The sequence below is a fragment of the Colias philodice genome, chromosome 1, assembly GCF_061535455.1.
Source record: "Colias philodice isolate Cphi_HAF_F1 chromosome 1, ilColPhil1 Martin Lab GWU primary, whole genome shotgun sequence".
Taxonomy (NCBI): Eukaryota; Metazoa; Arthropoda; class Insecta; order Lepidoptera; family Pieridae; genus Colias; species Colias philodice.
Genome location: NC_143086.1, coordinates 2,559,779 through 2,620,726, shown reverse-complemented (window position 1 = coordinate 2,620,726; position 60,948 = coordinate 2,559,779). Strand labels below are relative to the sequence as shown.

Sequence of the window (60,948 nt, the reverse complement as noted above, 5' to 3'; positions counted from 1 at the left end):
AGAGGTGATGCATGCTAATTAACTCTTTCAACGATTTTTGGTTTGATCAAAGTATCTCTTATAGTTTTTGAGATAGGTTGATTTAACTGTAATTTATTATATTTGCTGCTACGGAACCCTTTGTGCGCGAGCCCGACTCGCACTTGGCCGGTTTTATTAGTGCATATTTCGGCCTTTTTTAGTGCATATTTGCATGCATATTTTGGCATTTTGTTAGTGCATATAATCCGATGTCTAATTATAACTATTATGAACAAGAAAGTTGTATGTTGTGCCTTTTTCCTATTTAGGCAACTTAATAGCAAAAAGAGAACAATAAGAAATATCGCATTGTTGTTATTGATGATTTTATAATTGTTATGAAAAAGTAGCGTGGAAACGGAATTGCATTTTCCGATGTGATAGAATCGGCGTGGTTTACAGTTTTGTAAGATGTTAGTTTGTTTGAACGAGCTAATATCAGGAACACACTAATTAAAATATTAGTGGGTTAGGAGTTTAGAATTGAAGAATTACTGGATATTATTTTTATCAAGAAAGGGTTGTAAACTATATCGTATGACCAATATGAGCCGAAAATCGACGAAAAATATTACAAAAATGCACAATCATTGCACAATAAAAATTATGGTTGTTTAAAAATATTTCTCACTTTCTTCAATCTTTTTTTACTTTCAATGTTATTTTACAGTATACTTGACGTGTATAACTTGAGTTTTCCTTTTCAGGAAAATCCGCTTTATGTGATTTTTTGGGTCAGTATCACTACATTGTATTTAGTTTAAATAGGTTTTGCGAACAATTAATGTTTTAAGGTTAATGTGTTAATGAAAAAAGCGATTTAAAAGAAACATTTAATTGCTTGTTTCTTAGCAGTTTCAGTGAATTTATTTGTTTTGTTTTTGATAATAATATAAAAATAGCCGTAATGAGTAGTTACTTATGTCTGTAAGTTAAATAAAGTTTTCTGTATTTTGATAATATATTTAACATGTGCCCAAATGACTTAACTGTGAAAATTATTAAAACATAATATTAAAATAATTTTATCTTATGTAATTACAAAGGGAACACCATCACATAAAAATTACGTCCAAGATAAATGTCAAATACTTAATGTTGTCAAGCGCACGTGTTTTGATTTATTTCACTTGGCGCAGAATCTCTTTTAAGACTGGCGCTATAATTGGTGTCATAAAAAATTGCTATTATCCATTACAAGTACATTATTGTATGGATGTATACTTCCAACTTTATAGGATAAGGGAGTCGGGAACGAACCTCGGTTCTCACCTTCACCGTTCACACCCATTGCCTGTTCCAATTTGGCAGAACAGTTTAATGGTATGAAACATCGGATGTTGATGATAACTGTACGGTTGGCGACACGCACCTCCCTGCAGCGTTCCCACCAGTACATCGGCTGCTGTCACTCCGCGGAGGACTGTACGCAATCTCCCACCACGCAAGCGCAAAGATGCGCGCGCATATATATTCAAACGCACACCGTATACACATCAGTCAATCTGTGAATCCCGCGTGAGGCGGTTGATTTGTGTTAAACACGTTCGTACGTTTCGCGCGTGACTTCGTTGGACTTATCAAGGTAAATAAGGCAATATTATTTAGAATAGCGTGTGAGCGGGATCGGAATGGAAATATCCCAGCTCGGGTGATCCGTACATGCGAGAGGTTGGTTGCATTGCGAATTGCATCATTCCCGATCGAAATACACGTTTAAATGCTCCCGCGTTAACTTTATGTGCAATGCGAACTTTTTCGAAATGTCCAATAGGAAAAATCAAAACACAGGACGGTCAAACTTCGGTTGAAGATGCAGAAAAAAATTCGGATGGTATAAAACTCCTCTGTGTATTCGTTTAAAATATTTATTTTGAAGTTTCGACATAGTTGCGGAGAAAACCGACTGGTTTCCCTCGTTATCACTACTTGTTGAACTTGAACTGCTTTATTCTTTTATTTTAAATGGATGTAAGTATCGGAAAGGTTTTGTGGGAATGTAAATGAAGGGAGCATTCCGTATTCACTTAATTATTATTTTAGGTCACCGGACTGCCGATTTCAGCCTCTGGAGTCGAGCGATCTTAATATTTAAGTCGCAGTACATATTTTGTACACACCGCAATTTAATACAAACGTATTATATAACATTTAATTAAAAATTCTGGTGTTAACTTACATATAAAACTAAACAAAAAAAAAATATATTTTACATTTCAAGAGAATAAATATTTAATTTATAATAAAGAGAATAAATATTTAATTTATAATAATGGATATTATGTTGTTTGGTTACGTTTTATTGTAAAATAAAAAGAAAATATAACTAACAAACTTACATATTATAAGCATAAAAACGTGGAAGTTGATCCCTCTTTTTTATATTTTCTAAAACCGGGTTATTTCTTGTTAGGTATATGTTTAAGGAAAAAAAGCAAAAATGTAATTGAAAATAACTAACTACTTATTTATTATAGAACATCTTAGTAGAACATGAACGCTGCGTAGGGTTTGATTAAAAATTTAAATTGAGTTGTAATATTCAAGTGTTAAAAACGGCGCAATTCTGTAAATGTATAAAACTTTGAAATAGTACAAACATGTTGAAAGTTTAATTGACAAAGAGGAAACCAAACATTAAACAATGTTTACAAAAAGTATAGACTTTACTCAAAATAACAATATTGACAAAAAAAAAACTTCGAAAATCAAACAAACAATCTATTAATAAAATCTATTTCAAATGACCCGTAATTAATAGTTAATGATAAATTTTTATTAAAATTACAATACATATTTACAAATATACAAATAGTGTCCTTTATGAATTAATTAATTTTATTTAAATTAACATTCTAGTAAGTTCAAGACTTTGAAATAACAATTTATATCGTAAATTTTCCTGCTATCGAAAAATAATTCCAATTGATATAAAAATAATAACGTGTCAAAAAAATTACAAGTGCTATTATTAAATATTGGTTATTACCTATTTATTATCATAATAACAACGCAGGGATCTAATGATTATCTTTAAATATTTAATCTAGATATCTTCTATAATATAAAAATGAATCGCAAAATGTGTTGGTAAGCGCATAACTCGAGAACGGCTGAACCGATTTCGATAATTCTTTTTTATTATATTCCTTGAAGTACGAGGATGGTTTATATGTAGAGAAAACGTAAATATGTACCACGGGCGAAGCCGGGGCGGACCGCTAGTTATCAATAAAAATGAATCGACAAGTGGCTAGCTCGAGAAAGTATCGACCAATTCGGGTAAATTTTGAGATTTTTTTAAGTTACAAGAAAGGTTCTTAGGGAGATAAAAAACGTAAAAGGGTCAATAGGGCAGAACAACTTCCGCCTTATTATGCTGAAAGATCGATATTAAATTCAACTATTTCATTTTTAAAATAATTAGGGGTGGCTTATATATAGACACTAGGTACATGAATTAACAGGACTTCAAATATCACGGATATGTATTTGTAAATCAAATTATTGCCATTTTATAAATATTAAAAAAATTAAATATCCTAGTAGGTCGTTGCTTATTTGACGAGTTATCTTAAATAGTTACTACGTAATCTGAAGTCTTAAAATTTCAAACTGCCACTTCTTTAAAATCAACAAAGCGCAAAATTTTCGACCGAATCTGCGGTTGGAAAGCTAGTTCTAAAAATAATAATATAGAAGTAAAAATAAACTTGAGATATAAAAGATATGATAAGGATTTTATTGTTATTACTTATCAGACACGAGCTAAACGAATGATGTCCAATATTTCGTTTTTGATTAAACGATAAAACATAATTGAAACATTGAGACGATCAGTATAGATTATTAAAATTATTTGGTTGTATTAACTATTCTAATCTAACTTTAGACTAATTATTACACGTGTTTAATTTTTAAGCTATTGCATTTAATAAGATTTTGATCTAAGATTAATTATAATATTCTTAGATTACTTTCATATGAAATTCGCTGTACCCCGCGGTTTTACCCGCATTGCTCCGCTCCCATTGGTCTTAGCGTGCGTGATGATAATGTAATATAGCGGATAGCCTATATACAGCCACATTGAAGATACCAGATATCATGGGAGTGTTTGATGTAAAAAATTTTAGATATTTTCCGTTTTATTTTTAAAAATCAGCTTTCGATATCAGTTTAGAGTTTTTTGATATCTTCAATAATTACGGAATAATCACCTGTGCACATTTAACGATTACACCCTGTATAGCGTTCCTCGATAAATGAACTATTTAAAAAATCGGGCCCGGGCGTTCAAGAAATCAAACAACTCTTTAAAATACATATTAGTAAATATAAGCGTAAATTCTATGCTATTAATCTTGTATGTATGTCGTGGCCATATCGTAGATTTGCTCATTTCATGATATGATCGATCATTTCACGAAATGTTCGCATTTCATGAAATGGCCAACATAGTTTGATCAGATCGTTAAATCGTCAACGTTTCACGATATGGCCATCCACATTTGGCCAGATCGTATAAAATTTAAAGAGTCCATAAAATATTAAAATTCAGAATATTCTAAAAACTTGTTTAATGTCATTTAAGTTAGTGCCGCGGCAGCGGCCGGCGAATGCTAGAAGCGAATCGTTTTTGCAATAAAAAACAGTTAGGTTAGGTTAGGTTAGACTTTGATAAACAACGCACGAGCCGAGGGAGCAAAGCGAGCGTGCCGCGGCAGCGGCCGGCGAGTGCCAGAAGCGGATCGCTTTTTAAAAAACAAACAATTATAATACTATAGTAGGATATATAAATATATATATCCTAAAAGAAAAAATGCGTCTTAAATTATTTTATTTAAGACGCATTTTTTCTTCAATACATATATAAGATATCCACATTTTCCATAGTACTCGAACCGTCGTAAATTCTTTGCTATGACTTTCTTCATATTGTTATTAAACGACTTATGAAGTTTTTAACTGCGAATAATTAAATTTTCGCAAGCGGCCGCCATCTTATCACATAAACACAGAGCTTGCAGCGCCTCTACCAATGATTAATGTAACTATTTTACGATATGATCAAATAATTTTGATCATTTCATGAAAAAACCGCGCGTTTAGTTGGCCATATCGTGAAACGATTTCTTATCATTGATATGCTCAAGCCACATCATGATGTGGCCAAACTAAATTGGCCATTTCACGAAATGCGACCATTTCGTGAAATGGCCAGTCATATCATGAAATGAGCAAATTTACGATATGGCCACGACATGTATATGTAATATCTACATATATAATTGGTTTCGGTACATTCCCGAGCGCATATCTCGTAACATACTGTTGTTTAATAATAAACAATGCAATAAAGCGGCTATTAATTTAAATCTTTGTAACAATTAAATTTATTTATACACTTTGGGAAGATTATTTTTAAATATAAATATCTTCAATGAATTTTATTAGATTGGTACCTACTTATGCCTTTGCTCGTGGAAACATTTACACAAATAAAATTGTGTAAATGTTTCTCTTTCTCTCTGTTCAATTCGAAACAAATACAATATATATTCATTATTCATGCAAGTAATCTTGGTATGCATCTAAACATGCTTATCATATACTCAGTATGTATTAAGAAATAATCTCCATAGACCATATCAAAGGATTTATTTAATCTCTATTCCACTTCTCGTAACGTTGCGATCAAATCTAACATCGTGTGATATAAGATATGATTTGTCTGTTTATCTGACGAAATGTAGTACAAGATCCTACCGCAAGATTATTGCGTTCATAAGTTTATTTTTTTATGAAATCAAAATTTTATGTATTTTTTTAATTAGGAGACTGTCGGTTGCTGTCGGTATATATCGACTAGGTTGCCAGTCATTCGCCGCAAAATTTGGCGTGTATTAAAATCGGTTAAGTGCGAGTCGTAGGTACTTTGGACGCAGGGTTCCATACATGGTGAACTATAAGTAATTTCAAAAAATGGTAAAAATACTCAGACAATTACAATTTAATTGCATGTACAATTCAATCCATGATGAGACACACTAGAATACATTTTATTTATCATTTATTTGCATCCTATAATCATTTACAAAGCTCATTTACCTATATATAAAAAAAATACGTTATAATTAATAATCAACTATATCATAAATTCTAAATAAAGTAGATATAGATATTGTAAGTTGAAACACATCTTAAAGTTAATAAATTTATTCTTTTTAATATACATCGTATTGCATTGTGCATTATAAACTCATATCTCATGCTATCTGAATAGGCTCAAGTATTATACGATATGTATTTATCTTGATCATCCATACAGCTGTATTGACAGCTATTTGCTTTGCCTTATCACTAAGGATTTCAGGTAACTTGTCATGACTTCTCTTCAAGTAGCCTCTTGAGATATGCGATACAATTTATTAAATATTATATGCCTGTAATCAGAAAATACTTTAAGGTACATACAAAAGTGAGAAAGTATAAATAAATAAATAAATCTTTATTTTCCTCAAAAAACTTATAACTACATTAACAAAAGTACAAGTAAACATAAACCAAGAGGACTGGTGTCTGCGATAGGCCGTAGCTGTGGGCCGTAGCCTGTAGTGCAGATCGCCAGGCGCTCCCTAATTCGAACCGCTTCAATTTTGCGAGGTACATCGATTAGAGGATTTACATATTATGTATTTGAAGTAAATTATTGATATATTTTTAATACATATATGCTATAAACAGCCACGGTACAATTGTGCAAAATAAATATTAGTAGATCACGATTATGACCTATCTAATTGGTGAAACTACTTCTAAAAAACAATATAAGTTTACCGGCAAAGCGTCGTCTATTTTTGGACCAGATGTTTCTTTATAAGAACATACATTGCATAACTGATTCAGGCTTGTTATTGGAAAAAATAAAATTAAGAGTTCCCAGAATTTCCTCACGTTGCAGATACACATTTGAAGTCACTCCCTGTACAAATTACGCCAATAATGCCTTTTTAAAAAGAGCAGCTACATTTTATAATGATAGAATATCATTAATTTATGTAGCTAATATGTAAGTATGTAACCTATGTATAATTTAAATTATTTAGTTTTCTAATTTTGTAATGAAATGTGGGCTTTATTTATTATTTTAAGATTAAGATTAGTTAGTTCATTTACGTGAGGCTTGTTTCTTATGTGCTGTTTTTCTTTTTTTTTAATAATAGAACATGTTGTGTGGTCGTAGTGAATTTTAGAATCATGTATCTTTATTCTTTATCTTTTTTCTATGAAATCATGTATGACTGTTATGTTCTTATACAAATAAAATAAAATAATAAATAAAAATCTACGTACGAAGTAAACGTGGAAACAAATATATAAAGTATATAGGGTTATATTCATCAGGCTATCATTCATAATCATGTATCTATAAAAATCTATCTAATGTGATAACAGACCGAAATAAAACGCACCATAAGAACACATTTCTAGAAAAAAAAAATTGTATACACTTAACACAAAACCGTCACATGACTGCAGATTTATTATCAATATAAGTAAGTAATATTATTACATCAAACAAAGCGCTTTTCCTATCGCCTTATCACCTAAATACTTTTAATGACTACTGCATTGAAACTTATTTGGATCGCAAGGACGTTCTTATTTACAAACATAATGTCACAGAATTACAATTGTAATACTTTGATAATGTCGTGAATGACGATAATTATACCAATTATCTGAATTGTAATTATTGTCCTTTTTTACCTGTACTTTTATAGGTTAATTACTTTTTTCTTTGTATAGATAGTGGAAAGAAAATTAGTACATATTTTAAAATAAGCAATGGAAACTATAGGGGCTAGCAACCTTGGGAAACCATTTTATTGTATTATTTAATAAATTAAATCTAAAAAATGTACAAGTATTTAATCAATACCAGAAAATTGAGCTTATTAAGGTTCAGTTGATCTCCCAAGGAAAAACTATAAAAAACACAAAAAATATATATATTAACTGTTAATAACCGGCGCACATCATATAGAACAGTGTACTACGTAATACAGAATATACGTATTTAATATATTCTTTTTATCCATTGTCCGTTAACCTTCAGGTTAAATGAATCAAAATTTAAACTGAACACGATATTCGAGTAACTATAAGTAGGTAAGTACACAAGCATATTATATAATTTTTAACAAACACGTGTTCAATGTATTCAATTAACATCACAAAAACCGGTTCACCTTACATCTGTCAATACGGTCAATACTATATTTATATAATTATATAAATTTATTGTATAATTAAGACGAGAAGCAAACACACTCAAATCAACATCTTAATAAAAACCATTGTTGCAAAAAATTATAAAATCAATTTGTAAATAATCTTATCTTCTCTTATATATAAAAATGAATCGCAAAATGTGTTGGTAAGCGCATAACTCGAGAACGGCTGAACCGATTTCGATAATTCTTTTTTTATTATATTCCTTGAAGTACGAGGATGGTTCTTATGTAGAGAAAACGTAAACATGTACCACGGGCGAAGCCGGGGCGGACCGCTAGTGTATAATAAAATCATACTTCAATTACAACAGTAGAAAAAAAGAGTACCTTAAGTACCGTACAGTAAGTTGCCTATTTACTACTCCATCCTAAATAAATTAGATATAACCAAAAATTCCAATGATCAAGGGGTTGATTCTAGTACGGAACCAGTACATGATGTGGAAAGCTTGGCTTGGTCCGTCACGCGGCACTCGGCTGCCGATCACTCGCCTATCACGTGACACTCCACTGAGGATCAAAATAAAAACTCAGCTGGCAGGACGTAGGTACATGATTCAGCGGTCGTGCACCTTCGAACTAAATATATTTACAGTCAGTTACACGTCTTTTTAAGCCTGAACTTTTTATTGCTGCAAAAAGTGCCCGGATAATTCACATACAGATAATATAGGCATGTTCGCGTTGCTAAAGTAAACTTGGTATAATAACGTAGTATGATTTTCATGGTAGCTTTTAATCATTTTCTTCCAAGTATTTAATGAAAGTTATTTATAGGTCAGCAACTCGTATAAAGATACGTGTCATTAAAGTATACGTAAAATTCGTTGGCCGATTTCCATAATATTATCTTAATACTATTATAAAGGCGAAAGTTTGTAAGTATGGATGTATGGATATATGGATGTATGGATGTTTGTTACTCTTTCACGTAAAAACTACTGAACCGATTACAATGAAATTTAGCACACATATAGAGGGTAACTTGGATTAACACATAGGATAGGTTTTATCCCGGAAATCCCACGGGAAGGGGAACTATGCGGGTTTTCTTTTGAAAACGCGGGCGAAGCCGCGGGCGGAAATCTAGTAATGAATAAATTAACAATACACTATTTCAAATCGCTGTCGAACAAAATATAATAAATGTAATAATAAAATTAACAAATAAATTATTCAAAACAAACGGAGCTCTATAAATTGGTTTGTCTATTGGATTGTGTGTTGCATAGTTAATAAAAGGTAAAGTATAAACAAACACGGTCATTTTACATTGTCAATCTAATTAGTAAATAAATAAATAAATATTTGTCAATAGTTCATTAAGACAATCACAATTCTTAACAGAAGCTAACCACATCACTACATAAGTACATAATATCATCATCACTACATAGTATAATACAAAGTCGCTTTTTCTGTCCCTATTTGTCTATGTCCCTATGTATGCTTAAATCTTTAAAACTACGCAACGGATTTTGATGCGGTTTTTTGTAATAGATAGAGTGATTCAAGAGGAAGATTCAAGTATATAATTTATTAGGTTTTAGACAACGCGGGCGAAGGCGCGGGCGGAAAGCTAGTATAGTATAAAACAAAGTCGCTTTCTCTGTCCCTATGTCACTTTGTATGCTTAAATCTTTAAAACTACGCAACGGATTTTGATGCGGTTTTTTTTAATAGATAGAGTGGTTCAAGAGGAAGGTTGTAGTATATAATGTATTAGATTTTAGACAAAGCGGGCGAAGCCGCAGGCGGAAAGCTAGTTATAAATAATCGGGACAACGAAAACATATTAATAGAATTTGCGTAATTGAACGATGGATATGTTCTGAATATGAGGTAACAAACCGAAAAAACGTCCGTCCGTCCGACTGAAAAAGAGACAATCGAATGTAGACAAATCAATTGTTAAAACAATTGTTAAACAGTATGAAAAAATATCTACGATTGTTGAAATTGATAATGCGAAAATATTAATTTACAAATACTAAGCGTACCTAATAAGCGAGTTTCACCGTTTAATTATTAATTAATAATTTATTAGTAAAAATAAACAGATTATAAGAAAATGATTAATTGAAAACTATTTAGCCAACTAATTAGTGCATAAACGTTTCGATGTAGATTACTTATTCTTTATATTTCTTTAGTTATATATTCGTTAAGTGTATAATTATTTTAAAAGACAGCCTAAAAATGTTTTCGGTAGAATTTTGTAAAAATATTTTTTTATTTCATGGGCTGTATTCCATTTATTTGTTCTAAAATTGCGTAAAAATCTTTTATTAATATTGTAAAGAACCTAGCGACTATGAAATATTAAAAAAAGTTAGTACAAATATATATTATGAAATAAATTTTGAATGTTTGGCTACGAACATTATACTGGTGAAAGTAAATAACCATATTACCTTAATTGATTTACTTCCTCTTGCATCCTGCACGCCTAGTATATTAATTATAATGATATTTAGAGGTTTCACCTAAACTGAAAGGTGTATTTACGTGATATTTTTTTTATCCAAATCACGTTTTTTGTATTTTTAAATCCACTAACAGTTGCATTACCTAATCGTCAAAATTCTATCAATATTTATCTTTTATAGGCTTTTATATTATATTAGCTGTATCCACAACAAAGACTGATTGTCATAAAATGATTATTCACCGTCCATTCGAAAATGACTAATAATATTTATTACAAACAAAGCAACTCGGTTCGGCAATTTCTTTGTGATGTAAGCTTGCTTCATTATGTCAAGGTAGTCGTATACGCTCACTAATCACTATATAAAACAATAATTTCAAATTTGTATACGATTTTATGCTATCATAACTAATACTATACATGCGAAAGTATCTCTGCCTGTCTGTCTCTTGTTCACGCTTCAAACTCTGAATCGATGAAATTTGGAACAGATAGCTTGAGACCTGAGAAAGGACATAGACATAGGATAGGTTATCTCAGGGGAACGGGAACTGCGAGTTTTTCTTTGATTACGCAGGCGAAGCCGAAGGCGGGAAGCTAGTAAATAATAAATTATAGACTATATACCTACTTTACGTTTACTTTTATTCCTATCAAGGCGTTCATAATATACATTAAAGTTGACTCAAACTCGGCTAGTTTATTTAAATTCTCAGTAAAAGCACTTTATAAAATTGTCTCAAGCGCTCGATGAAAGAATCTCGCTTAACAACTTTTTAATCAATTTTCATGCCGTCCTATTTCCATACTATACATACCTTTTTGTTTAATTAAAATAAAACGGTGATAGTTTTACTTTACTTTCTATTCACATTTCACAACATTTCAGATTTGTAACTACAAATAGAATTTATTATATTGTCTATTTCTTAGTCTCGAAAATTGTTCATAATTTAAATATTACAAACCAAATCCCCATTGCAATTGTACTTATCATTTCGCGTACACGAACAAGTTCACACTAAAACCGAACTAGGCTATCAGTTATTGTCCTGTAGTGTTTGTTTGTAAACAAAGGCAGCTGTTTTGTCGGCCACCGCCCGCCTGTGTCGGCCATGTCGGCAATTTCATTAACCTCGAAAAAATTAGTCATCATGCAGAGGATGACTGGCCGGTCGTTGGTCCACTGTTCCTTTAGATTTCAATTATATTTCTTTGTCAATATATTAATCTACATGCTAACAATAAAATTATTTCGTTGTGTCGTTTTCATTTAATTTGTTCTTTTTTAAGTTTTCGTGTGAATTTAAGCGATAAGTCTTTTGTTTAAAACAATTAAAGGATTATTTATCATTAATAAATGCGCACCATGACTCAATTACAACTTATAATTACAAGGGTATTAGTAATTATTATCAAACGTCAATAACTTGTATTATCTTAACGTTCCTGACCTAATTCTGACGCAAACTACGATAAAAAGCCGTTAATTTTTTATTATAGAATCGAACATAATATATAATTAACACGCCGAATACTTTGATTTTTGTTTTCGTTTATTCTTATCAAATCTTATTGTTATTAATAGCAAGAAGGTAACGAAATTTCGATCATTTTTACGTCATATATAACATTTTTTATTATTACATACCTATCAATCTATAATAATACTAGCTTTCCACCCGCGGTTTCGCCCGCGTTTTCAAAGAAAAACCCGTTCCCGTAGGATTTCCGGGATAAAACCTATCCTATGTCCTTTCTCGGGTATCAACATATCTCTATACCAAATTTCATGCAAATTGGTTCAGTAGTTAAGGCGTGATTGAGTAACAGACAGACAGACAGAGTTACTTTCGCATTTATAATAATATTAGTATGGATTATAAAACTGAAGAGTTTTTTTGTTTGAACCCGCTAATCAAAAAAAAAGTCTTCATTGCAAAACCCACCTAAAGACACTTTAATAAAAACCATTTTCCCACTGATGCAATATTAAACCTTAAAAGATTCGAGAAATGTTATTTCAAGTGAAGATGCGACATCGGTTGCAACACTTCTAGTTGGACCACTTATAGATATGAAGATATCAGCTGTTTAACCGCATTGCTGGTTTGCTAGCATAGTAAAAAGTTTAATATGTTGCTAACACATCTGCATTGTAAGTCCAGGACAAATAGAATTGAAAAGTTTCAACTACCTATAAGCCATAGGATATCGGAACGACTTGTTAGGTTCTCGTGCTAATAACAGTCCTATCCTGTCGTCAATATTCTTAATAAACAGTAACAGTCATCATCATCAGCCCATTATGTTCTTACTGCTGGGACACGATTTCAATTTGGGTTTGGAACAGGAGCCATATGGGCTTTGCGCTACATATGACCTCACCAGTCTTCAGGATGCGAGAAACGTATCATGGCTAGATTTCCGAAAATTGTGTTGTATCAGAAAATTGGCGCACAAGAAAAGTACAACTGCAACAATAGACGAAATATTTAAACTCATTAATAGAGAACACTCGAATAGATGTTTAGAAAGAATAATAAACGAAACGTTGAGAAATCCGAAGTCCGAACATCACTAATCTGAAGCTGGAGCTATTTCTATTAAATGAAGCGTGTAAAAAGCCAATTAACACGAATACATAGTGTACACAAATAGCATTATTATTTTTTAAATCCTTAGTGATTACATCCGCGTTTAAACCGTGTTATCAACGCAGCCACATGTTCAGCACGGGTCCACGTCACGCCGCGGCACGATAACCCGGTGCACGACCAGCCATTGACGTAAAAGAAGATAATGCGAGTAAAGCTAATACCCCAATCGTAGGTCGATAACCTGCACGTCCGAGAGAATATACGCGACCTTAGATAAATTAATTTTGATAACCGATTGAAACTTTGCGGAGTCATTGCCTGTAGGTACATATTATATACTCCAACCCGAGACGGATTGTTCCGTTTTTGTATATCATCCTCTTTATTTCGGGTCGATGCGATGTTCGTTCAGCTCTTTGTCGGAAATCACGCCGTGTTTTTGGATTTTTTCATTTACATCAAGTCTTCGCCTTTGTTCTGATACACTGGCGTATAAACATGAGGTATTTACGTAAATTGAGTTCAATGTTTTCATTCACCGTTTCAGCAGTGCAGTGCTTTGAATAATGCACTCGTCGCTTACATGTATTTGTTATGTTTTCCAACTGAACAGCGAAGATATATAAATTTTATATAAGATACCTATATATTTCTCAGATCAATCAGACAAAGTAATTGATAAAAAATAAGGTAAAACAATTAATGTACCTATGTCTCTACAAAATAAAAACAAACCTTCTGCTGTTATACCTTAAATCAACAATTCTATCCCAATAGGTAGGTGCCTGCACTAAAACCAACCTTTCAAATTAGGGTAATGGATAGCCATTAGCTTAATTTTATTTGGCCTTGCCTGAAACAAGATAGGATGAAGCACACGAAAACCATAATATTTTGGATGGCGTTGATCCTAATTTCCTTTTGATAACGTTTTATTTTTAAAGTAAAGGATAGGTATGTAGCCATAATTATATTGAAATCGAAGGATACAGAAAAAACAGGATTTTTTTTTTGACAATTTCGGCGACAAAACGAACTCTTCTATAAATAATTTAAAATTTGTTTAATTATTTACTCGTATACGAATTAATTTATATTGTTTATGGGCAATCGAAACTAGATAGATACCCAACCCAATATTTTATGTTTCCCTAGTATCTAATAAAAGTTAATATTTCATAGAGGTTTCAAAATTATCCCTTTTGTAGCTTAGAAATTATAAACATCCAAACCGACAATGTTTAAAAACTGTGAACTATATTTTTTTTATAATAATTAACATATTCTATTTTAATATTCTTAACTGAGTGACAGCAGTAAACTCTAAAACAGAAACACAAAAAAAATATTGGATAATATAAACTCTCCTAATGAGGTCGCCAGAATGGTAATACATTATTTAAACAGTTGATTGATCATGACATAGTACTTATTACCTAATCAAGGTGATTGATTTCTTATAACATGCTATGAGGTTTATACCGAGATAAGAATGTCTTCTTAAAAACTTACACAAACAATTCAGTAAACAAAGTCTAGTTCACCTTGATAAGAATCATGGAGTTTTAACAGATAAGCCCAGGTTGAAATACTATTAGTAGTAGTACTCGTAAGTCGTAACCACCGTATTTAATATATAGTGCCAATTAAATAGAGGTGGCAGTTCGTTTAGACTCGTACATTTATTCATCCGAGTTCAAAGGAAGCGTACTTCTTTCGAATCACTTTTTAGTCGTCATTTTACAAATAAATTTTATTCCCGGGCTTCCGGAAAAGGATTGAATAATAGGACTGTATTTGCTATCGGTACATGCTTATTTATGCATATTGTTGTGCAAGGAAATCGTACTATAGGGGGTCGTTTGCGTGTTTATTCTAGTATTTACTTCAATGTTGGGACAGTCCGTAGCCAGGCTTGAATATTGTACAACAAATTGTACGGTTTGATATAGGCACTGCTGGTTCTCACGACACTGCTCTATTGTTTGTATTCAACAATAAATCCAATTTGTCCTTTTGCGTATTAAGGAAGCTCTATAAGCTTAAAACCGTTTAAAACCAGTTCACGCGTGGATAGTTATAAAATCCTTGGCCGAGGCCGCGTTAAATGCAAATAAATTAATTATAATGTAGCTAAGATCGTCAACGATGTGTGCTGAATACGGCGTATTATCTCATGATTACCTTGGCTTTCCAACTCTTGTTTAGATACTTTTATTAAATAAAGAATAATATCAAAATTATTGGTAGGTAGGTTATGTTGTCTCTTACAAAATTATTTTTTTTTTAACATCGGAAAGCATAACATTCGAAAAATCTTTACCACTTAAAATTATATTCTTTAATCTTTAATATTTCTATTAGTTATCATGTGCAAATTTTAGCCCAGGAACATTGAACACCTTAGTTATCTCTTTTAAGTTGGTTTTACATTCAAGGCAAGTATGGTGTCGTTGTTTATTAATTTCCACATGAATTATCTGTGAGATGAATAATTATGGAGTTGAAACATGAATAATTCACTTACCGGCGTCGTGCAAAAGTACTTTGGTGACTATACTGTGTTTCAAATGTCAAATGTCAACGTGGTGTGAATGTATTTAAAATTTGTGATGCAAAATTCAGCAGGATTTACGATGTGCTCCAGTTCCTCCTATTATAATTCAAAAATTTGCTCTAATTGATGCAATTTTGCAGATTTAGATAAGTCGCAAATGATTACAGGCGACTTTTATGTATCACGCTAGTACAGAGCCTATTTAATCGGTTATTTTTCCGAAATAGTCAACTGTTGTTATAGTTTTATTCGGAAATTTTAAATGCGCGGTTGTTAGTGTTTAATCACAATTTAGTTAAATTCTTGGAGTAAACTTGATTTCAGAATACGCTCAGTCATACTCAATATCTAACTACAAAGGTAGAAAATATAGGCATACCGCCTTCTAGTATTAAGCTCGAAGCTTTCCAATACAGTTATAAATTCACACCTGCAATTATCGGTAAAGTCGAACATTTAATAATTAACTAGTGCTGCAGAACGCTTCATACAAGATTACGCGGCAATTTGTAACCATTCACCAATCACGATTAATTTTATATTATCTGCATTTTAACGAGTCTGTAGTGATATTATTAATCTGTGCTGGAAAATTTGTCTGGATACTTTATCTAAGTATTTATGTCCTGTAACTGATTCGTGATTAACAACATTTTTTCTTTTATATCACTTAAATTCGATTCTACTACGTTTCAGTAATGTCATTGACGCACTAAAATCGGATGTGTCAAGGCTACAAACGTGTTTATTGATAGGTACCTAATGAGTTATCTGCTGATAACCCGTTCACAACAATATATCAAGGATCTACGAGTATATAAATAGGTCAAGTCGAGAGATAAAGTACCCACTGTGAAACTGTGGCTAATTAAAAACCTACACTTGATTATTTTATATTGCTTTTGTGTTACTGAAATAACTTTGTAGCGTGCGCGTGTATGTAGTTTTTATTGATTAAAATATTACGTATAAAAAGTTACTTAATAGATATTGTTTTTTAATCGGTGCTTTGTGTCTTTTTACCTACTTTTGTTGTCATGCGATACTGCATGGAATTTTGGTTGTTTGTCTAAAAAAATTGATTGTTTTTTTTAAATTCAAATATCTCAAGATACTCATACAACATCATCTGTTTAAATATGTCTAGATGTTTGGTGAAGCGTTGGATAATTCTAAATGCGTGCGGCTATTTGAGCAGTTACTAACACAGATATAGTTCTGTGGTTACTAATATGTTAGTATTGGCCTCATTCCATACTCGGTGCGGTTTATTCCGATAATCTCTATCATTCCTTTTAGAATTATCATATCAACTGACGTTTGGTTTGGCTCTTTATTTATTTATTCTTTATTGTGCGTCTATATATCAGTATAGAGACAAAAAATACAACAATTTGATATAATAATAAAATTCACAATGCACATACGTACGAAAAGGCGGCCTATTGCTCGAAAGCAATCTCTTCCAGCCAACCCTAATTGGCAAGGAACTCTGAACGTGCACGCGATCTCTGTAAGTTAGAACAAAAACAAACGAATCGAGAACCGTCCTCATTTTGAAAGTGGCATATCAAATCGCTTAACATTAATGTTCTAATTAAAAAAGTAATTACCGAATTGTACCTTACCTATGTCCTTAGGCGTAATGTTTACCGTTTTGTTAGAGTACAAGGACGATGAATGTAATAACGTGTGTAATAAACGAAACCGCTCGCTTATCAGATACTAATTTGTCATTATATTTGAACGTGAACCAATTATTCGAAATATTCCATTCTTTGTTTACACACGAATGTAGACAAAAATATTACGTAGAACAGTCACGCGTAGTATTTCGGTGGGCACTTTGCCAATCGATTTCTTCAACACGAGCTTCTATGTCAAGGACTTCCTCAAACTTCCCGTCATTGTCGAAAATCTTTAATCCATGTTTGTAGTGATTGTTGGTCTTATAGTTTATATATTGAGTGTATAGTATAGTATAAGTTTAAACTCCGAGATAGAGATATGTGAATACATGTCGTTTGTGATGATTTTAAGAAACAGATTTTTCTATAGCTGGATATGTTTTAAACCAGATTTTCAATCATTGAAGTCATAAATTTTAGTTATTATCACCAAAAATATATTCTTCTTTTAACTATGTACGAGAGATAATATTTTCGTCTTTTTAATTTCCTTTGTATTTTAATTTAATTTTATATTAATTCTTCGTAATATTAACCGAAAATAGGTGTTCGGTGTAATGACCACCGAACACCCTAGTCAGCAATACTAGGTATCGCGGGCGGTGTTCAACCCAATTAAAGGCTACTATATTATCGCCCTACAAATAGCTAAATTATATTATCTACATATAATTATAAAATTATAGGTCAATAAAAACTGGTAAGGTATTCAATATACATACATTATAGAATCGATTCAGATAGTCTGGTCGATATTTCAAAATTCAGTTTATTATATGAATGTACGACTATTAAATTCAATTATTCCGAAGTCGCCTTCAATCTTCACAATATAATATAGAAATTATAATACACATGATTGACATTCTAATTTATAAATCACGTTCTTTGGAATCTATAAAATTTTGGCACTAAATATATATTTAAAGATTTAATTTAACATTTTCGTGCCAATTTATTCATCATGTTCGGTGTCAAGGATTCTATTTATTTACAAACAAATATTTTTTTTATTTAACACGTTGATATATCGTTCACTGGACAAAACGAAAAGGAAGATCACATTCCTTCTAAAACGCAATTACATGAAATTATATCTCTATAGGTATCCATTATAATATATCTAGACTAGTATATCTAAATAGTAAGTATTGCAATATTCTCAAACTTCATAACCCAATTTATAAGGCTAAAATTGCCACGTTTAAATTTAATCCTTTAGGGCTTACATGAATCTCACACGGGATTGTTTGGATACTGGCTAACTTATTATTTTTTTCTTTTTTATCTATGCCACTTTCCGCGCTTAAACTATTACTTGTTTCGGTTAAATAACGTGACCACAGCCAACAAAATGCCGTAAAACATACTTTGTGTCAATGCCAAATCACAACATTGTGCTCGTTATACACGGACATTATTAACATCTCGATTACCTGTGGGTGTTACATAATACAATACAATAGGTACGAAATACTTTATTTAACACACACATACAGAAGAAGAAAAGAAAAAAGAAAAGAGAGAAACATATTAGGTAAACCATGTGAAATAGGCGGCCTTATGGCTTTTAAGCGATCTCTGCCAGGCAACCTTTGGATAGAATTCATAATACATAATTCATAATTCAATTAAAATTAAAGACGATTTTTTATTAAATATTATGTGGAACGGTATGTAGGGATCGTTATAAATAAACCGTCTATATCTATTTACCTATATAGCCGGATATGAAAACGATATAATTGCAAACTAAAAATAAAGATTAAATTCGTATGGAATACCATCAAACTTCATCAAAAAGTAAGATTTTACGTAAAATATTTAGACGTTAAGGTATTTTTTAACGCAATATTTAATAAAATATTCTAACACTATCGTGAACAGAAAAATAAATAGAAATATGTAGTATTTTAAAAGCCGTGCTTCATGATACCATAATAATTACTAATTAAATTTTTAATAAGCGTACAACAAAGTCAGATTACATTACATAAACTAAAATTTATGAATTGCTAAATATATATGCGTCTTATACCGAATAATTTTGCCCATTATGGCAATATTATGTTTTATTTATACAAATGTCAAGGCAAACCATACATTTGATTAAATAATATAAGTTGTTCATTGTCTATATTTTGAAAATCATTTATTTACTTAGTTTATAACATTATGTTATTATTTACCTGTTTCATAATTTGTAGATTTTAATACATTGACTCAAGTAACACAAGTTTGTTTGTTTAAAAAAAACATAATGCATTAAAATCGATTTTTAATTGTATATATTTTTTTATTTATATATTTATCTCTTTGTGAATAACTAGATTTATTAATTTGTGAATAACTAATTTTTATTTTTTGTTGTTACAGGTCAATTATAGTAAATAATAACAATGGCGGATGCTGCAAAAATAGAGCGTGAGTATTCTTTAATAATTATTAAAAAAAAATAGAAAACGATATTAAATCTAAAACAACCAAAAACTTCGTTCGTCTTAAAAATTTGAATATTGAACCTAGATTAAGTCAATGTCATTTTGACATAATCTGGAAATTACTTATCTTCAATTGACATTATATTCGAACCGTCGCGAAATTTTTGTGTCATAAAAATTGCAAGTAATTTAATAGATGTGCAAAATTATAGTAAAATACATTTTCCCGCATACCAACTACTCAGAGAATTAAATGCGAGTGGAATTTCATACAACGAACCTGGGTCACTAAGGGCGTATTCAGAAAGAAAGCTTGAAACTTATAAGCGCTTATCGGCGCTTGTCATGTTCATATATTTTATTGTCAGTGCTGGTAACCCGCGCAGGAAAATATATGAACATGACAAGCGCCGATAAGCGCTTATAAGTTTCAAGCTTTCTTTCTGAATACGCCCTAACCTCTTACAAAATGATGTGTTTTGACATTTCGATGTCAAAAGTGATAGATCGCCGCAAAGGTAAATAATAATATAGTCAATGAACATAGACAAGGAATATCTATTCTATCTATGTAATGCAAATGAATCGCCACATGTGTTTCTAAGCGTAAAACTCGACTTTTTAACGTTTTTGTTAAGGCACAAGGAAGGTTCTTATGGAGGGAAAACACGAAAAAAGGGGCAATGGGGCAGAACAATCCCTGCCAGGGCAGCTTGTTTAATATTTAATTAATGTCATAACTGTTTTATACACAAATCATATAGGTAATTAACATTTGAGATGATCTATTTAATTGAAACACATTATAATTAGCTTTAAATGTTGCAACATAATTTATTCTCGTTTGACACAATGACATCGAGTTATCTCACAGATAACCTCTATTAGAACGCAAATTGTTTATTTTAAAACACACAAAAGCGTTAGAAACTAGTTATAAATAATTATGTTTTTCCTTTTAGAAGTCGCGTGCGGTCTTTTGAGATAAAGTTTCTTTGTTCAGACCAGGATGTCCGACGAACTGTATGCCTTATTCTTATAAAAATGTACAAGACACAAGTATATTTTCACAAAGGAAATTATGTATATGCTTGTTAGATAATACATTTATTTGTGTCCACTCTATAATATTGAAAAGAAAGTTTTGTTGTTTCATTTGTTTTAATCTACCAAGTTCATTATTTATATTCATATTGAAAATTATAAGATTTAACGTTCTATCTCTACCAATGTTAAAACCACGGTATCTGACATATACCACCTTCGATAAAAAAAAACAAAAGCAAACCAATAAGTTTTCACTATCCGTCCACAGATAACCCAAAAATCCTGTCGGGGCCAGTTCTAACGAACTCTCCCAACGCGGTACTCTCCAAGACCCTCCTCAGTCGGTACCAGGACCTGCCCATAGCGGCTGATAAGATCATCGCCACCTACATTTGGATCGATGGAACGGGAGAACACTTGAGGTGCAAGGATCGCACCATTAACATCATCCCGAAGCAGCCTAAAGGTATGTAGACAACAGTTTTAATTAAAAAGAATATTTAATACCTAGGTTCGGTATGATGTTTTTTTTTTGCAAAATGCAAGCGGAGATAAATTCGAATCCGTCGAAACAAATATCCGTTCAAAAGCAGGATAGGATCCGACTATTTGAATTCTTCAGGAGTTAAATGTAACTGACGAAACGTAAATTTTCTTTGTTAGAATAAAGAAAAACTGAATCAAAGCCTAAACCCCCGGTCATTCCATCAGCGGTTTCGTGGTTTTCGGATAAACGTGTCAATTAGTGGCGGTTGGCTAACTTCTCAGCTGTAGAGCGATGGGCGATCGATCAATTATATTATAATATATTGTACTCTCTAGCACTGGCACATACTTTATGAAATAATTACAGTGCCACAAACTTATCTGACCCGGTGGCAAAAACTGGAACTACGTGCCGCCATTTTGAAATGTCACATTTTCACAGATTTTTCATACGGAATATTTTGTTTATATAAAAAGAAAGCGACATCAGTGACACTGTCACCGGGTCAGATAAGTTTGTGGCACTATAATTATGTAGCATTGCGGTCTACTATTTATTAAAACTATATGAACGTGTAACGTATTGTTTATAAAAGAATTGAAAGTGTTATCAATATGAATGAATGAATGAATGAATGAATGAAATATGGTTTGCTAGAAAAATAAAGATTATTATTAATGATAAGTACTTATATTTTTTGTGACAATAGAAAATAATTAGCAAGTTCAATCAATATAAGTAGGTACCGCTTCACCGAAGTTCACGTATCGTGTTCCATATTAACAACTTCGCTAACTACTTATACCTGTTTTCAACGCAATATTGTTAAGTACATACACCCACAAGTAAAAACTTATTTAACGTATGCATTTATACCTTTACAATAACTATTCATTGTACTTATTGTATTCAATGACAAATGTTTAGTTGTTTTCCATTCGATCATACGAGAAAATAACTATACCACATAATATTGTGGTTACAAATAACGCCTCCTCGGTGATTTCAAGTTTCAACCAAGATAAACAAGTGGTTCTGTGCGAAGTCAAATTAAGCTTCTCAGGCTAGCAAAGTACAGATTACTTATTCTAATTTTTCAAACTCAAACTCAATCAATTATTTATTCAATTAGACTTCTTCTAGAAGCACTTTTGAATCGTCATAACATATTTTAACATTTACCACCGATTCGGAAAGCAGTCGGATATATTGAGAAGAAACGGCAAAAACTCCATAGTTGCTCTTTTAAAATCATGTCATTATTACAATTTAATTTCACATAATATATCATAATATTCCAAAGAACTGCCCTGTGGTTCTTACGCGACAACGCTCCATGGATTTTCATATTCCATATATAATAAATAATAATAATTAGTATATATTTATGAAACATGACATTATATAGGTACTAGGTACATAGATAAAATAGAAAAGACTTTTCTCTAATTTAACATGTTACATAAAAGAGTTAGAATACCATCGCTAATAAAATGGCACCTGCATACCCAGAGTACTGTAGTGTAGGTATAATTAATTCACAACAAAGGTTCTTTTGCTTTTTGCACCGAACATTTTCGCGTTTCGAGGCTTCAGTATGCATATGCAAATTGGCTCGATGCATTGGTTCAGTATTCTGTATTCCCTGTGTCCTGAATAAAATTTAAATTTAATAACTTTCGCATTTTTGAGGCTATTTATTTGAGGATTTTTCATACTATCACCACCAATTATGTGAAGTGCTGGAAAATATAAATCGATTTTTAGTTTATAAAAATAGTGTAGGGTTCATGGATCCGTTTACTTTTATTCCCAATACTAGCTTTGCTCTCGGGTTTACCCGCATTGCTCAGCTCCTATTGGTCTTAGCGTGATGATATATAGTCTATATCCTTCCTCGATAAATGGGCTATCTAACACCGAAATAATTTTTCAAATCGGCCCAGTAGTTCCTGAGATTAGCACGTTCAAACAAAAAAACAAACTCTTCAGCTTTATAATATTAGTAAGACGTAATATAAGTTATATTAGTAAGATACAGACTGTAAATAGTCAATGATAAACTTTCTCTTTCATGTATCTTATATGAGTTTTCTCATGTAAATTGGCTATAAAGTGTAAAATCCCTCCCTGTAGCACTCACCATTGTGCAGCGGATATTGGTTTTGCCGCTAACGTGTCTCTCTCGACGAATGAATAATTTGAGCCCGTGTGCTCGAGACACTTCTTTTACAGTATCATTTCGATTTTCCTTTGTCTTATTTTTAAAGCGTTAACGTTCAGCGACGTTTTTTTCTTTTCTAGGAGAAACTGGGGCTATCCTATTTTTAAAAACCTTTCACTATTAAACGAGATATTTATTATATGAATGAATCACAGCTTACTGTGTAATATACCTATCATAAAAGATAATTAGGGATAATATACATAAATATTTGTCAAAAAGTTTCAAATAGACCACCAGGAACGATATCTACAAGCGGTGAATTTATCAAATACTCCGTGTGATTTTATCAAAATCTATGAATGTTATCATCACTATTTACTATCAAAAAGTAATCGTTATATAGCCTGAATATTACCTATCAGTTAATACACGAAGATACCTATTTATAAACCACTTAAAAAGCTGAATACCGCTATTTGCTATCGATTTAATAATTGCCTATAGTGCGTGGCATTTGAGTAAGTAAATAATATTGTGTGTGTACCTAATATATAAACATCTCTCAATCTATGACAAAAATGTCGTGATTAAAGTAGCATTGACCTCAAAGTGAACATTTAACAACTTGTTATCATATCTAAATATTATGATAAATTCTGGTTTAACTCTAAAACTTCATTAGTCGTCTACATGAACATGCACCGGTTTAAGCTGACACTGATAATCATATTGAATTTATTAAGTATAATTTTCCACAATCCGCTTACGCGTTTATATTATTAAGTAAATATTCTTCTTTTAATTGCACCTTTTACTACCTACCTAGAAAATAAGCGAAGCCTTACTTTTTATACAAATAAAAAGACATTGTTTCTCACTTCATGGCGTTGCAAAGCGTAATAACAGGCCGATTGCAATCAACTGCGAACGCGATCTAGTGCAGTACTGCTCCAATATCTAATAAAGGCTTAAAGGATAATAAGAGATCTGCATACAGTGTCGTATTGCAGTGTGCATTGAATAAATAAATGGAACGGTTTTACGGTATGTCTAATTGCCAACCAGACCGTAATCATCGGCTGGTACTGGCCAGAAATCATGATGGCTCTTGAAATATTTACGCTTGCTATGATTCTGGTAATCCAAGACCTTCGAATATAATTTTGTACCGCTCGCCAGAGTGTATTCGGAAATTATTCCATTTTATACTTAGTTACTATTGACATTTATTTGATGGAATTCACATCAAAGTACAGGTATATTAAGAAGAGCTGGAACGTCAACACATTTACACATTGCACGTGTTAGGCCGGGAGATACTGACACAAAATTTCGGGTCATTTGTAACAGGATGGCGGTCTAGAGGGGTCTTAGTACGCAATGACAAAAATAAAAATGATGGTCAGAACGCTGGTACCGGTGGACAAGTCGCGTGGGCGTTAGTCACACTCGTCGGATAAATAGCGAAAGTCCAACGATTTGTAACACAAAAATTTTAGAATTTACCGATAGCCCTTAAAAAAGATGTAGGCGGTAGTGTCATGCCATACAGTTACGATGTGACTTACAGTCCGCCATACCGACGTGAATGCGTTGATTTAAAAAAAACAATTCAACCATTTGTACCGGGCTCACTTTTGCACAGGTAACCATCGTCGTGCAGCCATTTACTAAAATCGCCATGCCATACTTTTCGGACGATTCCAAATGGTCGCCATACCGCGGAAAAAGACCTCTGTAGAACCGCCATTCTGTTACAAATGACCCGAAATTTTGTGTCAGTATCTCCCGGCCTATGTATGTGTCATATTTTGCAATTGTTTATAAATACAGGGTGATGTAATTGGTGTAGTACGAATATCTAAAAATCTATGAAGAATTTTGTGATACAGTAAATGGAAGAATTATAGACTATTTTACAGTATTTAATAAAATCATTTAATTTTTGGTTCATTTTCATTAGAAATGTCAATTTTTCTCACCAAGGTGGAAATTTGGATGATAAGGATCTTTTTAGAAAAATATAAATTTTAACTAAAATCGGCATTTTTTTTTCAAAAATGAAATTACTAATTAATAATCAGAGTTATCACATTATTAAAAAAAAAATAAGCCAAACTATACACAATTTTTACCTACTTGATGCAATCCTCAAAGATCATGGACATAGTGTATTGCGCCTTCCACCATACCATCCAGAACTCAACCCAATAGAGTTACTATGGGGCATAATTAAAGGGAAAGCAGCATCACAAAATATGAACTTTAACTTGAAAACTGTGGAAGAATTATTTAGAAAGGAAGCAAATGCTATTAGTCTGGATATGTTTAGTGACGTTTGGAGAAAGACGCGAGAACATGAGGAAAAATATATTCAATTAGAACCAAAAGTAGATAATTACACTGACTCATTTATAATAACATTAAGAAATTCCGACAACGAAACATCGAGTTCTTCGAGCGATGAAAGATACAGTGAAGTAGAAGATTACGATTATGATTAAATAGATTCTTCTTCTTCTCTATAGATACTGCTTTCTGAATTGGTGGTAAATGTTAAAACTGTTAAACTGTTATGACGATTCAAAAGTGCTTCTAGAAGAAGTCTAATTGTATAAATGTTTGAGTTTGAGTTTAAAACCAATAGTGTGAAAATTATACAATAAACATGTAACACATATTTGTTAGCGCGTATTGGTAGGTATTACGTACTTACTACAAATATAATATTTCTTAGATATCTTTACTCGACCAAAGTCAGGAATTTAATTATCTATTATTTGATAATTGAATGATTATTAATACTTTTATCCAATTGATTATTATTAGAATAAATAATTAACTTCATCAATTGATTTACTTTTAAATTATAATTTTACAGGTAAATTATGAGAGCTTTCATAAGTAATTAGATTTGCATATACAGGGTGTCCCAAGAAGTATGGATGAACTGAAGCCAGGAGGTAGAGGACCTAGAGGGCTATCCGAATCACCCCCATGTGTGTTATGCGATTTTTCGTAGTTTCGGAGTTATGACTCTTTTTTCAATTTTTCACCTATCGCCGAGTACGATAATATTTTCACTCATGGTGACGTCAACTATTGCGCTAGATGCTTGATTTTTTTTTGTGTGCTAAGCTGAAAGATAGGCCAATTCAGTATGGTAACACTTACTATCGTTAGATCTTCGAATGGAATAAAAAAAAGAATTAAATGCCAAGAAAGATAAAATTACCCAGTATGTTCACAATTTCAAGGGCCCATAAAAAAATAAAATCACATAAGAAAAGTTTTCCGTTTGGCTTTTAAAAACTTGCTCTATCTATCGGGTAGCTACCCTGAAAATTTCATTTTATTATTCAGAAGGCTTCAATCGAAAAATTGAAATCTAAATGTGGTAAGTGCAAAAATTTTATTAACATGATGATCATTAAAACCAATAAATAGGTGTTTAGTTACCAGAATTTTTTTTTAAATAACCCCGCTGTTGCTCAATGCAAGTGCGACATCACCGTAAAAAGTTGTCTATTAAATGTCTTTATGCCCTTTTATAATTTTAAATGGTTTCTTCTGTTACTATGAATTTCCGGGCTATTTCGTCCAAATTGTGGCATTCTCTCAAGTAGCCGAGGTCTATTTAGTATCCCCATTGAAACAAATCAATTGGGTTTAGGTCGAGGGACCGTGGAGGCCAGGTTTTAAGGCAAGCGTCACCGGCGCATGCGCAGGCTGCAACGACCAATCCATCTTTCAGGGTATCTTTACCCTTTAGCCTGGCCTGAACGGTCTCCGGATATAAACCATATTGATTTTTTTCCGTGGGGATACTACAAAGACGAGAGACTGCTACAATTTGGACGAAATAACCCGGAAATTCATAGTAGCAGAAGAAACCATTAAAAATGATAAAAGGGCATTCAGACTAGGGCATGCAGAACCGAGTCCGGTTCCAAGTTTCTGAAACCCGGTTCCAAATCGAGCTCAGAACCGGGTAGAACCGGGTTACCCGGTTCTTTTATAATACTTCGGAAAAAATATGAAATTAAACAAAAGTAACTGTAAAAGTACCTGATGGGCCTTTTATTTTACGCGGCTTGTGTCTTATTTTATTAAATTAATAAAGAAACAAAATTTCAATACTTCTCTTTATTTATCAGTCTTGTAAAGTCCCTTTATATCATAAAAGCACATAAAATAAACTTAAGCCTTATTCTTTAACTGCAAACTGTAAAGTAAAAAACCGGCCAAGTGCGAGTCGGACTCGTGCTCCAAGGGCTCTAAACAAACCAATTTTTTTAATGTAACTTTAAAATGTATGTTTCTAGCAATTTTTCCTTTATCTGTGTTATAAGACGTTACTTTTACCAAATTTAAAGGCTCTGTGTTCATGAAAAGTACCCAGCTGTAGGTTTTGAGTCCCATGCGGATGTCGAAATTTGCGAAAATTTTCAGCATTTACGGCTGTATCTTTTGATGCGTTGGCTTGTGTTTTTAGTTTGACTTTTTCACATAAAAGGGACCGAAGACTTGAGTATTCGATATAAATTTCAGCTTGATACCAAAAAAAAAACATGACTGGATCATTATATGAAACAGTAAAATCAACAGCTTTTCAAATTCACGACAAATCTAATAAAAATATTTCTGTAGCCTAATTTTTGTCATTTTCGAAGCCTAATTTTTTTTTTTTGGTAATACAACCTTATGAAACTTATAGCATCTAAGGTTAGACAACCAATCAGAGCCACGCTTGAGGCGTGGCGCGAAAATTCGCGATGCACGTGAGTCTGACGTTGCCAGATACAATAAATTTGTTAAAATAATGCAGCAAAATATAAATAATACTTCATATTTTAATATTTTGGTCGGAACCGGGAGAACCGGGTTTCATACTATTCAGACCCGGTTCTCAAGATCATCAAAAAACCCGGGTTTACCCGGGTTTTTCGGAACCGGGTAAACCCGGGTGCATGCCCTAATTCAGACATTTAAAAGACAACTTTTTACGGTGATGTCGCACTTGCACTGAGCAACAGCGGGGTCATTTTAAAAAAATCTGGTAATTAAACACCTATTTATTGGTTTTAATGATCATCATGTTAATAAAATTTTTGCACTTACCACATTTAGATTTCAATTTTTCGATTGAAGCCTTCTGAATAATAAAATGAAATTTTCAGGGTAGCTACCTGATAGATAGAGCAAGTTTTTAAAAGCCAAACGGAAAACATTTTTTATGTGATTTTATTTTTTTACGGGCCCTTGAAGTGGTGAACATACCGGGAAATTTTACCTTTCTTGGCATTTCATCCTTTTTTTTATTCCATTCAAAGATCTAACGATAGTAAATATTACCATACTGAATTGGCCTATCTTTCAGCGTAGCACACAAAAAAAATCAAGCATCTTCCGCAATAATTGATGTCACCATGAGTGAAAATATCATCGTACTCGGCGATAGGTGAAAAATTGAAAAAAGAGTCATAACTCCGAAAATACGAAAAATCGCATAACATACATGGGGGTGATTCGGATAGCCCTCTAGGTCCTCTACCTCCCAGCTTCCGTTCATCACTACTTTTTGGGACACCCTGTATATATCTACAACGCACCCATTTTACAATTCAAGTCTAAAATGAAACTAGAGTCGCATTTATTTTTGAACATACTGTAAGTGAAATTGCATAAGTGTGAGTACTGTGAACATGCCAGCTTTCCCTAATTGACCGATAGGCACTGCTTTATTACCCATTAACAGCAAGTTGAGAAGGGAATAAAATCTTTTTGATATCTTACAATATTTGAGAAATAAAATGTAGCCACTTAAAAAGATCTTTTTAGTGCAAGTATAGTTAATAATTAACACTAATAAATTTCGAAATTTATTTCCAGCTTGTTGCGTTTTTTAAAGATTTATAATTAACTAATGAAGTAACACAAATTTATTCAGCACTTTATCCGCCGCTGTAAAGTGATTGCTATGCTTAAGTCGCCTGTAGCTACTAGCTACTAGGTACACGTGCCGCATTGCATCAAACGACAATTACTGGAGGTTTTAGATTTTTTTAGCCTGTGCAGTTTGTGACTTGTGTCAGTTTAAAGCGAGGAGGGCAAAAAGATTGAGAGTTATTGCAACATTGATCCCCTTTGCACTTGCATGAAAAATTGTATTTTAGGCAAATATTGTAAACATTTGTTTTGGAGTGTTTACAAACAATAACTTTTTCTTATCGTTTTTGTTCTGGGGAGCTGTCAAAGTGACATTACACGCATATCCATCATATTATGTGTTGAAGACGTGTGTCACTAATTTATTAGCATATCTTTACGCGTTAATTATTGAATGCTTGCATTAAGTTCGAACGTACTTATTTTATTTTATTTATTTAATACTAACTGTTCTGCTCGGTTTCACCCGCGTAAACGCAAGTATTTCTATAGCTCATTTGTGTTAAATGATTATCCTACATTACATGCTATTTATCATCATAATTCGTTGAGTGGTTTTACGTGAAATAGGAACAAACATACATCTATCCATTCATCCTCACAAATTTTCAATACCTAAGTATGTAGGTAATATAAGATCATTAGGCAATTGTAATGCACCAGGTTTCATATAAAAAAGTGTCAAAATGAGGCCCCGTCGAAAGTTCTGAGGTAACAAACCCAGTCGAATTGAGAACCTCATTTTTAGAAGTTTGTTGAAAATTAAAATCCACATAGCATCATTCAACGTAACTACACATTTGTCAGCACGCAACACGCGTTTATCCCTAGAGCCCACGTTATTCGAATAGTGTTATTAAAACTATTGTTAGTTATGTAATCATAGGAAACGTGACGCGTCATCTGAACTGGAACATCCGCATAATTAGCGCGGGTTGACCTTCAGACTAATTAGCGTTTTTAACGGGTACACCAGGGCACGAGGCTTGTGAATGTTTGTATGGGAATAACTAGTATGGTTTAAAGTTCTAACCAATTTGGTATAACGCATAAGCACAAAGTGGTTACTGTTTGTAATCGCGAAATATAAATAGCTCATTATTCAGTTTTCAATAAACAATAGGAAAATAGAATTAGGTACTTAGCTAATTTATTAGTTACCTACTAGGTTTCCGCCCGCAGTTTCGCCCGCGCAGTCAAAGTAATACCCGCATAGTTCCCGTTCCTGTGGGGCTTCCGGGATTGCGTCATTTTCCCGGGATAAAAAGTAGCCTATGTCCTTTGTCGGGTATCAAAATATCTCCATACCAAATTTCATAAAAATTGGTTCAGCAGTTTAGGCGTGATCGAGTAACAGACAGACAGACAGAGTTGCTTTCGCATTTATAATATTAATTTAAGTATGGATGTACCTATTTTTCCCAATTGCTAGTTACCAATAAAGAAAATATAAATATAAGGATACGAAGCTCTCTACCGTTGTGAAATAATAACGATAGTGTTATTACTTTAAAATAATCTAATATGATTTTTCAAAAGGCACAAGTGACATCTGATTTATGATTTTCTACAACTGGGTATAACAAAGACCGCCTCCTTGGTACAGTGGTTGACGCGTGAGCGTAGCACCGAGGGGTCCTGGGTTCGATTCCCGGTGGAGACGAAGAAAAAAAATGTCTTGGTCTGGTAGGACACAGAAGGCTGATCACCTACTTGTCCCTAAGGAAATCGATCAGTGAAACAGATGTATAATGCATCTGCCCCTTACCCCACTAGGGGACATGGGACTTCACAACTGGGAATATAACCGACTTTTTGAGAATTTAAAATTACGGCAGATTAAAATCTTTTATACATGTATATCTCTAGTCAAGTGTTCACAACTCAAAGTATTATTTTAAAAATTACAATACGCTGTCATATGCATTGTTATTTGTTACATACAATACGCAATAAAATAGTGCAATAACAATGCAGATGCAGTCTGCAGCAGATACCGTATCAGATGAATATATTAACAACACACACATAATATGTAAACTTGTATACAACGTTACTATCATGAATATTATCATATTGTAGCTGTACGTTTTAAACATATTTTCAACAAGTCTATTGTTATTTTAAGTTATGTCAAGGAATAATAAGAATACTGATTTTATTCTAGTTTCATATTAAACACCTAGTTAAAACGACAGTTTCTAAATACGCTTGTAAATTAGTATGCTAATACTATTCTGACTAATTGAACATATTAGTATTTAAAATGTATACTCATTATTGAGACGCTTAAACCTCAAAGAGTTGAATTATTACACCATTTAGAGCAATAAGAATTCATTAAAACTAACAATAGAAATTATGACTAAAATATTCCACGGAGTTTTCTGATGGACGTTTGAATAGAACACTGGAAAATTTTACCTTCCGCTATAGTAACATTTCAAAAATCTAAAATAGGTTGATATTAACACTGAATTTTATGTGTTCCGAATAAATCTTACATCGTTAATACCCGGCCTTGTGGAAAAAACATGCAAACTTTACTAAGAAATCACAGGGCGATACTATAATTACAGTACGATTACATACCTACACCTACTTCTTTACATCAAACGTGGGGCGAAATAATGTAGATGTTATTTTTCATGATTGTTTTGCGTGTGGCTTTGTCAATTTGAACAGCAATTGTTTCATTATTTCATCAACCACTTGTATGCTATTTTTTTATAAATTAATGTAAAATGAAATTAAAATATACGAGCATTTTTTATATAAACTCATATTAATTATCGTATGTAGTCTCGAAATAAATATATATAATAATTCTTACAATGTGGTATAATAAAACAAACATAACTTTTCAATGCCTCCTACTATTAGGTATATGAATACAAAATAACTTGTGGTTTTAATATATATACGTAAAGTTACATTAACCTAATTTTATTATTTACCTTATGTATCAATGATTTCCATCACGCGTTTTCCTCAATTCTTGTTAAACTATGTACGTAAGTAATAATATTATAAATTATCTTTTTAAGGTAATAAGATTTTAAAACATGTAAATGATTGCTTGTATTGTGTAGATAAATTGACAAGAATTCTAGAAGCGATGACCGAAAATTGTATACTTGAAGTTCGGAATCGAACAAATGCAACACACGCAGAAAAATATCTGCCTCCATTCTTTTTCCCGAAGGATCTCGAAAATGACTTTGATTTCCAATGCAAGTGGCGGGAACGGATGAATAGGGACAGCTTTGATGAGAATTTAAAAGGTTTCATGTTAATATTGCTCTCTGCAGTCTTATAACTGTCCAGCGTATCGAGAAAGTGGTTAGATTTTCATGTAGATACGTTTTAGTTAGATTGATACAAAAATAATTCATAGACAATTATTAACAGTATTGCCACTTTCCAGATTTCCATTTTAGAGAACTTTACTTAATATATCCTGGTTTTTTCTTTATTAAATAGATTTGTAGGTATAAATAGAGAAACTACATAGTTACTTAGATGATAGTTACAGATATAAAATATAGTATTCATACTAGGAGTAATAAGTAACGTAATCTCGAAGTAATGACGTAAAGTACCTAATTTTACCACTGCGTTGTTGCAAATAACCTGTAGATTATTAGTTTGGCTTTTGCGATGAATATTATTTAGGCGATGATGACTGTTTATAAATAGAGCTGCATAATGCATAAAATAAATGCATTCATAGAAATGACTTCGAGACTTGAATGCGATTAGAATAAATAATTAGTGACACTGATTATTTAAAACTAATAATACGTTTTATTATGTTTGAAATATATACAAAAACATATTATATATAATACATAACATAGACATTAATATTAACACTCTTTATATTTAATGTTAAATGGTTTCAACGGAATTCGAATCCTTTGTGACCCAGATTCTAAAAGGCCACGGTTATTGACTCTGCCTTGTATTGTTTGAGAACCAAAACTCAGGGTTTCATAATAAAACGACGAGTATAATGCATAAAATGTTTACTTTCAGATTTGCCGATATGGAACTTCGACGGCAGTTCTACAGGTCAAGCGGAGGGCCACAATTCAGACATTTTCCTGGTACCGAGAGCGATCTACAAGGATCCCTTCAGACGCGGCAATCACATCCTGGTCATGTGCGACACGTACAAGTACAACATGGAGCCTACAGGTATAGCCATATATTTATATGTCGAAAAAACAAATGATTTATTAGTGTGCCTTAAGCCTACAAAATTAATGATTATCATTAGTAGAGCCGGTTAAAGTCATACCTACAGGCTACAACCCAATCCTGACGGATGACAAATGATAATAATTAATAACCATAGACAATAGAAAATAAATTGAGTCCATAATAAAAATTAAAAAAACATTTCGTGCTAGAGTAATATTCAATTAGAATAGAATGGATCGTTATGTAATTAGGAATCCATAATATCCAATACGATTGTGTAATTATACATCCAAGCTTTCTATACGAAGTTGTGTAATTTAAAATGCCACATAATTACTTACACCACCGTCTTCACATGTTGTGAAGGGCTTAATGTTCGTAATTGTGGCTTGCACTAGCAACATCGTACGGTCTCACGCGCCAATTATTTTTAATGCTTATTTCTAGGATACTTAATAAAATAGTCATTCCCTTTTGTTTATTTTTTTGACAAATAAAGATTACTTTTCTAATGTGTGTCGAGATTATCATAATATCTTGTTTATGTCGAATTATAAATGTTCTGTCATACTTTACATCTATTCTCCCCTTGAAGTCTTGGCTTCCTCGCATCAAACACTATTGCTATTTGCTATACCTACATATTAAACTTCCAACAGAGAGCAACCACCGTATCAAATGCCAGGAGGCGTACGACAAGTGCAAGGACGAGGAGCCGTGGTTCGCAGTGGAGCAGGAGTACATTCTGCTGGACGCCGACCTGCGGCCGTTCGGCTGGCCGCCCGGCGGCTGCCCGCCCCCGCAGGGACCTTACTACTGCGGCGTCGGCGCTAACAAAGTCTTCGCCAGGGATCTTGTCCAGGCTCATTATATGTGAGTACTCTATATAGCTGATATATTCATATATTATGTTATGTATAGCTGGATAATAAACTTACTGATTTTTATTACAAGTACATAGTTTATTTCTAATCTTATCTATGATAGGAATAGTTATCAATAAAGTATTTTATATTAAGCAATAGTCAATAGATATCCAACATTTATTCTCTCTATGCTTAATAGGCTCTTGAAGCGGCTTGTGTTCTTGTAAATTCATTCATTAAAACATCGGTTTTAAAAACAGAATGCTACACATTTAATAATATGAAATTATTTGTTTGCGTTAGCAGTATCTATTCCGTCTATCATGCTACAATTAAGTAGGTACTCATTTCTGATTACAAATTCAGTTGACATAATCACAGTTGACTGTAAATGTATATTTTAATTAGATGTTTTATTAAGTTTCTCGTGCGATGTCTGTCGTAACGAAATACGAGATAAAATTAGAAAAAAAATGCGTTATGCAGATATAAAGAATTAGAAACTGGATCACCGAGCTTTAGCTTTGCTCTCCGAGCCCTCAGCGTACGTATACGATTCACTGAAAGTACATACCTACAAGACTGGCTCGGTCAACCACAGATGACAGTTTACTATAGTTACTACCTACGCTACGTGATAGATAGATGCATTAAACAAATACATCAACAGTTGCTGCCTGTACGCCGGAGTGCCCGTGTCCGGTACGAACGCGGAAGTGATGCCCTCCCAGTGGGAGTTCCAAGTGGGTCCCTCCGTGGGAGTCTCAGCCGCTGACGACCTCTGGGTCGCGCGCTACATCCTCCACCGGCTCGCTGAGGAGTACGGTGTGATCGTGACCTTTGACCCCAAGCCGGTCGCCGACTGGAATGGCTCCGGTGCGCATACCAACTTCTCGACGAAGAAGATGCGGGAAGAGAATGGTATCATGTGAGTATGCTTTTATTGAATGTTGGTACTCATGTTATAGTCAAATGTAGTGTTAATGAACTTACAGTTTATCATACAGTGCGGGTCTGTTTGTGTGTGTTAACTAGGATTCTTCGAATTCGACCTACAAGTCTTTATTTTGCGTTCAAATTTGTTGTGGAAAGTATATGCTGATACTTTAGACTAGAACTACAATGTTACTTTATAATATATAATATAAAAAAAACATTGGCTCGATACTGAGGTACTATGGTATAACGCTTGGCGCTTGCCATTTGAAAGGATTCCAAGAAATTGCTGACATGTTATCATAAAATTACATTTTGCTAAATATAGCACGATTGCTTTAATTATTGTGTTTATGTTCTCAGCGAGATCGAGAAGGCGATCGACAAGCTGTCGAAGGTGCACATGAAGCACATCAAGGTGTACGACCCGCGCGGCGGCAAGGACAACGAGCGCCGCCTCACCGGCCTGCACGAGACTGCCAGTATTAACGACTTCAGCGCTGGTAAGTGAGATCGAGAAGGCGATCGACAAGCTGTCGAAGGTGCACATGAAGCACATCAAGGTGTACGACCCGCGCGGCGGCAAGGACAACGAGCGCCGCCTCACCGGCCTGCACGAGACTGCCAGTATTAACGACTTCAGCGCTGGTAAGTGAGATCGAGAAGGCGATCGACAAGCTGTCGAAGGTGCACATGAAGCACATCAAGGTGTACGACCCGCGCGGCGGCAAGGACAACGAGCGCCGCCTCACCGGCCTGCACGAGACTGCCAGTATTAACGACTTCAGCGCTGGTAAGTGAGATCGAGAAGGCGATCGACAAGCTGTCGAAGGTGCACATGAAGCACATCAAGGTGTACGACCCGCGCGGCGGCAAGGACAACGAGCGCCGCCTCACCGGCCTGCACGAGACTGCCAGTATTAACGACTTCAGCGCTGGTACGATTTGACACTAATATTTTTAATTGAGTTTAATTATAAGAACCTTTAGTATGCCATAGATAAATTTGTTGCATAAAATTAAGGATTAAAATATGGCCATTGTCATTTACACTGCTCAATGCGCATTTAACCTGAACCTACAACAATACTATGTCTCTTATGATAAAATGTCATGTTTGATTGTATTATGTATGTGTTACATTTGATCCATTCTATTGTTTCAGGAGTCGCAAATCGTGGATGCAGTATTAGAATCCCACGTACCGTGGCTGAGGAGAAGAAGGGCTACCTGGAGGACCGCCGGCCGGCCTCCAACTGCGATCCCTACGCCGTCGTCGACGCTCTCATGCGCACATGTATACTGAACGAATAACACGAGAGTCGATTTCATGCCACCTTTAGACGTGTTAGCTAGCGCCTTTATTACCCATACTTCTTTAGATGGCAATTAAAATTTATATACGTCAATGTCAAATTATTGCGTCAAATATCTTTGGTACTTTGACATACGCCATATACCTAGCAAAATAATAATCGCACAATATAAAAAAAACGTTCACGTCGTATTAGTAATAGTTTTAATATGTATTCCTTTTTATAAATTTTGTAATAACTCTTACAAGTAATTGTCTACAAATAATGTAAAGTGTTCCATAAATAGATTTATAACAACAGCCTTAGTCATATTTAGAATATTGTAATGAACGGTATACTTAGCAAAAAAGTATTTATTCCAAAAAAAGGAACGATTCCACAAGAGCTACATTAATTATCTTGCTCTTTTATCATGATTCGAAAAGAGAAAGCATGATTCAATTTATTTAAATATGCATGCACGGAAATATAGTCGAGGAATAAATACAGTGGTTTATTAACAACATTCCATAGACCATAGGCAGCTTCTAATTGCTTAGCTGGCGTGATAAAGGTAGCGCATTAATGGACCACTTATGATATTAAATAATAAATATTATAGAGCATATTGTTACGAATATTATGTGATATTTAAACGTTAATTGTTATGTTCATGTTATAGTTTACGCGTTTACAAGATTAATCACATATCATTATTAACAGCCATGAAATAATAAAAAGTAAAATCGGATATATCATTTTACTAATATATGCCTACAGATTTATAGTAGAATAATTAATATACAACGTCGAACTAATTATAGGTTTAGAGTAAATTGTTAAGTGATAGTCAAGAGTCTAGTGCGAGCGGTTCGCCCGATATTTTATTGAGTTCAAATCTGAGTACCTGCATTCGCAAAAAAAATATTTTATGTTGTGGCGACACAAAAATGGCCTTGTATTGATACTATATTAATATAAAACAATAGAGTAATGAAAATTGTTTTAAAACCATGTCAAACTACCGATAGGAACACATATGCTTTGAATCTTATCGGTTGGTAATATCTGGCAATGACTAGCGAGGACTTTCGGTTACTTCTCATACAGCCTTATACACTTGTGAAAAATAACGACAACACCACGATAATAATAATTAAATAAGCATAATAATTAGTATATATTCATTTATTTGAATGTTCATACAACACAAGGAATTGAGATTTATTTAATGAAATGTTTATGAATATGTTATTATGGGATGAAATGTTATACAAATAAAATAATATTGTTGTATGAAATTTTTCTTTTATTTAATTCACCTTTATGTTTTACCTACCTATAATTCTTACAAGAACATAGGTTAAATAACTATTTAACGAAATTTATGCGAAAATAACTATTTAAGCCTTTGTGTGTGTGATGAGATCTTTGATACAGAATACGATCTAAAAACAACAAAATTACGTTACTTTTGAATTTAGTAACCTTATATAATTAAATATTGGATGGTGTTATTAAAATACACTATACCTATCTTATCCTACTAATATAATAAATGCGAAAAAAGTTTGTGAGGATGTGTGTGTGTTTGTTACTCTATCACGCAAATACTACTGAACCGATTACAATGAAATTAAGCACACATATAGAGGTTAACTTGGATTAACACAGGTTTTATCCCGGAAATCCCACGGGAACGGGAACTATGCGGGTTTTTCTTTGAAAACGCGGGCGAAAATCTAGTACCCTATAATATAGAATGTGTGCGAGCAGTGAGCACGCACTAACGATATTTAGGACACTTATACATATTACAACTATTTTGCACTTTAAATACACACTAAACATGTGCCCACTCCTCTTCCTCCATATGTGGCAGCCATCTTATTTTATTTTGAAATATTCACTATTTGTGCAAGAAAAAAAAAATCATATCCATCTACTGACGACTAAAAGTTAAGATGAATGAAACTAAAATAACTTTTACTCGTTAAGATAAATGAAACTAAAATAACTTTTTAATATTTTATTGACGACACATAAATTCTAACTTCTTTTCAAGAGTAATCATCTTATACTTATCTATAAATAACAAAAGTGTTTAAAATATCCTAAATCATGACTAAGAAAACAATTTAACAATGGACGAAATACATCTTCAAATAAATTTATGAACAGGATAGTAAGTGTTAGAAAAAATTATAATTGGCACACTGTTAAGCGTTAAAAGTAAAAAGCTTGCAAATTTGTTTAAGGTAAAAGAATTATGCAACTTCAAAGAAAATGGGTTAACGATTCAAATTGCAGATGAGCTGTGAATACACTTATTAAGTATTACATCAATGACACCAAATATTGTTTCAATACATTTAATATTTCTATTACTTCCCAAATGTTGAGTGCGAGTTTAAAATTCATATTCATGCGCGGCAAAACGTATCTTAGCTAAAACTTGTACACTTTCCCTAAGTGTCAGCAATACAACCGTATGAAAAATTTCATTGTAAAAGTTGTCTTTCTTTTGACAACAAAAATGTCTGCGATATAATAGGTTGGGGAAAGAGTCATTCCGCATTATGATATGATTGAACAATGAACATCTAATAAAATATCTGTCTGGCTGTAAGAGTAGCACAATTTGGTTTAAGCATTGTCAATCCGGAAATTTTGATATCAAAAATGCACCTCGCTCTGGTTGCCCTATTACGGAGAACATTAATGCCATTTTTGAAAAAGTGGAGCAAAAACGGCATATCAGTAGTCATAACATAGCTGAAGCACTGCAGAGAATTGACCACAAAACTTTATCTTTAGCCACTCAGCAAAAATTAAGAGAGTTTGGCTGGGAGGTGTTAATGCATCCGCCGCATAGTCTGAAGGTGCATGGTAAGCATGCACTTTCAGATATCCATATGTTTCGGTCTCATCATAATTATAAAGGCAGTGTCAGGTTAACATCACGAGAGGACAGCCACAACTATTTGTTGCGGTTTTTTGATCAGAAGCCCAAAAATTTCTATAGCAAATGGGGTCATATCCCTATCTACAAGATGGCAAAAAGTAAATCATCCAATTATAAAAAAAAAACTTTATTTAAAATTAATGTCTTGAATTTTCGTAAAAAATGCGAAGAAACTTTTTCCCCAACCCAATATTCATAGCGCTGACAGTAATTTCTCAGTCACATTTCTACTCGCACTCTTGCATCAATCAACACACAAAGAATAACAATATAGATGCATTCGAATATAAGCGAAACTCCAAACATTTATTCTAAATTATTTCTCTAACATTGAATTGATAAATATAACGACACCAAAGATTAAAATTTTCAATTTATTCCACACGAATCATGACTGAGAGTCGCAGATTTCGAGTAAACACTTTAGTGCTTAAAATGTATCTTATTTTAAAAAAGTGCAGTTGGTGACACTGTCATCTTATAATGTACCAATTTTAGAAAAAAACATTTAACAAAATGATCACTATGTTACAAACCTTAAACATACTTCATAGATAAAATTTTCTTAGTAATACACTTACTGTTACGAAATTATATGATGAGTAAACAATATTTTACAATTTTCCATCGATAAATAGTGTGGAAACGCATTATATTAAATGTACATTTATTATATCAATTTTACGAGAATAATTAATAAATTTTGGTTGTTGTGCTGTGTATGATCAAATATTAGATCGTTAAACCCTCTAAACTTACTGTATACACATACTAATTTATTTGTCGACGTTTTCGAGTGATGTGCGTGCATTAGGAACCTTAAAACAGTTGACTAAAATTGCACGGAACTATATTATCAAAAACTGAGCATATAGACCCTACCAAATATACATTGTCACCCATACTGTAGATCTTGAATATTCTAGATGCCCCGTAAGTCAGATCCTAGTTCTCAATTGCGATTTTAGTCACCAACCATCCGAGCAACTTTCTATTTACAAACTCAATGTTCCCATCGCTTCCCGCACTACTATGTAGTGTTAGAAATCAGCACGCACAAACCCCTTATACACTATACTTACAATAATAAATCTATGCCATTGAAAGATATTCATATACAGGGTGTAATCGTTAAGTGTGCACAGGCGATTATTCCGTAACTATTACAGATATCAAAAAACTTTAAACTGATATCGAAAGTACTTAACCTAATGAGTAAAATGGCCATAATAAATTTTTAAAAATAATACGAGAAATATCTAAAAAATTAACTTTAAACCCTCCCATACATTTAGTATGAGATATGAATATCCCATGTACATGGGTTGATCCAAAAGTAATGATAATCAATATTAAACAAGGTCATTACAGTTAAAATAATTATGTATTTCTCTAGATAGTCTTCTAACTAGATAATATACTTCGATATTTTTTTTCCTTAACTTAGAAAAAAAAAAAACTTTGACTTCATCTACAAAAACCCCTCAAAATCGGCCATCACTTCGCTGTCGTCTTAAAATTTCTTGTATCGACGGTGTTTCTTGTGCCGAGGTAAGAGATAGAATTAACTAGGAGCTAGATCTTACAAACAGGGTGGGTGTTCAAGCATTTTCAATGCCGATTTTTGATTGGCAGCCATCGCAACTGACGCTTTGTGATCTGGTGCGTTGTCTTGGTGAACCAACATTCAAGACCGAAGTTTGCCATGTCTCTTTTTCTTACTAACCTACCCGCAATCTTTTAATTTGGCCTGTGTAGTAAGAGCCCTGTGTAGTAGTGGCTACCTTCTTAAAATATTCCACATTTCTTCAGCGTCCCAAAAAACTACGGCATTAATCTATCCCACTAATTTTCACTTTGAAAATCTTCACCGTCACTTTGGAAGCTCGCATCCAGGCCATTGATTGTTTCTTGGTTTCAGCATAAACATGGTGAACCCAGGTAACGCCCATGGTCACAAATCGTGACAAAAAATTATCCTGATCTCATTAAAAATTTAGAAATTCACCCTCTAAATGTCGAATCGTTGTTTCTTCTTTTCGTCGGGAAACATTCTGGCTCGCACTGTTCACATTAAAATTAATGTTAATACTTGGAAACGTGGCCTGTAGATATAATTTTTTTGTGATAACTTAGTGATTACATGAGCAAGCATAAAACATTTATTTTATATTTTTATGTGCACAGGAAATACCCAATTATCATTACTTTTGGATCAACCTATACATTTAATATGAAAGATTTTAGCTTTTTTTTTGTTTTTTTGGTTTTCTGCTTTAATTACTTCGCAAATTTGGAGGAAAGTTCATTTAGAAACTGTAAATAGACCTCCTCATTGTATTGCACAATAAGGACGTCACTTCGAAAATCTACTATGAATACAAAATCTATGGGAAATAAATTGTATGGGAGCGTTTAATGTAACATTTTTGGTTATTTCTCGTTTTATTTTTAAAAATTTATTATGGCCATTTTACTCATTAGGTTAAGTACTTTCGATATCAGTTTAAAGTTTTTTGATATCTGCAATAGTTACGGAATTATTAACGATTACACCCTGTATATATTGTCTAATTTCAAAAGACGGTTATAAACAACTTTGAAGATACGAGTTAAATATTCCAAGATAGCGGCTCACATTTGTTAAATCTAAACATTTTAATTCTATTGCAGATGTCGTTTGCCGCGACAAACCCTATCTTTATAGTTTATACCGTAGACTAAAATTATTTCGGCGCATCTCAATAAAATCTATAATACATTAGGTATTATATGATACCTAATATATATATGTCATACCATTTAAAAATATCGCAAACCTATTTAATATTTACAAAGAATAATTGTTAAATTGTAATAAACATAAAATCAGATTTATAAATTTCAATTGAATAGTTTGTATTAATTGATAATAACGAACCTGCGTTATTATAACTCATGTAAATGCCTATTTAAATACCTAAAAGTATTTAGAGGTCGCTATCAAATGATTGAATAATAGAGAAGGATCAAGTTAAGCTAATTTTTCTTCATTATGTTTTCTACACATTAACCGTATTATATTTTTGAATGAGAATTTACTATTAATTTAACTAATTGTTCAAATTCATTTTCGGAAGCTAGAAGCTAGCCTTAGTGTTTCGGGGTAACTGAGAGAAAGGGACCTTTTATTTACACCTTCTCACAAATATCTTAATTTTGTTGAGATTAACCCACTTATATTTTTTCACATATTTTTTTAGGTACTACACATAAAAATGTAGGCTTATAAAATCTCAAATATTCTAAGTCCAATAACACTCCCATAAACATTTTTTGTCCTCATAACATAACTATACAATATTTTCAAGGCAAGCCGCACATTTATTTAGTGACTTAGTGTGAATTTTTTGTCAAACAAAACGGTCCTAAAGGTTGAGAGAGTTTAAAATCTGTTTTCAATTCATTAGTATTGTTATATAAGTTATATTTACACACAGAGAGCGAAAAACCCTTTAGAAGCTGAGCAGATCGAAGCACAAGTTTACAACTAATCATATTATATTAACTTTATTTTAAATAGAATAAACACTTGTGTTCGCACTGAAGTTTGTGTCCAAATGTTTAACTAAAAGCCAGTTAAACCCATATCAGCCGACATTTGCCATCATTGTCCGAACACTGCACAATCCGAGCACAAAATTGTTCACTTCAATTCACACATCACTTCCACTGATGGCCCATATTGGCCGACACTGGGCCAGTCGGCCAGTCTACGGGAAATAGATTAGCACTCGCAGCGCGGCGAAGATCACCACCAAATTGTTTGCGAATACTAACAGCCATTCGGCAACGATTGGCTATTCCCGTATTTGAGGGCTGACGCCCTCAATGAACTCCTCTAGTTAGTTGTCCGGACTCTCGAACGGCGGAGGGTTCTCGCGTGTGAAGCGGGTGCAGTTGTTGATCACGATGATGGCCAGCTCCTTGATGGTGGCGTATGGCCGGCGATGGCGCAGCAGCTCGTGGAGCAGGTTCAGCCCACCCTCGGTCTCCACCAGGTTGCAGTACTTCTCCGCTGGAATTGAGAAAGCGTTCCGTTAGGTTTAATTTTTATTTATTTATATTTTTTAGGAGAATCTACAGCTGTATTCTTAAAGATAGTCACATAATATAATAATCACAATAAGCCATTTACAGATTCTCACGGTGGCTCAGTGGTGAGACCTCGGACTTCGAATCGATAAGTCCGGGGTTCGAGACCAGGCGAGCGCGCAGGAAATAAATTGATTTTTCAATTTATCTGCGCATGTTGTAACATCACCACTGCTCGAACGGTGAAGGAAAACATCGTGAGGAAACCGACATGTCGAAGAATGAAAAGTTCGACGACATGTGTCATCCGCCAACCCGCACTTGGCCAGCGTGGTGGATTATGGCCTGTACCCTCATAGGAGGCCCGTGTCCCAGCAGTGGAAACGTATATGGGCTGATGATGATGATGAATATAACAATTACAAATGTGAGCGATTACGTACACGAAATTAATGAACATGTTACAAAATAATTCATTTGTTATCCAGAATTTAATATACAATCCATTTGTTAATTCTTGTTTGAAATTTTGACATTTATAACATTAACTACAAATAAATAGAAATATTGTCAATATTTTATGTAAAGTTCAGTGTGGACTCTTACGAATGATATATTTTAAACTAGCTGCTCCGCGCGGTTTCACCCCCGTGGCCCCATTCCTATTGGTCGTAGCGTGATGATATATAGCCTATAACCTTCCTCGATAAATGGGCTATCTAACACCGAAAGAATTTTTCAAATCGGACCAGTAGTTTCCGAGATTAGCGCGTTCAAACAAACAAACAAACTCTTCAGCTTTATTTCTATACTAATATTAATTAGTATAGATAAAAAGTCAAACTCGAATCTACTCACATTACTATTTTACTATATATGGGTCACTCCATATGTATCACGGAACTTAACTCGGAGAAGCGATTAACGTTATACCACGGAGGTTCGCAGAATTTACTCACGGTTTATCGTGGGACTGCACTCACAGTGCAGCAGCTACTCTCGCTGTACCACGGGACTTCACTTGCAGCAGTAACTCACTATATACCACGTAAGATTATTCGCTACGCGGAGCAGCCTCTCGCACTATGCCACGGGACTAGACTCGCAGTACTGGCTGGCAGCTAGTGGCTCGTGCGAGCTAGTGGCTCGTGCGAGCAAGTGGTTCGTGCGAGCTAGTGGTTCGTGCGATTTAGTGGCTCGTGCGAGCTAGTGGCTCGTGCGAGCTAGTGGTTCGTGCGAGCTAGTGGCTCGTGCGAGCTAGTGGCGCGGCTGAAGGGTGTGTTGGCCTGGAGACGGGCAGCTGCTGATGGGGTCACGGACGAATTCTACCTATACCCGTGACCCCGTCGTTGATGCGGCTTGACGGAATACAGTGGGGATTTGGTCGGTAGGAATCCACGGCCCTTTCCCCGGAGGCCGTGGGTATCTATGCCAGATTTCCCCACTTAAAAAAAAGGGCCAGTTGCGCACTCACGGTACACGCTGGTGAGGTTGGCCAGCGCCCACACGGCCCAGTGCTGGCACTGCGGCGTGTGGTAGGCGTGCAGCAGCGTGAGGATGGGCTGGAAGCTGCGGTAGTTGATGTTGCGCTCGGCGCGGCGGTCCCAGCGCTGCACGGCGGCGGCCACGCGCTCGAGCACGGCGTCGCGCGACGGCTCCGCGACCGTCCACGCGTCCGGCCCGTCCGACGCGATGTGCGCCAGCACGCCCGCCGCGTTGTAGCTCACCTGACACACCACACACGGATTACACCAGACGTTTCGTTATTGTCTTGAACGTTCAACGATAAGTTATACATCAATTTCATTTTAGCCTTTAAGGTAACCTTCAGGAAAAAAATAAAAGGATAAAACATAAAAAAGGATGTTTTTATATAGAAAAGTTCAAAATTTTGGATTAAGAGGAAACATGGGGCGTATTTTGTACATACAAATGCTCTCGTCTTTGTTCACCCTCGATATTTTATCAAAAAGTATTGACTTTTTTATCAATTTCTTCTATGCTTCTAATCTCTATATATTACTTTTTGAAATTTATCCTTACGGTCCTGGTCCTATTTCAAATGTGTACTAGTAATTGTAGTGTATTTTATTATAATATGATTAGTGAATATTATTTACAGAAAGACCCAAAAAAATAAAATTCAACGGTTTCTTTCTTTCTATATAATAACTCTTTAACTCGGTTCCGTTCAAAACCTTAATTGAAGTACTGACTGCCAATATGTGTAACTGAAAATAAGTGCCAGGATTTTTCAAATTAAGATGTTATGAAACAATAATTTCAAGCCATTTGAATGTGAGTTTGGGTACTTTACAAAAGACAAAACTGTCTTATTTACACGCTGTATTTTTTTTTCAACCTTCAATAGACCCTTATTCGAAAAACAAATTTAGCCAAAAACCACATGTAAAAGAGATTAAATAAATAAATAAATAAATATTTTCAGGACAATTTTTCACACACGGAACGATCTGATCCCATACTAAGCTTTCGCTTGTGTTTTGGAAACCAAATGGCAGATAAACATACATATATAATTTTAAATAAATACTTATATAGATATTCAACACCCAGACACAGAGCAAACATCTATGTTCATCACACAAATATTTGCCCCGGGTGGGAATCGAACCCACAACCTCTGGCTTGGAAGGCAGGGCCACTACCAACCAAGCCTATCGGTCAGTCCAATATTTCCCATATACTATACCTCGATGCCATCGCTAGCGGAGTCCAGTAGCTCATAGAAGACGGATAGGAACAGCGTGTCCATCAGCTGAGGGCGAAGGTGGGGCACCTCAGCCACGTTGCCTAGCAACCCCATCATGTTGCGGAGTAGCTCGTCCTTGTCCGGGAAGCACTGGAATGGGTGTTATTTTAGTTAGCCATGTTAACTTATATGTGTGGTGTTTGGGGCCAGTTTCAACACAAGGTTATAGTTGTACTTAGGGATGTTTTCAACACTTGCTTATAATTATACGCATTTTGTTGCGGAGTAGCTCGTCCTTGTCCGGGAAGCACTGGAATGGGTGTTATTTTAGTTAGCCATGTTAACTTATATGTGTGGTGTTTGGGGCCAGTTTCAACACAAGATTAAAGTTGTACTTAGGGATGTTTTCAACACTTGCTTATAATTATACGCATTTTGTTGCGGAGTAGCTCGTCCTTGTCCGGGAAGCACTGGAATGGGTGTTATTTTAGTTAGCCATGTTAACTTATATGTGTGGTGTTTGGGGCCAGTTTCAACACAAGGTTAAAGTTGTACTTAGGGATGTTTTCAACACTTGCTTATAATTATACGCATTTTGTTGCGGAGTAGCTCGTCCTTGTCCGGGAAGCACTGGAATGGGTGTTATTTTAGTTAGCCATGTTAGCTTATGTGTGGTGTTTGGGGCCAGTTTCAACACAAGGTTATAGTTGTACTTAGGGATGTTTTCAACACTTGCTCTTAATTATAGGCAATTTGTTGCGGAGTAGCTCGTCCTTGTCCGGGAAGCACTGGGATGGGTAGTATTTTAGTTAGCCTTGTTATCATTGCCCATTGGGATAGTTTCTACAGATTTGGGGATGTATTCTACATATTTTGACATACATTTCCATACATTTATCATTTTAAGCGACAGGTAAGCTAAATAGAACATACCCTGAAGGTATTTTTTTAATTTATAAATTTACACTTTTTAACAGTTTGTTGGCGTTGCGCTCTTATAATTATTAATATCAATCATCAATACTTCTGTAGAGCGAGCGTGTAATTTTAGTATCCTTAACTGGATCAAATCTACCGAATCTCACCTTCAAGCACGTAAGAAAGTACTCCATTCCGCGATTATCCAAGAACCGCTGGCAGTTCTGTGGCGTCTCATCGGTGACGTTCCACATGGTGGACCAAGCCACCTCCATGACGTCATCGCACACGCGACGGTTGAGGCGCTCGGATATCACGTTCAGCATTTTCTGGAACAATCACATGAACACATATTTCTCTCCAATAGATTAGAGTGTAGGAATTGGGAAACTTCATTTATATGTACCCTATACCTGTGACGTTTTTTGGGCATCGATATTGAGACCTATTTGTTGAAACGTTCACACGTCAACCAAATGGCAACTGTAACTGTGGGCATATTTGAATAAACAATTTAATGCTACACAAGCAGCCCCGGCAGACCTTGTTGACCCATTTTTGTGATTTATCTCTATAAGAAAAAGTTCAGGAAGGAAGGCTTTGTTCCGTAACCAAAATGTAAGAAAAAATAGCTGAATTTATTTTACTATATTACTATATTTTTATTTAATTTTTCATTATTAAGCCTTTCAAAACACAGAAACATCGAGCGTCATACAAATTTATGTCATACATTGGAAGTTTGAATGATCATAACAATTTTGAATTTCATTATTATTGCCTACATACGTGTTGTCAGTATAAAAGAACTGGAAAATACAGGTAACGGGTTAGATTTAAAAAATAATTCACATATTTAATTTTTGCAGGGTGAAAAAAACACAACATACAACATATATTTATTGATTCCAAAATGCTTCTAGTATTGACTTTTCTCTGAAAAGAAATAGGTATGTATAATATATATATGTAACATCAGAAATTAGAATAAGTATATTTGATAAACGAAAGTTTATGAAAACTTGGGAAACTAACATAACAGTGCGATCTGGCGCATGAGTACATGCACCGATTCCACCTAATTTTTTTCATGGCATCATCGTCAAATTGCCCTACTGATGATACAAATCTATGTTGTCATGGAACAACCGAGTGAAATTTTTTTAAACTGATTTTTAGACAATGGCTATAAATTATTATTTTTCAACAGGACAATATATTCTTTATTGAAATACAAATAAAAAAGTCCCATGACCTTTTAGAATAAAGTAAATCCCACCAAAAACATAAATGTAAAAATTGGAGCCAAGTTCAATCGTTGACTTAATTTGCCGAAAAAAGAAATGAGATCTAAAGGTATGCCAAGTTCTGTAGACAGTCCAGAAATTTATTTACAAAGATGTATTAAGTTCTTAGGTGAACTGAAAACTGAATTTTCCCTTAGAGAACAACGTTTATTCTAAAATATGACTTTTTTAATTTAAATAATATAATTATTTTCACAAAGCAAACAACTAATGACCTATTGAACCTCAGAATTTGACTTGGCTAGTTTTTTGAACCTCACATAATATAAACAGTATGTAAAACTAGCCTCATCAAATTGACATTTCTTGTTTGTCTTGGGGTTCATATAAAGATATGTACCAAATTTAAGTTAAATAGTTTTCGAGTTATAAGGGGGTGAAAAGTGGCTCCAAATGGTTCGTGTAAACACACGGCTGCTGCTCGCCAGTCTCTTCGCTTGAACTTGGCTTGACATGCTGCCGCGTGTCTAGATATTATTAGAGACATAATTTTTTAATAGAAACAATATATTTTTTAATGATTTATACAATAATTTATGATATAGAGATTTTAAAAATGTTCATTGCTTATTCCCCTTGCCTGACTCAACGCTACACAGTCAAATTGACACCGTGCAACCACAGCTCTTGTAATCCGACTGACATTGTGGTGTTAGAATAAAGACACCTCAACACCTCGACGTATCGATAATAATAAGAGCTAGCGCGCACGAGCAACTTTGTCTCCGCAACTATTTTGTCTCTCCACCCATGGGCTAGTATGAAAGTGCGCGCACGTAGCGACGCAACTCCCCATATAATTGATGGAAAGACAAATTAGTTGCGGAGACAAAGTTGCTCGTGCGCGCTAGCTCTAATAATTAATCAATGCGGCTCCGTTGGACAGATCTGAACACAGCCCACATTTCAATAGAATCGATGCTTTGTCAACCAACCAACAATTCAAATACATGAGTCAGTTGTATAAAAAATAATAATTAATGAGGAATCGCCAGTCCAAATAGGTAATCAAGCAGAGGCGGCTCGTGACAAAATTTTATGGGTGTTCACTTACACTTTATCAAAAAAATTACTTATAAAGGAAATACATACGTCTTTCTTTTTGGTGTGCAAAAATATCTATAACTTAAAGCGACAAGACATTCGAAAATGTCTGTTGTTGCTTTCATCACAACCACACAACCACGGTGATTTCACATAATATTGTTCGGATTTAAACACACGCGTATATGTTTTCGTTTTTGTCGTACATTTTTGCGTAAGGTCAAGTTCAGGCCGTGGCAGTCCCTTAGCTTTCAATTCAAGCCGAATTTGTAACGTTTTAACACACTTTTTAATGAACGCCACATTATAATTGTTCCTTTTCACACTCACAAGTAATACTGATAACTACAGACTATTTCAACACGTATCTTATGATTTTAATTAGAAAATTCCCGAATTTGCATTCGCGCACGTGCATTGAAGTTGACTCGAGAGTCGAGTGTTTGTTTATAATATAGAGAGTGGCAACATCGCGCGCGGCGGTAAAAACGAACCGGCAACGTTTGCGGGAGCGGCGCCCCGAATTTTGCTATCTTTCCATAGAAAATCTTCTGTTTCACGCGCGCAGGGCACTGGCAAACCCTCTCTTTCACTCCTATTGGATTTCGTATTAGGAAATGTACTAAATATTTTTTCATTGGAGCGTAATCGTGAGCGCACCGCTTCGCGCGTTACTGTATAATACAGTTATTCAGGTGTATGGAATGATGGAATGATGGATATATTCATTGGTATTGACAGTAGTTTTTTACGATTACGGTTGATTTTAAATAGTAATAATTAATATTAATAATGAAATTAAGGAGTATGATTTTATTATAATTATTTATGGGAGTTCACTGCACCAGCGCTCCTTAGGGCGAGCCGCCTCTGTAATCAAGTATTAAATGCCTTCAAGGAATTCATAATTTCTAGGGCTACATTATCCTTATATTATAAGTATAAAAAAATTATTAACTTATTTCTGCTGAGATTTTTTAATTCAAATGATTGAAATAATGTTAATTTTTTTTATTCAAATTACAAACATACATACGATGTATGTATACATATCTCCATAATACACGGGTACCACCATAAGGAAGATACCCGGTCCTTTGGGAGGCTTACGTGGGGACACAGGTCCAACACGCAGAGGCCCTTTAGAGAATTTTAATGTGATGTGGGACACCAGCCGCAGCCTGCCCATGACTGCACTATAGAGATACAGCCAATGTAGGACTATTGCAAAATATGATAAAAACCCATGGAGGGTTATCGCGTAAAAACCACAGGACAGTTCTCTGGCATATTATGGCAGGCTGGCAGTTACATATTTTGTAAAATTAAATTGTAATACTGATAATATGATTTAAAAGTATGGAGTTTCTTGCCGGTTCTTCTCCACAGATACTGCTTCCGAATCGGTGGTAAATGTAAAAAATATGTATTGACGTTTCAAAAGTGCTTCTCGAAGAAGTCTAATCCATACTAATATTATAAATGCGAAAGTAACTCTGTCTGTCTGTCTGTCTGTTACTCAATCACGCCTAAACTACTGAACCAATTTGCATGAAATTTGGTATGGAGATATTTTGATACCCGAGAAAGGACATAGGCTACCTTTTATTGCGAAATATGTACCACGGCCGAAGTCGGGGCGGGCCACTATATAAAAATAATTTTGATTTTCGTACATGTCAATCATTAGTTGTCAATCCTGTCAAATACGTTTGAATACGGTCAAAAGTGTTATAAGTAAGCTTCTTGGGTCAAAATATTGTTTGACATTCATGCGTTCAAAAATGTATTTTGTGTAAAATAATTAAAAAGTAAAAAGGGTGAATAAACTATTGTCTGTATTTTTTTAAAATCAATTATTGAAAAGTGCAATTAAAGCAGATACATAAAAATTCCTCAAATATTTGTGTTTACGCGTGCTTTCAGAAATTGATAAGGTATTTTCGGTGAGGAAACTAACCAAGAAGGATAGTTCGATTAATTATTTTAAAAAAAATCTTTAAAAATGTAAAAATTCTGACAACTATTTGTCGCGATTTCGTCGACTGCTTCAACAATATTGCGTTGAAATAATATTATAACGTTAAAATTGAAACGGAGGCCCTGGCTCATTCAATTGAACCAAGCTAAATTGCGTTTTGAAGATTACATCCATTTACGCGATGCAATTAGCACAGAGAAGAAGATGCAGAAAATATTTATTGGGCTATTTAGGTGCTTAGGTGCTATTTTACCGGCGACATACACAGGTAGCCCAAGTCATACGCATGAATATGCGCAAGATGCAATGACATATGTTCGTCATTATGGTCGGCCTGGTATTCATTAAATTTAAATGAAATCCAAAATGGATGGAAATTATTCTACTGCTGCGTCCCGGACAATTATCAAGTGATCGGCTCGACATTACCACACGTGTTTTCAAGCAATGAGTTACATTAAAGCAACACATCTTTCGGATTATTCAATGATGGATGTATTCAATCGATCCAGACCGACATTATGTTGTAATCACGAATATGATTGATGGACCGTGTGGCACCATCAACCGCCAATCAACATGCATGGTTGACAGCGAGTGTTCCAAAAGGAATCCACGAAAATTTACTGTAGAAACTATCACAGGCAACAAGATGATAGTGGTAGAACTATCATAACTAAAGTGAAAGGAAACGATTTCGTGGTTGACACCAGTTAAAGAATGAAAAGAGTCAATCCGAATGCATTCCAGGCTGCAAAACGTAGTTTAATTCGATAATTTTTCTCTGGCACGTGTATGAAGTAATCAAGTATCTAATTATTGTTTTTTTTTATTCTTTTTCCTATACCTATGTGTTATTCATCGAAATAAAATGCTGTTATATATCTTTATTTATTTTGTATCATTGTATTCCATTCATCAAAGCCTAAATTAGTTCCAAGCCCAAAGGTAACACGACATTCATTGACTGGGCGGTACAAAGTTCGCCGGGACAGCTAGTTGAATAAATAAATGTTTGAGTTTGAGGTTGAGTTTGAGTTTATGGGCATTGAAAATCTGGGCTATGGAAAGGGAGTGTTCGATGGATCGGTAGGCTAAGTCTATAGGGACTATGGACTGCCTTTGCAATATTAAAAAATTGAAAATAAGTATACATATTTTATTATTCTTCGAAAACTGCTTTATTATACAGGGTGACTTGTTATAGGTGTAATCGTTTTTAAGGGGTAAAAGAATAGCTCATTTATAGTAAAAAAAAGTAAACATTACCAAACCGAAACTTATAAGTTTCAGAAATATTTGATATTTTAACTTTTTTTTTTTAATTTGCCAAATTCTTCGGGAAAACGATAAAAAGTAATAAAAATGTTTTAATGTTTACGTCAGTTGGGCGGGTCACACGTCAGGAGTGTAACCCGCCTACCTACATATATTTTTAGAAAAATCATCTCATAAAATTTAAAAATAATGCATAAAATATACATTAAAAAAAAACTTCACTTTTTACAGTCTGATTTCGACTACTACGAAACTTTCTCTGTATAAATGAACACTTTGTATAAATTTATTTATTTCATATTTCATTCGCTATGCATGTAACACAATAACAACTTGAAAAAGAACAGGCAAGCCTTCGCTTTGACTTAGAAACACAAAGTTCAAACATTTGCATAGCAACTGAGTAACTTATTTTGTATTTCATCAATGATATAGATTATAGACCACAGCTTTAAATATTTTACGCAATTAAACTGTAAAATCGGACCGCCTCCTTGGTACAGTGGTTGACGCGTGAGCGTAGAACCGAGGGGTCCTGGGTTCGATTCCCAGTGGAGACGAAGAAAAAAAAAATGTCTCGGTCTGGCAGGACACAGAAGCATAGATTCAGAAGGCTGATCACCTACTTGTCCCTAAATAAATCGATCAGTGAAACAGATGTATGCATAATGCATCTGCCCCTTACCCCACTTGGGGACATGGGACTTCACTTAACTGTAAAATCGAAGTGTTGTGTTCAATTCTTGTACAAAGTTCATACGCCCTGTAACTAAAAAGACAAAACACCATTGAACATTGTTCATACAGAACAATCAAATCATGTTTTTCTATAGATTCTCTGTTATGTATAACCTAATACAGGTTACTTTAAAGTTTCATCCAAATCGGTCCAGCAGTTTTTTCGTGAACGAGTAAGAAACATACATCGATACTGACACACTTTCGCATTTATAAATTATAATATTAGTAGGATAGGATAAGCTTCAGATCACCGTAATTAACTGGTTTAAATAACGGCAGTCAATAAATTCGCCTTGCCAAATATATTCGAACAATAGCAATAGCTCTTACTATAATTTAAAATCCTCAATAAGTCTTATTTTTTATATCGTATTTATGTAACTTTTCTTACAAACGGGTAACGGACAAACGAAACCCTAATTGAGTTAGGGTTCTAGCTCACAGAAAATAATTAATAAAAAATAGTAATCTTCTTTATTTTTCTGTCATAATAAATGTTCGATGTCACACAGAGCATAAAACCAAATATGATCAGCTTATGGACGACAGAGACAAAAATTATTATATTGCAAAGGCCTTAGGATCAGACAGCTTGGCATAAAACAAAAAAATAAAATCGCAAATGCACACAAAACGTATTGTTAAAATGAGGATTTCGCAAGAAAACAACTCGTTTTTCGGTAAAGTATCTTCATGATACTTCACTAATCTTATTATCTTACACTAGCTGGGTCCCGCGGTTTTTCCCGCATTGCTCCGCTCCTGTTGGTCTTAGGGTGATGATATATAGCTTATAACCTTCCTCGATAAATGGGCTATCTAACATCGAAAGAATTTTTCAAATCGGTCCAGTAGTTCCTGAGATTAGCGCTTTATATATTATAATAAGTATAGATGAATACTAGTTTTAGCTCGAAGTTGCATTACTATATTATAATAGCTCTACATTAAATTCAGCCGAATCAGTTCAATAGATATCTATTTGTAACATATTACATAAGCAACTTTACATTCATACAAACATTTTTTACAAATTATAATTGTAATAAATTCAAAGAAATATTGTGCTTTATGGGCGGCGTATTCACACAGGAGGGTTTTATTTTATCGAGTCGCTTTTGTGGATTCTTACTTTTTTTCATTTTGCACAGCTAATAATAATAATTAACACATATAATATACAATTGCAATGCAAAACATTATACACGCATAATATTATGTGAGTGCAGTGCTAAATACATTATTTTTATGTTAGTGCAGAGCTTAATAGGTACATTATTTATTATAACATATATCATTTTGGACACAAACATTGTACTTGCATAGGAGATTTCCTAAAAATATTTTATATAAAATACATAAATAAATACAACAGTTTTCGAAGATCCAATGAAATTTAAAAAAATAAAGCAGTTTTCGACGATCCTCTTTTTATCTTTTCAAATTTACCTTTCTAGATTAATATTTTTATTTTATTTCCAAAACCATAATGCAATTTTAATAATTTTGTAATGATTGTAATAATAATAATTATTATTACAACAATCACCCAAATTTTTGAATTAAAAATTATATTATGTTATACATAACCCACTTGCCGTATTTTATTTCTGTTATAGTTTGTGAGCGTGAATCAGGCGTTTTAGAAATCCTCGGGGAAGATGTCCGACAGAGGACATTTTAGAACGAATGTTATGAAATGAAAGAACAATTTAAAGGACATGGCAGGGAAAATATTCTATGTTCACTATATATTATAGTATACAAAGAAACCAAAAAAGATAAGTTCCATAAGGGATTCATTCCATAGCTATAATGCTTGCCGTCCACTTGGCACGCAAGTGCATTAATTTCTTTGAATTTCCAATAATTATTCCTACAAGTTTCACAAGGAACCCATTCCATAGCTAGCTATAAATACGTACCGCTATAGCTCCCTTGTTGCCAAGGAAACGCTTCTGCTTGCCGTCCACTTGGCACGCGAGCGAGTTCAGCAGGTATATAGCGATGCGCTGCACGAACCACTCTTGATTAGCTTCTGCCACGTTGAGTAGGATTTGCACCACGCGCTCGTATTCATATAGCTGGAAACGTTTAGTGGAATGGTTACTTTTTGGTTACAATACACAGATGATAATGGAATATTAGCATACAACTTTTTATCCAACAAAAAATTAATGTTTTCCAGTACAATTGATAAGATGAGAAGATTTTTACGAAACCGAGGATAGAATTATTGTTTAAAGTAATTGAAACTAGTGAAATAAATACGCTTTAATTTAGAAATCTAATAGTCTGGATTCTAAATTGCGAAAATTTTAATACAATGAGAAAATAAATATTCTCAAGTGCTATAAGTTTTTTTTATTGGTCGAGTACTTTTTCTCCAAAACAGTTTATTAGTTCTCTGTGTAATTTTGGACAGATATAGATTGTAAACTGAGTTAGCTCATAAGGTTTTAGCTTCTAAACTACGCGAGTTAACACGCAGAATCAGGCTAGTAAAAAAATTGCAAATATAATTTATTTTAGACTAGAAATGAGATTCTATAAAAAAAATCGATTGCGTGCGTTCGTCCCACGATATGTTTACTCAAAAGGTAAAGTATATCGACTATTTACATGTATATGATAATTCATATGTAAGGGAGTGCCAAGTTTTCCATATGTATTGCCAAGTTATTTATAATATTAACGGCTAGTGTGAGAATAATTTCTTTTGATTCGGAATTATACTAATTAGAAAGGTATGGGTTTATGAACTTCATTCGTATTTCTACCCTCTGCGTGAAGTTAAATGAGTAGGAACTGTTGACATATATTTTTGTATTATTGATGTACAAAGTATTAGATATTCGTTAATCGTATCAGTTGAAAATATGTAAAAAATAATTTATTTATATGAATGATGGTGTGGCCAAAATCATACGTAATGAGGATGGTAGTATTCCAAAATTCATGAAAGTCTATGAAAGAAACCCTATTTATTAGAATATAATACTTTTTAAATTAGATAATTGAAGTTCTATTTCTTTTATTTTGATTCTTTTATATTGAAATATTATTCTTTTTCCACAGAATCTGAAGCAACATATTTTCACAACGAACACGGTACGAATATTGAATATGACTTTAGCACTGAACTAATTCCAAGGTGAATTTGCTCATATCTTACGTAGGAATATTATTTTATATCCAAGGTCTGAATAGTTTTCTATCTGTAATGAGTATTTTAATTATAATTACTTTCATGTTATTATTTTGCTAATAGATATTCAAATATTGATATTAATATAATAATCATATAGGTCTACCAGAATCTGATGGCATATTTATATTTAAAAAGTAAAAGATTTTCATGTGGTAACTTTATTTGACAACTATCAAATTGGTTGTCAAATTATTTGAGTTGATGATTAATTTTTAGGATTTTGTCTTCAAAATCTTCGAAAATGTCGAAAAAGCCGCTGCGATCACAAGCAAGAGGTGTTGTTTACAATGTGTATAGAAAAATATTCAATGAAGGGTCAATTTTCAATTTTGAAGCGCGTGGAAGATTTTATTGTTACATTGGACTTACCCGTTTTGATACTTTAAATTAAAAATATTATAAGTAGGTAACTATAATATTCTTTGTTGATTAAAATATAATTTTATGAAAACTTATTACAGGAGTTTCCAATACGGCTATTTGTCAAGTCCAACCAAGTCAATTTTATAATGTGTATCTGTTAATACTTACGAAAATAAACATAATTTTATTTTATTTTTGTTTTATTTTATAAAAAAATATAAACAATCGAGTTTTGATCTGCATTATCATTAATTATTCTAAAGAAGTCTTAAAAGATAACACAGCAAAACCACGCTCGCATTCCGTTCCCATGCGAACGGCGTAGTCAGCAGTTTGCTGTTAAGGCCGGAACGTAACACATGGCATAGTGATAATGATAATATATACAAATATAGGTTTGTGTAAATACATAACATGTATTAACTATATGAAAGTAATATGTATATTATACATGTAATAAGTACCTACATAATATTATGTGGATATCTCATTATTAAGTACAGTATTATCCACTTATGTAATGTGACTAATGATATTGAGGACAAAATGAAAAAATAAGCAGTATCAAGATCGTCCAGTCTATTTTCCCTAGGGTTGCACACTCAAAATTTTGATTTCCCTAATTGCCATCAGACTCTGGTTTACCTATACACACAACAACACGAGTATGTTTAATATACTTGTATATTTATATCATACTAAGTATTTGATTTATTTTTGAAACACAAAGTAAAGCTATGTCCTTCTCCAAGGTCTAAATTGTACCAAAACGTTTATAAATATTATTAAATCGGGTTAGTGTAACTACCTATTTATGTAGCAAAAATGGAATTCAACATGTTGCAGACAGCAGCGTTGCTATCAATATGCAGAAGCAGCAATGCAATATGCAGATTAGACCATGGCAAGTTGAAAAGTCACCCTTAGAGCATCAACATTAAAACTATTCCCAAAATTGTTAATGAACGACAGTTCATCACTTCGTGGCACTCGACACTTCGACACTTGGAGCTTTGAGCTGTCGCTCAACCAATGTTGCCCACGAAGCGTAACCCGACCAAATTCTAACGCCATATGCGCCAAGTCACTCACCACATCGCCGGGTATCTTGAACTGACAGAGTGTGAGGCAGCCGTTCCTCATCATCGTGTCATCACCGATGTGCGCGTCCATACCATCCAGCAGCGCGGTGATGATGCGACGCTTGAGCTTCATGCCGATGCGCGGCTTCTCCTTCCCTTTTACTATGTAGAACAGTGTCGCGCTGGAAGGTATACGCGCTTTGTTAGCACTTGGCCTCAATTCGGGTCCACTTGGCCAGATAGAGATGGGATTTTAGGTTTACAGTAGCAATTTATCATACATTATTTGATTACAATGTACATTAATTGTAAAACATAAAATGGACAAATAAATTTATTTCATTTCATTTCATTTCAATTAAATTTTCACTATCTTTACAAAAATTTATCAAATTTTACGTACAATAGTGTACGCACCTTGTTAATACTTGGCCAAAATATGAGTGTACGACTTGGTTTGGTTTACGGCGGCAATTAAATTTATCTTTACAAAAAAATTACAATTTAAAAAAAGAATGTGAAATAGCTTCTCTATAATATCCTAACGGCTAACCTATTTAATTGAGCGGTTTAAAAAAATATACAAATTAACCAACTTATGCGTATGCATTACGGGCAAATCATACCGATTTATGTGGTGCTTTTTGTATACTTATTAATTAATCTGATTGATTTTTTTTATCAATAAAAATGTTTAAAGAACTATAAATGTACATATATGCATACTTCCTTATATTTTCATAAAGGCATGTCACTTGTCAGTGTCATTTGAGCGCAGTTACAGTAATTCTATTATATCAAGACCTTGGGTCGGATCATCGTTGGCAAATTGCACTTGTAATTCACAGTACAGCGTCTAGATAATGGTACAAAACTAAAATACAAAACGACGTTGTACATACACATTTATCTCGTGAAATAGTCCTGCAAACCGCCTTTCATAGTAAACAGCCTATGACAAAATGATGATTACACTATAGTAATTAACGTATCATGCTCACGAAAGGTTCAAAAAATAACGCTAGAACAATTCGTCGTAATGTTACGTTCTCTAGAAAATAGAACTTATCACAACAGGATATTCACATTTTTTTTTATCTCCTGTTGTTAAAATGGTTAGAATGCTCCTTTTGGTCTCAAATTGAGAGGAAATCATAAGGTTAAAAAGAGTAGATACTTATGTTTGTAAGTAATCATTCGATTATAATCATTTCCAACTGCATCACAAACAGGACTAATGCATAATGAGTAATGATAAATTAATACATCGCCCCTACGGATATATTGTTTGTTAGCAGGATACACATAAAACGATCCATATACACATCATATTCCTTATTAGTGAGAGCATTTCAGCTATCACCCACCATTACATAAATGTACAAAGCTTTATCAATCTTTATCCAGAACAAATTTCTAACAGTTTGTGAGTTTGCAACAGTGTATTTTTTATGTCATAGTTAGGCAAGGAGTTGGTGGGTCGCCCGAAGATAAGCGCTGTACCAACACCCATTGACAAAAAAATGGACATTTGCAGAGACGACCCCTGAAAAGAACTTACCTTCCCGAAATCTGTATGGGCTTCTCCGACACGTACTGTTCCATGGCCCTCAGCACGACATTGAGCGCTCGGCCCACATACGCAATATTCTCGTATCTGAACAGATAGTACAGGTCGTTCAGCACGCGAGTCAGCATCGCTGGTCTCTCGATGTACGCCCTGGCAGCTGTCAGGATCTGCTCCTCGTTGGCATCGCCGGAAATCTATAAGTGTCAATTGTTTATGAGTTCATTGTTTGTTCAAAAGGTTGCCTACTCGTCTAGTTCTCTAGATTTCATTCTTAAACTGTTCATATGTATACCCGTCTAGTTCTATTGATCCGATGGATAGAATATGGATATGTAAAAACTTCAGTTCAATATGAGCCCATTATGAGTACAATTAATCAACGCTACTCCTCTGGTCGTAGGTGTCGGATGTATGGAATATAGGTATTATCTAGAAGTGTCAATTTAATATGAGTTTATTCTGATTTCTGAGTAAAAGTCATCAAAGGTCTGCTTCTAGTTGCCTGATATATAGAATATCTAGAAGGGTCAGTATAATACGAGTTACTTTTGAGTGGAATTGATTGGTACCTACACACTCATCTGGTTCTGTTGGTCTGACGTATATGTGCATGGACTGTGCTAAAACACCAGTAAGATTTTTTGAAAATTGATCTCGAATTTAATCTAGCCAATAAATAATTCATATTTCAATGCAGTAAGAATCTAGTT

At 33.8% G+C, this 60,948-nt stretch overlaps 2 protein-coding genes across 3 annotated transcripts in view; one reads left to right on the top strand and one right to left on the bottom strand.

The window, feature by feature from the left end:
• The first annotated feature begins 1,455 nt into the window (after positions 1–1,455).
• Positions 1,456–38,292, top strand: LOC149491036 (glutamine synthetase 2, cytoplasmic-like). Of its 2 annotated transcripts, XM_089696364.1 has the most exons (8): positions 1,456–1,606; positions 19,974–20,021; positions 21,354–21,551; positions 33,727–33,888; positions 34,554–34,767; positions 35,431–35,688; positions 36,060–36,199; positions 36,862–38,292. In XM_089696364.1, exons 2-8 carry the CDS (start codon positions 19,997–19,999, stop codon positions 37,008–37,010), a joined length of 1,146 nt encoding a protein of 381 aa, XP_089552490.1. In that variant the 5' UTR covers positions 1,456–1,606; positions 19,974–19,996; the 3' UTR covers positions 37,011–38,292. The 2 variants fall into 2 exon arrangements, with proteins under 2 accessions (XP_089552490.1, XP_089552480.1); XM_089696354.1 differs by lacking the exons at positions 36,060–36,199; positions 36,862–38,292 and adding an exon at positions 36,205–36,509.
• Positions 38,293–42,567: 4,275 nt separating this feature from the next.
• LOC149491035 (protein zer-1 homolog) overlaps positions 42,568–60,948 on the bottom strand; it is a 23,194-nt gene continuing 4,813 nt past the window's right edge. Inside the window, exons 2-8 of the mRNA XM_089698045.1 lie at positions 60,230–60,432; positions 58,679–58,850; positions 55,938–56,096; positions 47,829–47,990; positions 46,744–46,893; positions 45,505–45,757; positions 42,568–44,013 (exon numbers count right to left, since the gene is read on the bottom strand). Of these exons, the coding sequence (XP_089554171.1) occupies positions 43,841–44,013; positions 45,505–45,757; positions 46,744–46,893; positions 47,829–47,990; positions 55,938–56,096; positions 58,679–58,850; positions 60,230–60,432 (1,272 nt within the window). The 3' untranslated portion in view covers positions 42,568–43,840. The remainder of the gene's footprint in view (positions 44,014–45,504; positions 45,758–46,743; positions 46,894–47,828; positions 47,991–55,937; positions 56,097–58,678; positions 58,851–60,229; positions 60,433–60,948) is intronic.

Excerpts from the sequence above, each read along its gene's own strand:
- LOC149491036 (XM_089696364.1), top strand. The coding sequence starts at position 19,997 with ATGGCGGATGCTGCAAAAATAGAGC. Across the intron at positions 20,022-21,353 it reads GGATGCTGCAAAAATAGAGC|ATAACCCAAAAATCCTGTCG; the intron begins GTGAGTATTCTT and ends ATCCGTCCACAG. Across the intron at positions 33,889-34,553 it reads GTACAACATGGAGCCTACAG|AGAGCAACCACCGTATCAAA; the intron begins GTATAGCCATAT and ends AACTTCCAACAG.